Genomic DNA, 71,917 nt, shown 5'->3' on the forward strand with positions numbered 1-71,917 from the left:
ATAAATTTGCAAACATTTCTAAAAACCTGTTTTTGGTTTGTCATTATGGGGTATTGTGTGTAGATTGATGAGGAAAAAAAACATTTTATCTGGCCAAACACATTTTTTCCCCAAACGTTTACTAACGGTTTTGTAGCAGGCTGATTGGCCGGCTGTTTGAGCCAGTAAAGGGTGTTTTACTATTCTTGGGTAGTGGAATGACATTAACTTCCCTCTAGTCCTGAGGGAACACACTTTCCTGTAGACTTAGATTGAAGAGAAGGCAAATAGCAGTGGAAATATAGTCTGCTATCATCCTCAGTAATTTTCCATTCAAGTTGCAAATATTATTTTCATCTTCAACATAGGAATCACTAACAAAACTGTTGTATGTATCTCTTATACTGTACATGATATTAGGCCCATCCTTTGGAACTTTGGTTTTCCATGGTTACTATATTATGATCACTACATCTAATGGATTTGGATACTGCTTTAGAGCACATTTCTACAGCATTAGTAAAGATGTGATCAATACATGTGGATGATTCCATTCCTGTGCTGTTTCTCAACACATCAGTCAGGAAGTTAAAGCTTGGTCGCAAATGGGTATTCCAAATGGACAATGACTCCAAGCATACTTCCAAAGTTGTGGAAAAATGCCTTAAGGACAACAAAGTCCAGGTATTGGAATGGCCATCACAAAGCCCTGACCTCAATCCTATAGAACATTTGTGGGCAGAACTGAAAAAGTGTGTGTGAGCAAGGATTCTTACAACCTAATGACTGCCTTGCCTGGTTCACCAACTACTTTGCAGACAGAGTTCAGTGCGTCAAATCGGAGGGCATGTTGTCCGGTCCTCTGGCAGTCTCTATGGGGATGCCACAGGGTTCAATTCTCGGGCCGACTCTTTTCTCTGTATATATCAATGATGTTGCTCTTGCTGCGGGCGATTCCCTGATCCACCTCTACGCAGACAACACCATTCTGTATACTTCCAGCCCTTCCTTGGACACTGTGCTATCTAACCTCCAAACGAACTTCAACGCCATACAACAGTCCTTCCATGGCCTCCTAATGCTCTTAAACGCTAGTAAAACCAAATGCATGCTTTTCAACCGTTCGCTGCCTGCACCCGCACGCCCAACTAGCATCACCACCCTGGATGGTTCTGACCTAGAATATGTGGACATCTATAAGTACCTAGGTGTCTGGCTAGACTGTAAACTCTCCTTCCAGACTCATATCAAACATCTCCAATCTAAAATAAAATCTAGAGTCGGCTTTCTATTCCGCAACAAAGCCTCCTTCACTCACGCTGCCAAACTTACCCTAGTAAAACTGACTATCCTACCGATCCTCGACTTTGGCGATGTCATCTACAAATAACTTCCAATACTCTACTCAGCAAACTGGATGCAGTTTATCACAGTGCCATCCGTTTTGTTACTAAAGCACCTTATACCACCCACCACTGCTACCTGTATGCTCTAGTCGGCTGGCCCTCGCTACATATTCGTCGCCAGACCCACTGGCTCCAGCTCATCTACAAGTCCATGCTAGGTAAAGCTCCACCTTATCTCAGTTCACTGGTCACGATGGCAACACCCACCCGTAGCACGCGCTCCAGCAGGTGTATCTCACTGAACATCCCTAAAGCCAACACCTCATTTGGCCGCTTTTTGTTCCAGTTCTCTGCTGCCTGTGACTGGAACGAATTGCAAAAGTCACTGAAGTTGGAGACTTTTATCTCTCTCACCAACTTCAAACATCTGCTATCTGAGCAGCTAACCGATCGCTGCAGCTGTACACAGTCTATCGGTAAATAGCCCACCCAATTTACCTACCTCATCCCCATACTGTTTATATTTATTTACTTTTCTGCTCTTTTGCACACCAATATCTCTACCTGTACATGACCATCTGATCATTTATCACTCCAGTGTTAATCTACAAAATTGTAATTATTCGCCTACCTCCTCATGCCTTTTGCACACAATGTATATAGACTCTCTTTTTTCTACTGTGTTATTGACTTGTTAATTGTTTACTCCATGTGTAACTCTGTGTTGTCTGTTCACACTGCCATGCTTTATCTTGGCCAGGTCGCAGTTGTAAATGAGAAATTGTTCTCAACTAGCCTACATGGTTAAATAAAGGTGAAATTAAAAAATAAAAAATTAAAATTTAACTCAGTTACATCAGCTGTCAGGAAGAATGGTCCAAAGTTCACCCAACTTATTGTGGGAAGCTTGTGGAAGGCTACTCGAAACGTTTGACCCAAGTTAAACAATTTAAAGTCAATGCTACCAAATACAAATTAAGTGTATGTAAACTTCTGACCCACTGGGAATGTGATGAAAGAATCATTCTCTCCACTATTATTCTGACGGTTCACATTCTTAAAATAAACTGGTGATCCTAACTGAATTTTTACTAGAATGAAATGGCAGGAATTATGAAAAACTGAGTTTAAATATATTTGGCTAAGGTGTATGTAAACTTCTGACTTAAACTGTACGTTTGTAACAGGGGAGTGCCTCCCACTTTGACGAGGGGAATGACCGCGGCCGCTTTCCAATCTTTAGGAATCTCAGACGATAAGAAAGAGAGGTTGAACAGGCTAGTAATAGGGGTTGCAACAATTGGGGTGGATAATTTTCACAAGAGAGGGTCCAGATTGTCTAGCCCGGCTGATATGTAGGGATCCAGATTTTGCAGCTCTTTCAGAACATCAACTGTCTGGATTTGGGTGAAGGAGAAGCGGTGGGGGCTTGGGCCAGTTGCTGCAGGGGGTGCAAAGCTGTTGGCCGGGGTTGGGCTAGCCAGGTGGAAAGCATGGCCAGCCGTAGAGAAATGCTTACTGAAATTTTCAATTATCATGGATTTATCAGCGTTGACAGTGTTTCCTCGTCTCAGTGCAGTGGACAGCTAGGAGGAGGTACTCTTATTCTCCTTAGACTTTAGAGTGTCCCAAAACGTTTTGGAATTAGTGCTGCAGGATGCAAATATCTGTTTGAAAAAGCTAGCCTTTGCTTTCCTAACTGACTGTGTGTATTGGTTCCTGGCTTCTCTGAAAAGTTGCATATCGCTGGGACTATTTGAAGCTAGTGCAGTAAGTTAGTGCAGTACAATTGGCCCAGTGTCATCTGGATTAGGTGAGGGTTTGGCCGGTGGGGATGTCCATGTCCCATCGCACTAAAGCGATCCTGTGGCGTGCCAGTCGCACGCACGCTGACACGGTCGCCAGTTGTACAGTGTTTCCTCTGACACATTGGTGTGGCTGGCTACCGGGTTAAGCGAGCAGTGTGTCAAGAAGCAGTGCGGCTTGGCAGGGTCGTGTTTCGGAGGACACATGGCTCTCGAACCTAGCCTCTCCCGAGTCCGTACGGGATTTGCAGCATGGGACAAGACTGTAACTAGCATTTGGATATCACGAAAATTGTGGAGAAAAAAAAGGGGTAGAAAGTCAAATATATATACAGTGGGGCAAAAAATTATTTAGTCAGCCACCAATTGTGCAAGTTCTCCCACTTAAAAAGATGAGTGAGGCCTGTAATTTTCATCATAAGTACACTTCAACTATGACAGACAAAATGAGAAAAAAAAATCCAGAAAATCACATTGAAGGATTTTTAATTAATTTATTTGCAAATTATGGTGGAAAATAAGTATTTGGTCACCTACAAACAAGACCTGTAACTTCTTCTTTAAGAGGCTCCTCTGTCCTCCACTCATTACCTGTATTAATGACACCTGTTTGAACTTGTTATCAGTATAAAAGACACCTGTCCACAACCTCAAACAGTCACACTCCAAACTCCACTATGGCCAAGACCAAAGAGCTGTCAAAGGACACCAGAAACAAAATTGTAGACCTGCACCAGGCTGGGAAGACTGAATCTGCAATAGCAGACTGGTTTGAAGAAATCAACTGTGGTAGCAATTATTAGGAAATGGAAGACATACAAGACCAATGATAATCTCCCTTGATCTGGGGCTCCACGAAAGATCTCACCCCGTGGGGTCAAAATGATCACAAGAACGGTGAGCAAAAATCCCAGAACCACATGGGGGGACCTAGTGAATGACCTGCAGAGAGCTGGGACCAAAGTAACAAAGCCTACCATCAGTAACACACTACGCCGCCAGGGACTCAAATCCTGCAGTGCCAGACGTGTCCCCCTGCTTAAGCCAGTACATGTCCAGGCCCGTCTGAAGTTTGCTAGAGAGCATTTGGATGATCCAGAAGAAGATTGGGAGAATGTCATATGGTCAGATGAAACCAAAATAGAACGTTTTGGTAAAACTCAACTCAACGTGTTTGGAGGACAAAGAATGCTGAGTTGCATCCAAAGAACACCATACCTACTGTGAAGCATGGGGGTGGAAACATCATGCTTTGGGGCTGTTTTTCTGCAAAGGGACCAGGACGACTGATCTGTGTAAAGGAAAGAATGAATGGGGCCATGTATCGTGAGATTTTGAGTGAAAACCTCCTTCCATCAGCAAGGGCATTGAAGATGAAACGTGGCTGGGTCTTTCAGCATGACAATGATCCCAAACACACCGCCCGGGCAACGAAGGAGTGGCTTCGTAGGAAGCATTTCAATGTCCTTGAGTGGCCTAGCCAGTCTCCAGATCTCAACCCCATAGAAAATCTTTGGAGGGAGTTGAAAGTCCGTGTTGCTCAGCAACAGCCCCAAAACATCACTGCTCTAGAGGAGATCTGCATGGAGGAATGGGTCAAAATACCAGCAACAGTGTGTGAAAACCTTGTGAAGACTTACAGAAAACGTTTGACCTCTGTCATTGCCAACAAAGGGTATATAACAAAGTATTGAGATAAACTTTTGTTATTGACCAAATACTTATTTTCCACCATAATTTGCAAATAAATTCGTTAAAAATCCTACAATGTGATTTTCTGGATTTTTTTTCTCATTTTGTCTGTCATAGTTGAAGTGTACCTATGATGAAAATTACAGGCCTCTCTCTCATCTTTTTAAGTGGGCGAACTTGCACAATTAGTGGCTGACTAAATACTTTTTTGCCCCACTGTGTATATACACCAAAAACCTTTTTATTATTTTATTGCTTTACTGGGAGGCTTATCAGAGGTAGACATGACAGTGATATTTATATTTGAGTTGATAGTGAAGGATGAACTGCACAGCAGGCTTCATACTAGGACAAACCATCTCAGTGCTAACAGTATATCTCAGGTTCATAGGTGCATGATTACTGCTGACAGCAGCTGTCAGATTGAAGGAGGCATTTAGAGAAACCTAAATGAGGTTTCTTACATTATGACTGGCAACACCCCTGGGTACATGTACATTTGCAGCAGCACTGCGACAGCTCAGCGACACAAGGGTAGGGATTATCTGAACAGCGCTTGGGTCACTGATTAGTCATCTTTTCACCGCGGCTTTGAAATGCGTGGACAGGGTCCAGGCACCAAGATGATTTGGATGGACTCCGTCATTCCTGTCGAGCATCGTCTATTTCCAAAAGGTGTCAAAGTCATCTATAAACGCCAATGGTTGGTTTAGAAGCCCTGGGATGAGTATGAAATGGCAGCCTGTCCTGGTTAGCGCACCATACAAGGAATAGAGCGAATTTGGTACACAGTCTTGCAGTACAAGCTACCTGTATGATGAGCTTGTAGTCGCTCGGCAGGTCAGCTTTGAGCTGGGGGGGAAACACCAACATGTCCACCCAGTGGGGGTTCTGACAGAAGGACTGCCCCTCCAACTGCCAGACAGTATTCACCTGAGAGAATCCCCCTTCGCTTCAGAATGCCCCACACCTCATCAAGGCTTGGTGGAAGAGAGGAGAGGGAGAAGGAGAAAGAGGGAAAGAGGGATGACAGGGTGTGAGAGTCATTATAGCATGTAAAATCCCCAAACAGCCTTTTAAAAGGCTTCTACCACTGTTGTCACTTCTGCAAGTAAGTAATACGTTATGTCCTATGTGTGTCAAAAAAACTCTCAAAGGCAAACACACACATACACACACACACCAACACACACACACACACACACACACACACACACACACACACACACACACACACACACACGTGACCTCCAGAGTCACAGGCCTTCCTGAGGGTTGTTGCAGATTGGATCTGTCCACTACAATGGGATTTACACCCCACTGAATCAGGCTGTCTGGAGCACAGCAGGACAGCACACACGCACACTCTCACACACACACACCAACTGTAGATTAATGGGATGTTGGCAGGGCACCTGGATCATAAACCATTGGTCAACACCCTCAACCTCAGAGCTGTGTGCATGTGAGTGTGGACGTGTGTGTGTGTGTGTGTGTGTGTGTGTGTGTGTGTGTGTGTGTGTGTGTGTGTGTGTGTGTGTGTGTGTGTGTGTGTGTGTGTGTGTGTGTGTGTGTGTGTGTGTGTGTGTGTGTGTGTGTGTGTGTGTGTGTGTGTGTGTGCGTGTGTGTGCCATCTGTGTGTGTAGTGTGCTGACATGCTCTTGATTGTGTTGACCCGAGCGTAGAGGGGCAGGCTGTTGGCTCTCTCCTGTTTCTTCCTCACAGCCTCAGGGAGGATACCGTTGATGGTCAGGAGGTCATGTTAGATCCTACAGTGAGCCAGGGAAGCTGCCAGCTTGGTCTTAAACCGACAACATGGAATCTTATTCAAACAGTCTCTCATACCCCTCAGCCGCCTAACACAACAACAACACATAGACTCTGTTTACACATACAGTACACCCCCCCCCTTTTCCCTCTTACCTGGTAGGCAGTTCTCCGCCTCCCTGACTTCCTGTACAAGCTCCTCCCCCTAGTGTTCCAGAGGGAGGAACTTCCTGTCTTGGAAGTCAGAAAATCACCACCACCAGACTCGTCTGGTCATCAGGCTAGAGAGAGAACACAGCGTAGAGTTAGAACACAAAGATCAAACTGGTCATCAGGCTAGAGAGAGAACACAGTGTGGAGTTAGAACACATAGATCAGACTTGTCTGGTCATCAGGCTAGAGAGAGAACACAGCGTAGAGTTAGAACACATAGATCAGACTTGTCTGGTCATCAGGCTAGAGAGAGAACACAGTGTGGAGTTAGAACACATAGATCAGACTCATCTGGTCATCAGGCTAGAGAGAGAACACAGTGTGGAGTTAGAACACATAGATCAGACTTGTCTGGTCATCAGGCTAGAGAGAGAACACAGCGTAGAGTTAGAACACATAGATCAGACTTGTCTGGTCATCAGGCTAGAGAGAGAACACAGTGTGGAGTTAGAACACATAGATCAGACTTGTCTGGTCATCAGGCTAGAGAGAGAACACAGCGTAGAGTTAGAACGCAAAGATCAAATCAAATCAAATGTATTTATATAGCCCTTCGAGCATCAGCTGATATCTCAAAGTGCTGTACAGAAACCCAGCCTAAAACCCCAAACAGCAAGCAATGCAGGTGTAGAAGCACGGTGGCTAGGAAAAACTCCCTAGAAAGGCCAAAACCTAGGAAGAAACCTAGAGAGGAACCAGGCTATGAGGGGTGGCTTGTCCTCTTCTGGCTGTGCCGGGTGGAGATTATAACAGAACATGGCCAAGATGTTCAAATGTTCATAAATGACCAGCATGGTCAAGTAATTATAATCACAGGCAGAACAGTTGAAACTGGAGTGGCAGCACGGCCAGGTGGACTGGGGACAGCAAGGTGTCATCATGTCAGGTAGTCCTGAGGCATGGTCCTAGGGCTCAGGTCCTCCGAGAGAGAGAGAGAAAGAAAGAAAGAGACAAAGAAAGAATTAGAGAGAGCATACTTAAATTCACACAGGACACCGGATAGGACAGGAGAAGTACTCCAGATAGTACTCCAACAAACTGACCCTAGCACCCCGACACATAAACTGCTGCAGCATAAATATCAGACTGGTCATCAGGCTTTAGAGTGAACACAGTGTCGAGTTAGAACACATAGATCAGACTCGTCTGGGGCCCAGCCAACTTCCTGCATTTTAACACATTTGGCCATGGTACAGAGAGAAACATTTTTATAACGCTATTCTACACATTTTGTCATGAGGTTAAAAGAAAATGTTGCCGTTTTAAAACAAATGTCCTTGTTTTGTAAACGTTTTGCCATTTAGCAGAGAATGAAATGTGCTGTTTTACAGCTAATTTCCTGCTATTATTCTACACATTTTGCTATCATATGGTATCTAGGGGTCCCAGATAATCCGATCAGGGATCCGACTCATCTGGTCATTAGGTAGGAGAGAGAACACAGCGTAGAGTTAGAACAGATAGATCAGACTCATGTGGTCATCAGGATGGAGAGAGAATACAGCATAGAACACATAGATCAGTCACACTTCAATAGCCTAAAGAAAAGGAAAACACAGCAGAGTTGGGATGGATAGAGAAGTTTTGCTTCAACAATCAACAGTCTACCAGAAGGAGAACAGTATAGAGTGAGAATGGATAGAAATGTCACACTCTGACAGTCAACTGCCTTACACTTTAATAGCGAACCAACTGTCTATCAGCCAGAGAGAGAAAACAGCAGATACAGCAAAGATAAAGCAGTTATTCTTAAACAGTTACCTGCCTATACCAGAGGGAACATAGAGAGAGATTGAATTGACACGGTTCAACAACCAACATTCTTTATCATTCAACCTCAGAGATAGCCTAGACACAGTCAGGATAATTCACTGCTGCCATAGATAGGAACCACTACCTTAAAGTAACTGTCCAGTGAAAATTTCACTTTTAAAAAGTTAATATTCTGTTGACTCATACCCAAATAATATTGTTGACTTGTCGAATACTCTTATTTGTGGCAAAAGCATAAATCCTCTGATGACATTCTTGCAATTTCATCAGAGGATGATGTCATCCTCCTGAGGAGGATGAGCTGGTCAATCAGTGATCTACTCACATTCATATTTTTAACAACTGGTATACACCCACACCATTCTGTTGTTGGGGTACGCCCACACCATTCTGTTGTTGGGGTACACCCACACCATTCTGTTGTTGGGGTACGCCCACACCATTCTGTTGTTGGGGTACGCCCACACCATTCTGTTGTTGGGGTACGCCCACACCATTCTGTTGTTGGGGTACGCCCACACCATTCTGTTGTTGGGGTCCGCCCACACCATTCTGTTGTTGGGGTCCGCCCACACCATTCTGTTGTTGGGGTCCGCCCACACCATTCTGTTGTTGGGGTCCGCCCACACCATTCTGTTGTTGGGGTACGCCCACACCATTCTGTTGTTGGGGTACGCCCACACCATTCCGCCCACACCATTCTGTTGTTGGGGTACGCCCACACCATTCTGTTGTTGGGGTCCGCGCACACCTTTCTGTTGTTGGGGTCCGCCCACACCATTGTGTTGGTGGGGTCCGCCCACACCATTCTGTTGTTGGGGTCCGCCCACACCATTCTGTTGTTGGGGTACGCCCACACCATTCTGTTGGTGGGGTACGCCCACACCATTCTGTTGGTGGGGTACGCCCACACCATTCTGTTGGTGGGGTACGCCCACACCATTCTGTTGGTGGGGTACGCCCACACCATTCTGTTGGTGGGGTACGCCCACACCATTCTGTTGGTGGGGTACGCCCACACCATTCTGTTGGTGGGGTACGCCCACACCATTCTGTTGGTGGGGTGCGCCCACACCATTCTGTTGGTGGGGTACGCCCACACCATTCTGTTGGTGGGGTACGCCCACACCATTCTGTTGGTGGGGTACGCCCACACCATTCTGTTGGTGGGGTACGCCCACACCATTCTGTTGGTGGGGTACGCCCACACCATTCTGTTGGTGGGGTACGCCCACACCATTCTGTTGGTGGGGTACGCCCACACCATTCTGTTGGTGGGGTACGCCCACACCATTCTGTTGGTGGGGTACGCCCACACCATTCTGTTGGTGGGGTACGCCCACACCATTCTGTTGGTGGGGTACGCCCACACCATTCTGTTGGTGGGGTACGCCCACACCATTCTGTTGGTGGGGTGCGCCCACACCATTCTGTTGGTGGGGTACGCCCACACCATTCTGTTGGCGGGGTACGCCCACACCATTCTGTTGGCGGGGTACGCCCACACCATTCTGTTGGTGGGGTACGCCCACACCATTCCATCACAGGAAAGTTGTTTTTTAAAAGCTACAATATGTTACTTTTTCGGCGACCCGACCAAATTCACAGAAACTTTTTAATTCAAAATATGTCATTCTAATTGAAAGCATGTCTAAGAAGCTGTAAATATGTTCTATGTGCACTATCTCTATGCTTCCCGGTCTTAGGTTTAGTTTTTGCGTCTTTTACAGTCGGTTCTATACATCAGCTTCAAACAGCAGAAAATACATTACATTACATTTACATTTAAGTCATTTAGCATGTCTTATCCAGAAGCTTAAAATGTTCTAAATGGCCAAAACAAAGCATCAGCAGTCCAGAGTTTATATACACGTCGTTGGTCACAGATGCAGTAAATACGATATCTTTGGTTATGTAAAAGTCATTTCACAGTGGTTTAGATGGTACAATGTTTCTTTACACTACACTTGCTTGTTCTGTCACATAAACTGAAATTAGGCAAGCTATAAAAACTATAAGAATTTTAGCAACCAGGAATTGGCGGAGCGATTTATGCATAATGCATTTTTAATTAACATTTTGGGAAGGAAAACAATTTCACTCATATTGTAAGTAATTATAGGTCATGTTTCATAGAAATCTGGAAACACTGTACAGTTTATTTAAGACACCCTCCCTGTGCCTCATCACAGTAACCCCTTAGGGCTCAGACACACCAATAGCATTTGCTGGCCGAGAGTACTTAGCACCTCTGAACAGAGTGCTGGACGTAATTTGTGAACTGAGTGCACAATGATTTGACATTTAGAATTGTGTGAAAATGTTGGCAGTCAGATATCTACAGTTGAAGTCAGAAGTTTCCATACACCTTAGCCAAATACATTTAAACTCAGTTTTTCACAACTCCTGACATTTAATCCTAGTAAAAATTCCTGGTCTTAGGTCAGTTAGGATCACCAGTTTATTTTAAGAATGTGAAATGTCAGGATAATAGTAGAGAGAACGATTATTTCAACTTGTATTTCTTTCATCACATTCCCAGTGGGTCAGAAGTTTACATACACTCAATTAGTATTTGAAGGCAATGCCTTAAATTGATTAACTTGGGTCCAACATTTCGAGTAGCCTTCCACAAGCTTCCCACAATAAGTTGGATGAATATGGTCCAATTCCTCCTGACAGAGCTGGTGCAACTGAGTCAGATTGTAGGCCTCCTTGCTCGCACACAGTTTTTCAGTTCTGCCCACAAATTTTCTATAGGTTTGATGTCAGGGCTTTGTGATGGCCACTCCAATACTTTGACTTTGTTGTCCTTAAGCCATTTTTCCACAACTTTGGAAGTATGCTTGGAGTCATTGTCCATTTGGAAGACCCATTTGCGACCAAGCTTTAACTTCCTGACTGATGTCTTGAATTGTTACTTAAATATATCCACATAATTTTCCTTCCTCATGATGCCATCTATTTTGTGAAGTGCACCAGACCCTCCTGCAGCAAAGCACCCCCACAACATGATGCTACCATCCCCATGCTTCACGGTTGGGATGGTGTTCTTCGGCTTGCAATCCTCCCCCTTTTCCTCCAAACATAACGATGGTCATTGTGGCCAAACAGTTCTATTTTTGTTTCATCAGACCAGAGGACATTTCTCTGAAAAGTACGATCTTTGTCCCCATGTGCAATTGCAAACCGTAGTCTGGCTTTTTTTATGGCGGTTTTGGAGCAGTGGCTTCTTACTTTTGTACCTGTTTCCTCCAGCATTTTCACAAGGTACTTTGCTGTTGTTCTGGGATTGATTTGCACTTTTTGCACCAAAGTACACTCATCTCTAGGAGACAGAATGTGTCTCCTTCCTGAGCGGTATGACGACTGCACTATTGTTTGTACAGATGAACGTGGTACCTTCAGGCATTTGGAAATTGCTCCCAATGATGAACCAGACTTGGAGGTCTACAATTTTTTTCTGAGGTCTTGGCTGATTTCTTTTGATTTTCCCATTATGTCAATCAAAGAGGCACTGAGTTTGAAGGTAGGCCTTGAAATCCATCAACCTCCAATTGACTCAAATTGTGTTAATTAGCCTATCAAAAGCTTCTAAAGCCATGACATCATTTTCTGGAATTTTCCAAGCTGTTCAAAGGCACAGTCAACATAGTGTATGTAAACTTCTGACCCACTGGAATTGTGATACAGTGAATTATAAGTGAAATAATCTGTCTGTAAAAAATTGTTGGAAAAATTACTTGCGTCATGCACAAAGTAGATGTCTAACCGACTTGCCAAAACTATAGTTTGTTAACAAGACATTTGTGGAGTGGTTGAAAAACGAGTTAATGACTCCAACCTAAGTGTATGTAAACTTCTGACTTCAACTGTACATCGGGTGGTCCCAAAACACAGTACTGAACAATCAGCAGTCAAACGTGTGTGATTCTTTAGAGATATCATATCACTTTCAACTATACCAGCATCACGATTCACGTTAGGAAACAAAACACGAAAAACAGCTCTAATGTTGGAAACAAACATCATTATGTTGCCATTCAGAGTCACATGTATTTGTTTTCCAAGCTACAGCACACACTACTTTACATGCAGCGGTTTTTAAAGGACCAAAGCATTTGGTTGTGTTGTGTTCTCATTTTTGCCATGGAAAAAAACTGCTGATACTGGTATCATAACAGCCCTACTTTAATCTGTAAAAACATCAAGGGATCAGTGAAGGGAGTTTGATGGATTTATTGATTAGGCTAAGTGATCCACAGAGCCGTGTAGCCCCTGTGGGTGTTTTGGGCAGGTACACTGCAGTCCCCACTCATCCAATCAGAGGTATGATGGAGCAGCTTTAGTATATCCTGCCATTACCTGGCATATACCTCTTAATTAAACACAAAAAGAAGACACATTCCCTCTCGCTTTACCTCCCTCTAACACGTTCACACTATCTATCCCTTACTCTTTCTCTCGCTCCCGCCAGCTTCTTATCAGCCTCTCTTCCTCTCCCGCACTTTCACGCTCTATCACTTTATTCTTCTCTCTCCCTTACTTTCTCTCCCTCTCTCTCCATCAGGGCGCGAGGGACACAGATCGCATTAGTGGCAGATGGTGTTGCATGGCAGAAACAGATTGCCATGGCATCGCTGCAAGGCTAATGGTGCGAGACGCTACGCTAGGCTAATGCTAACGCAAGGCTGAAGAATTAGCGGCAGCTCGTTAGGGGCTTTTAATCCGATTTTGGAAAGTTGATATCAGAGACAGGTACTGGGTCCATCCACTCCATCTCTCTCTCCCTCTTCCCATCCAACACCCCTTCAGCCTCTCTCGCCCTCTACCAAGGTTGAACCCGAGGGGGCGAGAGGAGAAATTCCCCTGGTTTTCCTGGGTTGCCTGGCAACAGCATACAGTGGTGGGCCAGTGGCTGGCTGGGATAGTAAACAGTTCTGTTGTTTTGTGGTGTGTCCCCCTACAGCTGTGCTGTGACCCCAAGCCCCCCTAACACTAACCACTTAACACTGGGTAGCAAGATACTGGCTGTGATGGTCAAAGTCATGCTGAAATAATGAGGTCTACAAATACAGAGGTCGCTGCTATGCATGATCTATCATCAGGATAATTGTAGATACTGTGCCGTTTTAGGCTAAGTGTGTCAATTCATCTCCTATGCTTTGTCTCTCTGGTGTCTGCATGGTCACTTCACTCTATTTCCAGCCTCAGTGAGATCTAAGCCTTGCACATTTCTCTCTCCACTGCAATCAAATGCACTCCAGGCTTTAGTTCCCCTACCAGGTTTATCTCCCCTCTTTATCATTTTCCCTCTGCACCTCTTTCCTTCTCTCTCCTTCTCTTTCTATCAAGGTTGAACTTTATAGATGCCATGGGTGTAATATGACACGAGAGTGAGCTTTAAAAAGAGCCTCATTGTGTCTGCGCTTTATTGTCTCCTGGTGGGATGCAGAATAATCACCTGCCACCTCACCATGGAAAAACCCATTCATTCCAGGCAAGGCCATATTTCACACAGGTACTACTGTAGGCCTGTGTGTGTGTGTGTGTGTGTGTGTGTGTGTGTGTGTGTGTGTGTGTGTGTGTGTGTGTGTGTGTGTGTGTGTGTGTGTGTGTGTGTGTGTGTGTGTGTGTGTGTGTGTGTGTGTGTGTGTGTGTGTGTGTGTGTGTATTAAATTGAGTCTACCCTCACATTACAATCTCCAACATCTTTATTTTAAATTCACACAATCACCATCTCTCTATTCCACAGAAAAACATCTCTCATCCAGTCCTGATAAGCTGGTTACTTAAACCTCTATTTGAGGTTCCTTATAGTTCAACAATCACAAGGGAAATAGTTGCTGCTCTTTGTTTAGCCGGGTTCTCCAAATTTAACCGGGGCAAATGTACACTCAAATCCCTGTCCAAATGCCCCTCTGATTTAAATGAGTAGCGAGGCGTTGTTTTACAGTACCCCCAGGTTCATGAAGGTTGTGGGAGCCTTCTCTTTACAGCTACAATTTACAGTGCTACGTTCTCTTTTACAGTGCTACTTTCTCTTTTACAGTGCTACTTTCATTGGGCTCACAGCCCAGGCAGCCCCTCCCAGAATCAGACAGAGGAGGGATACGCATCGACCAGAATACACTCAGACTTAAGGCAGAGCGCTAAGAGGCGAGCACGCAGGCACAGCCCAGGGCAGCCCAGAGCAACACGTACAGCATCCTGATCTCATCACTAATTAATGGATTGTTTTTGTTTGAGAACAGAAATAAAGAAACAAACAACTGACTAGCCAAGTTTTCTATGTTCTCTCAGATGTGAGGCTCCAAAGGAAGTGATAGGCGTTAATGAGGGGAGTAACTGCAACACAAAGTGCTTTGTGATGTGATGAAAGGTGTTATATCAATATAGTAATCATATCACAGTTACAGATTAGTGGTATGAAAGGCTACCAGTGCAGGACATTGGGAGTTCTGGAGCATAGCGGTAGAGTCAGGAAGTTAGTTAGAGAAAGCCAAGCAGATTGAAACCAATCCAGAACTTTCTTCTTGCTGGGCGAACATTTGTTTTCACTCACCATTGGTTGAGAGAGGTAAAAGCAGCTGTCAATCATGATGTCCTCCAGGAGCTCTTGGTCTGTGGGGGAGAAGCAAAGAGAATGTTTCAATAACGTAACCAGGGCCTAAAATTAACTCAGAGAGAGAGAGTGAGAGGAAGAATGTGACAATTAATATTTCCATCATGTTGAGATAATGGTTCAGGATAGGGCCAATGTCATCTCTATCATCTCTACCTATAATTATCTCTACAGACTAGACCAGACTAGACCAGACCAGATCATTTGAAACAGGCCTGAGAGTGGCGCTTAGAATTATACACCTAACCCACTGGAATAAATGACTAGGGCTGAGACCCCTTATCTACTGATGAGCTCTTGTCTGGAAAGGAGAGAGAGAGAGAGAGAGAGAGAGACAGAGACAGAGACAGAGATAAAGAGAGACAGACCCAGAGAGAGAGAGACAGAAAGAGACAGAGCGAAAGATAGAGGGGGAGAGAGAGAGAGACAGAGACAGAGACAAAGAGAGACAGACCCAGAGAGAGAGAGACAGAAAGAGACAGAGCGAAAGATAGAGGGGGGAGAGAGAGAGAGAGAGCGAGAGGGAGGGAGAGACAGACCCAGAGAGAGAGAGAGAGAGAAAGAAAGAGAGACAGAGAGAAAGAGACAGAGCGAAAGATAGAGGGGGGGGGAGAGAGAGAGAGAGAGAGAGAGAGAGAAAGAGACAGAGAGAGACAGACCCAGAGAGAGAGAGACAGAAAGAGAGAGAGAGACAGAAAGAGACAGAGACAGAGAGACAGACCCAGAGAGAGAGAGACAGAAAGAGACAGAGAGAGACAGACCCAGAGAGAGAGAGACAGAAAGAGAGAGAGAGACAGAAAGAGACAGAGCGTAAGATAGAGGGGGGAGAGAGAGAGAGACAGACAGACAGAGGGGGGGGGAGAGAGACAGAGAGAGACAGAAAGAGACAGAGAGAGACAGACCCAGAGAGAGAGAGAGACAGACCCAGAGAGAGAGAGACAGAAAGAGACAGAGCGAAAGATAGAGGGAGAGAGAGAAAGAGACAGAGAGAGACAGAGAGACAGACAGAGAGAGAGACAGAGATAGAGAGAGGGAGAGAGAGACAGAGAGAGGCAGACAGAGACAGAGAGAGAGGAGAGAGAGAGAGAGAGACGTGTTTCCCATGCCAATAAAGCCCTTGAATTGAATTGAAAGACAGACAGACACAGAGAGAGACAGAGAGAGAGAGAGAGAGAGAGAGAGAGAGAGACAGACAGAGCGAAAGAGAGAGGGACGGAGAGAGAGAAAGAGACAGAGAGACAGACAGAGTGAAAGAGAGAGGGAGAGAGAGGAAGAGAAAGAGACAGAGAGAGAGAGAGACAGACAGACAGACAGACAGACAGACAGACAGACAGACAGACAGACAGACAGACAGACAGAGAAAGAAAGAGAGAGACCGCCTGTTATAGAACAATAGCAGGGCAGTCAGAACCTGTCTAATGAGAACCGAGAGGCAGAGCAAAGAACTCAAAACGATAATTCAATTAGATGGGGATTTTTTTTATTCATGCAATTAAACGTTAATTTCGTTTTTAATGGAGTTAATCAGAGATTTCATTTATCTAGTTAATTTACTATGTCTGAAATTAAAACCTGATGTGACATTGATGACACTTATTAATCACACATTGCCAGTAATGTAATCAGTGAATAATACCAAGATACAGCACATCCCCTGTGCATTGCTCTCATTGGGGGTACACAAACCAGCTCACCACTGCAGCCCCTCATGATGAGTTTAGATGTTTTGTGTCTGACTCACACAGTCACACACACAGCCATACACACACAGCCTCACACGCCCACATACGTAAATGGCCTCACATAGCCTGGTTCCCTGTCTCCCCCAGAACCACGAGCGTTAGCTTTCAACTCCAGGAAAGGGAGAGAGAGCAGCACTTTACCTGTCTCTAATAGAGCCCGACCTATATATTTTTATGAATCCAGTATCGATTCTGATATCTATACTTCAAATGTGGATTTCTTACATTGTGACAATAATGACACATCATTAGAATGGCTATGTGTACAGATAAGCATGAATATTGAATATCGGTTATCGGAGGAGTTACCGTCCGATACCAATATCGCTGTAAAAGGCCAATATTGGCCCATAATTTCGGTGAATCGATATGTCGGTCAGGCTGTAGTTCCTAAACCCCTTTTGTGTTTGCCATGTGTATTCACTACACACTGGAAAGGAAAGCAAAGGAGCTTTATCCAATATGGATGTTCCAGGTTATCTTGTTAGAACAGCCTTTTCCTTATTTTTTAAATCCTCTTCATCTCTTTGAAGAGAAAATGAAATGAGGCAGACGGGAAGGGTTTTGAGTATATGGAAGTGTGTGTGTGTGTGTGTGTGTGTGTGTGTGTGTGTGTGTGTGTGTGTGTGTGTGTGTGTGTGTGTGTGTGTGTGTGTGTGTGTGTGTGTGTGTGTGTGTGTGTGTGTGTGTGTGTGTGTGTGTGTACACAGCGGCAGTGCTGCCCTGATTTAATTAACCTCTAATCTTAAAATCACACACCTGTCCTCTCTAACTGCCACTGGGGGGTGTTACCATGACAGAAACTGCCACTTGGAATTCATGGCAACAACATGCATAGCTGTTTACCTATCATAACATCACAAATCACACCAACCGTCTGCTGCACATGGGCCAAACAGATAGAGGCTGGATAGGATGCATTACACACACACACACACACACACACACACACACACACACACCAAACCCAGTGTGTGTATGTGATTGGAACATTAAAATCAGCCCTTGCATAATTTACAGCAACTTCAGGTCAATGAGTGTTTTGACCATAGCAGCAGCAGGTCTTAAAGATAAGCCTAACAACATGGTCGCTGGCCCCAGAGTTGGGGCGGAAAGACCCATAGGGGAGGAGATGGTGTGGTGATGTGGTATGTGGAGGCCATTTTCCTCATTGCGCTCTAAACCAGCCTAGGGAAAACACAGAGTCAATTCACATATAAATCTCTCGTACCAGGAGCTATTACAGGGAAGGGGAACTGGGGATACCTTGTCAGTTGCACAACTGAATGCATTCAACCGGAATGTGTCTGCCGCATTTAACCCAACCCCTCAGAATCAGACCAGGGGCGGTGCTGAGCTGAGGTACCCAAAACAACCTTTACATTTTTTTATTATTATTATTTTTAATGTTGACCTGTAGCCAACGTTCCTTCTAAACTGCGCGTGTGCGCAATAGCCCCGAGACTGCCTCGCCACTCCCCTGGGGTATCCAGTGATGCCAATTTAGCAATTTTGTTGCTAGATTTAGCAACTTTTCAGACTACCCTGGCAACCTTTTTTTCAATCAGCACCTAACAACAAATGTAGCTACTTTTTAACATTTATTTGGAACTTTTAGCAACTTTTGAAAAGTGACTCAAATGCTCAAATGCAAACATTTTCCCTCTAAATGACACAAAAACAATTCACACACTCAGTCACACACTCAGTCACAACACATGTGCCTGGCTGCAAAAGTGCTTTGTGAGTGACGTCAGCAGCAGGCGCTCAGCTCGTGCCCAGGCCAGCAGCAATTCCAGCAAATTGCAAATCATTGTTGGCTGAGTGCAGCAGCAGTAGTACGGGTTCGACCAATGAATATAGTTGGTCACGAATGTTTGATCTTGAACAGAACTTACAACATCAATCAACATGTCTGTACCTGAACAAATGTCAAATCATATTTTTTGCCGAGATGGACAGTCAATTTGAGTGACGTTATTGTGTATTCAATGTAATGACGCAGTTGTACGTAATCACGCAATGACATCACAACGTCATTTAGCAACTTTTAGCAACAAATCAACCTGCCAATTTACCCTGAAAATTTGTTGGCAACACTGGGCGTAATCAGCAAATAGAGAAGCACGAAATTGAACTTCACTCAACTTTCTAGAGTTTTCCTTGTCAGTTAACACTATCAACGTTGCCGTTTACTGTGGAAATCGAGATCGAATCAACGTAATATTAGCCACTTCAATGCAACATACCGAAACAAAACGAACTGTGCAAAACTAACTACGCAAGATATATTTTTGTAGGCAGAACGCATCGGAGTCTGATTATAATGCATTGACTCTGTACTCTACACAGACCGGTGAGGCAGAACTAATCAGAGCTGCAGTGGGCCTATATGCAAATAGACCATTGCTATGGATCTGTTTCATTGCTTACAGCATGTGCGGTCGTGAGTAGATGCGCTTGTTTTGAGATCAAAGCGAGAGCTGCATGTGCACATTTTTTAAAATATCCTTCGCTAGTTAGTGAGTTATTATTCCAGTTATAGATCATTTGTAGTCAGCAATAGGGGAGTGGTTGCTTCCTACAAGAGCACAAAACGTGTACATTACTAGACATCTTTGAAAAGCAAGTCAGGTGAAGAGCTTTTTTTGTCTTAAAGGGGCAGTGTTGTATTTTGAGATGGGCTTGCCAATAGGCAGAAGAATTTGTCTGATTCTCTGTAATAATGGTATGGGAATAATACATGTATTTCATTTTGTAAAGTGCTTTCTTGCATCAAACACCACATTTTCAGTCACCTTGTCTGAAGGACAAGTGGATAAGCAGGTTATTGTCAAGCCCTGCATGGTTTTTATTTACATCTCATGGAATGTAGCCTACATTGAATACCACACATTGGCTGCTGCTGTGAGCTGAATGATAGAACAGCTATTTCCATGTTGAAATGTAAGGGGAAGCATTTTCTCCATTCTGTTTGATGGTAGGCCTACATTATGATCACATAACCACAGTAGCCTACTTGACCACTGTTAAAACAGTAACTTAAAGCAGGTACAGCCTCAGTAAAAGGGTAAGCCCTTCGGTACAGATCTAGGAATCAGCATACTCTCCGCAAATCCCAGCCTTAATCATAAAGTGTAAAAAGTGTCTAGTGGTAACTTCATGACGGCCTCGGATCTCATCACCAGAGGGAGGCGCCAGTCTCTAACCAATTCTTTTCAGGTATTATTGTGTTGTGTGGCTGTTGTACAGGTAACACACAAAGGCCAGTGAGTGAGAAGCACTAGAAGGCCTGAATGCAACCCCACTTGGTCTTATTCAGCTCTTTGTCTCATAGTGTTCCACATCTGTACACCCCATTCACTTTCATCTAAAAGAAGCTCTGCCAACAAACTCCTGAGTCTATTCAGGCGAGCAGAGCAGAACCCTTGGACAGGATAGCTTTCAACTACAGTGTTTGATATTTACTGAAGCCTCCCAGGGTAAAGAGCCATGCTCTTAGTCAAGGGCAGAACGGACTTCCCTCCAGAGAGAGGGATAAAGAAAGAGGGAGGTAAAGATATATAAGAATGAGGGAATGAGACAGAAATACATCCCTGTGATCTTGCTATTCCACCCTGTAAATAATTGACATTTGGTTTCACACTTAGGGGTTCACATTGGGGAAATGTATTACATTACAGTAACACACAGTATCACTATCCTAAACTAAACCATCTCCATCCAATGAACATAAACCCTACTGTCTCCTCGGTGCTTCAGTTCTTTGTGTGATTGAATGGGGTGACGTAATTAGAAATCACTGTCCAACACACCAGTCCACATTACTGTAATATCGACTGCATTACGGGAACACTACACGTTGTCCTCTGTGTGTCATTATGGGGTTTAGGACTACTTTTGGTCTGAATGGATAATAGTTATAATCACATTATCAATACCAGGGCTCATTGGCAGTTTTCTCTGCTCGTTTTCACTGCTTAAGGTTTTTTTCAGGTTCACAATTGACCTCAGCTCGATTTTGGATCATTTGCCTGCTGTACGTGTGTGTATATGTGTGTGTGTGTCTTGTAGGCTTTATTGATCTCTGTGCCTGAAGTCATCCCGTTCATCGGAGTACGGGGGAGATTAGGGCTGGTTTCTCAGCTGTGTCATTTCATTGGTTAGCAATTTCTCAACACAACAAATGTGACTGAATCTGATGTGCCAGATATAGGTTATGCACGTGTTCACAAAGAAAGCAGTCTTGGCTATATAGGTCTGCATGACTGCAGATTAGACTATTTCAATGTAGCAATCCACTTAAGGACATTCTATCGACCAGCCAGAAAATGTCCTTCATTTTGCAAATGAATTCAGCCTCACACCCTATAGTTACATTCCATTATTAGCAGTGAGCCACAGTCCAAATGTAAATTACTACAATTAAGTAGGAGAACAACGTGACACATGCAGGTATCTGCTGCTTATTCTACTATGTTACCTAACGTCAGTCTCTGCTAGTCAATCTCCCCTTCATTTTCTCTACATTTTTATCTCCAGGACATTATCCCACTAACTGGTGTTCTCTAAATTTACTCATTCCAGGGATAAATGGGTAGGTAAGATGTGGAGAATCATAATGAGGTGGAACTGATAAGAGAAGTTATAATCTGTCACTGCAATGAGCGCTAAACTAAAATGGGATTGCAATGGGAGAAAAAAAAATCTATATCTTTTTTACTCTGGAAATAAAGGTCTCCTGGCCAGAGTAATTAATAAAGATATGTGCTCTACTAAATATAAAGTTAAGATAGGATCTCTGAGTCCTTCTATCCAACACTATACACAACCTATGTTGTTGTATGAACTTTGAACTTCTGCTCTTACAAACACGTTTACAGTTACAGGAGGGGAGCGATGGAGCTTGAGGAGATGCAACACTGAGTGAGTCTCATAGACCTAAATGTGGGAAATGTATGTCAGGACCACAGCAAGCTAGGAAAACCTAGGTGCAGTGGACAGATAGCATAGAAGGGAGAAAAACCCCTTCCTGACTACGAAGATACCACATGCCCCTCGCATACTGGGAGAGCGAGAGAAATCCCTTCCTGACTACAAGATACCACATGCCCCTCGCACACTGGGAGAGCGAGAGAAATCCCTTCCTGACTACAAGATACCACATGCCCCTCTCGCACAGGGAGAGCGAGAGAAATCCCTTCCTGACTACAAGATACCACATGCCCCTCGCACAGGGAGAGCGAGAGAAATCCCTTCCTGACTACAAGATACCACATGCCCCTCGCACAGGGAGAGCGAGAGAAATCCCTTCCTGACTACAAGATACCACATGCCCCTCTCGCACAGGGAGAGCGAGAGAAATCCCTTCCTGACTACGAAGATACCACATGCCCCTCTCGCACTGGGAGAGCGAGAGAAATCCCTTCCTGACTACAAGATACCACATGCCCCTCGCACAGGGAGAGCGAGAGAAATCCCTTCCTGACTACGAAGATACCACATGCCCCTCTCGCACAGGGAGAGCGAGAGAAATCCTTTCCTGACTACGAAGATACCACATGCCCCTCTCGCACAGGGAGAGCGAGAGAAATCGAATCCATCTCTTGGCCTGCACTGACAGTCCTCTAACCTCCCCTCCCTTACTGCCATAGTGATTACGCGCCCCGTGAGTTTGGCTGCCGTGGACCTGCCCCCGATCCCTGGTTTCACAGATAACAGATTATTGGACCAATTGATTTGTAGCACACACTGCATTCCCCATGGCCATTTAATGGGTTTTTCTCTTGCACTTTTCCTTCCATCAATCTATCAGGATTAAATTCCACCTGTCAATTATTGTCCATTAGGCTATTCATTCTCATTTTCAAATAGCTGTTTGCTTAGAATCAAATAGGTTTAAATTGCAATTTAGAGGACCTGGAATGAATGAAAATGGATGGGGGTTTCTGAATTGCCTTTGTTTGTTTCCTTCTGCAAAAGTAGCTCAAGTTAACCTCCTCCCAGCAGTTCACCGTGGGACATCACTATGTGAGGACATAATATGAGCAAGCTTGTGGCTCAGTCGGTAGAGCAGGGTGCTTGCAACACCAGGGTTGTGGGTTTGATTCCCACGGGGGACCAGTATGACAAATAAATATGAATTGTATGCACTCAGCTGTAAATCGCTCTGGATAAAAGCGTCTTCTAAATTACTTAAATGTCTGTATTAGCCGAAGGAAGAACTATGGAAAACCTTTCGAAGTATTGTCCTACCTATAGCCCTCTCAACTGTTAAAGGCCAGCTCATACATGCTCTGTTGGGATGCCTCAGGTAGGGGAAACCCTGAAGATGACTGATGGGATCAGGGAAGCTCAGGTAGGGGAAACCCCAAAGATGACTGATGGGATCAGGGAAGCTCAGGTAGGGGAAACCCTGAAGATGACTGATGGGATCAGGTAGGGGAAACCCTGAAGATGACTGATGGGATCAGGGAAGCTCAGGTGGCCCTTGTCAGGTGTGGGGGTTTCTGGAGGCAACTCAGGAGTCTCCTCCTGCTCAGGTTGTTGAGGCTAGATAGTTGGGAGTGAGCTGTGTTTCACCATCACTTTGAGAACACCCCTGTCCCACCACTCAGGTCCTGAAAGGACAAAAACACGAGGGTCAACAAATGCTGTAGTTGTGAGTTTAGGGTTCAATGTATTATGTGACTGAAATACTAGCTTGATGCAAAGTGTGGTAAGGCTCAGATGAGCCTTACCACACATGTAGCCTTCTCAAAAAGCACCCCATACAATTCTCTTCACACTAAAAACACGTTTGCTACATTGTCATAATAAAATAGCATAGACTAGAAACGTTATTCAATTGAAAAGATTGCATTTAGCTACTGGATAAATATGAGTGTATCAAAATAACCAATTTAAATGCAGTTGAAATGGAACACCTGACATTCAGCCCATTCTTTTTTATTAACTCGGCAAGTAAGTTAATAACAAATTCTTATTTACACCCCGGGCAAACCCAGACAATGCTGGGCCAATTGTACGCCACCCTATGGGACTCCCAATCACACCCGGATGTGATACAGCGTGGACTCGAACCAGGGACTAGTGACACCTCTTGCACTTAGATGCAGCACCTTAGACTGCTGTGCCACTCGGGAGCTATTACAATCATAACAAAACAAAAGAGGCAAAAGTTACAGTTGGTGCTGTAAATTGTTACAATTGAATTAACATTACAAAATAACAACTGATCTCACATTATAAACTGGGTGGTTCGAGCCCTGAATACTGATTGGCTGACAGCCATGGTAAATCAGACCGTATACCATGGGTATGACAAAAATGTATTTTTACTGCTCTAATTACATTGGTAACCAATAAGGCACTTCAGGGGTTTGTGGTATACTGCCAATATACCACAGCTAAGGGCTGTGTCCAGGCACTCCGCATTGCATCGTGCATATGAACAGTCCTTAGCCGTGGTATATTGGCCGTATACCACAACCGCTCGGGCCTGATTGCTTAAATATACAGGTCACGGTATTTACCTTCAGAGGGGCGGGAGACATCTCCAGAAGTTCTCTCTCAGATATCCAGTAAGTAACCAGCACAAAGCATTGTCTTTCATGATGTACAAGCGGATGTTTAGGCTAAGTTACTTGACCAAAAAGTGATAACGACCATAAGCACCGGCTCAATCTGGCTTCCTTCTTTTCGCGATGTGCAGACTCCATTTTGTTTTGTAACTTAATCAAAACAGCGGTAAAGAAACATGGTCATTTTACCCCCAAAAGCTAACAGAATAAATCGACTTATTAAGTTGCTAGCTAACAAGTTAGCAGGAATCTTCCTCAAACAGCAATAACATCAAAGATTTGTATAACTAAATTTCATTGTTCTGTGATATTATTGTGGAACACCTTGGAGCACCAAGCTCCCATCAGCATGGTAACTACAGTGCATTCGGAAAGTATTCAGACCCCTTGACTTTTTCCACATTTTGTTACATTACAGCTTTATTCTAAATGTATTAAATAAAAAAAAATCTTGTCAATCTACACACAATATCCCATAATGACATAGCAAAAACAGGTTCTTAGACATTTTTGCAAATTTATAAAAATAAAATTAAAAAATGAAATATCACCTTTACATAAGTATTCAGACCCTTTACTCAGTACTTTGTTGAATCACCTTTAGCAGTGATTACGGCCTTGAGTCTTCTTGGGTATGATGCTACAAGCTTGGTACACCTGTATTTGGGGAGTTTCTCCCATTCTTCTCTGCAGATCCTCTCAACCTCTGTCAGGTTGGATGGGGAGCGTTGCCGCACAGCTATTTTCAGATCTCTCCAGAGATGTTCGATCAGGTTCAAGTCCGGGCTCTGGCTGGGCCTCTCAAGGACATTCAGAGACTTGTCCCGAAGCCACTCCTGCGTTGTCTTGGCTTTGTGCTTAGGGTCGTTGTCCTGTTGGAAGGTGAACCTTAGCCCCAGTCTGAGTTCCTGAGCTCTCTGGGACAGGTTTTCATCAAGGATCTCTCTGTACTTTGCTCCATTCATCTTTCCCTCAATCCTGACTAGTCTCCCAGTCCCTGCCGCTGAAAAACTCAGTTGAGTTTTGATCAGTTGAGTCATATGTTAAAAGAATGTGTCATTTAACCTATTAAACACAAAAACAATGTTTCAAGTGAGAATTAGGCAGGTCCAGTAAGTAGCTAAACTGCTACATGTCAAAAAGTAATTAACTACTGAAAACACTACCTAGATTTAGTTCAACTACCACCAAGCTACTGCAGAATGTAGTTATTTTACTAGTTGAACTGCAGAATGTAGTTATTTTACTAGTTAAACTGCAGAATGTAGTTATTTTACTAGTTAAACTGCAGAATGTAATTATTTTACTAGTTGAACTACAGAATGTAATTATTTTACTAGTTGAACTACATGTACCCTCTAAAAAGTAAAGGTTACTGGAGTATCCTTTAGGGTTCTTCAAATTGAAACTGTGGGGAACCTCTATAAGTTATTTTAATTACCCTTTAAACCACTTTTTAATGGACCCTCAAAGAACCTTTTGAAGAACCGTTTGGGGTACATTTTTTAACTATACCCCTCCCCTATTATTATTATAAATAATAATATGCGTGACAATAAAAAAATATTTTAGTTGTCAGTGTTTATTATGATTTTAGTGCAAAGCTGAATTTAAGAGAAATCTAATATGAATATGAGACTCCCAGGAGAGCCCCAAGTCTAATGGGTATATCCTCTGGCGTGTTGATGAACCTCTTAAGGATCAGACCCTTTTTTAAATTTTCTCCTAAAATGACATACCCAAATCTAACTGCCTGTAGCTCAGGCCCTGAAGCAAGGATATGCATATTCTTGGTACCATTTGAATGGAAACACTTTGAAGTTTGTGGAAATGTGAAAGGAATGTAGTAAATATAACACAAAGAAAAATAACACAAAGAAAACAAAATGTTTTTTTTTTGGTATTTATTTTGTACCGTCTTTTGAAATGCAAGAGAAAGGCCATAATGTATTATTCCAGTCCAGGTGCAATTTAGATTGTGGCCACTAGATGGCAGCAGTGCATGTGCAACGTTTTGGACTGATCCAATGAACCATTGTATTTCTGTTCAAAATGTTGTATCTAGACTTGCCAAATGTGCCTAATTTGTTTATTAATAACTTTTCATGTTCAAAACTGGGCACTCTCCTCAAACAATAGCATGGTATTCTTTCTCTGTAATAGCTACTGTAAATTGGACAGTGCAGTTAGATTAACAAGAATTTACGCTTTCTGCCAATATCAGATATGTCAATGTCCTGGGTAATGTTCTTGTTACTTACAACCTCATGCTAATCGCATTAGCCTACGTTAGCTCAAACGTCCCGAGGGGACCCACCGATCCTGAAGAAGTTTTATTATGTTTATGTTCTCCGTATCCATAGACAGGGTTATTTTGCAGTGCATGGTGTAGGGAGGGTGAAGTCTGTGAATCAAAAAGTCATTATACAGATGATTAACAAAATATGCACACGACAGTATTCAAACATTGTTTTTTGTGGTGAATGTGAATGAAAAAACTGTTTTGATATTGGTTTTCATACACATACCTTGTCCATAATGTAGAGGTCTATGGGATATTCATAGACGAGGTAAGGGAAGAGGATGGTAAATGTGAGCTGTAAAACATACCAATACCAATTGACATACCTGTATATGCCTCCTTGTCTGTATACCTGCAGATAGACACAAAAGTGAGTGGTTCAGTCATCTGCACCAATACAGCCAGCCTTCAACATATTCTAATAGCCAACATATTCTTACCTCTGTTGATTGATATGCATTGCATTGTATCCATTTTCTCTTTTAGAAAGATTTGCACAAATATGAAAATATAGATGATAGATGATAGATGATAGATGGTATCATCATAAAACAATATACAGTTGAAGTCGGAAGTTTACATACACTTAGGTTGAAGTCTTAAAACTCGTTTTTCAACCACTCCACACATTTCTTGTTAGCAAACTATAGTTTTGGCAAGTCGGTTAGGACATCTACTTTGTGCATGACACAAGTCATTTTTTCAACAATCGTTTACAGACAGATTATTTAACTTATAATTCACTGTATCACAATTCGTGGGTTAGAAGTTTACATACACTAAGTTGATTATGCCGAAGAACACCATCCCAACCATGAAGCACGGAGGGGCAGCATCATGTTGTGGGGGTGCTTTGATGCAGGAGGGACTGGTGCACTTCACAAAACAGATGGCATCATGAGGCAGGAAAATTGTGTGGATATATTGAACCAACATCTCAAAACATCAGTTAAAGCTTGGTTCTTCCAAATGGACAATGACCCCAAGCATACTTCCAAAGTTGTGGCAAATGGCTTAAGGACAACAAAGTCAAGGTATTAGAGGGCTATCACAAAGCCCTGATCTCAATCCTATATAAAATGTGTGGACAGAACTGAAAAAGCATGTGCGAGCAAGGAGGCCTACAAACCTGACTCAGTTGCACCAGCTCTGTCAGGAGGAATGGGACAACATTTTTGTGGAAGGCTACCAGAAATGTTTGACCCAAGTTAAACAATTGAAAGGCAATGCTACCAAATACTAATTGAGTGTATGTAAACTTCTGTCCCACTGGGAATGTGATGAAAGAAATGAAACCTGAAATAAATAATTATCTGCTATTATTCTGACATTTTTGAAGAATAAAATGTATCTAGCTTCAAGATATAGTTCAACTATCTTGTGGATGTTATGGACTATCGGTCCTTGCAGGTCAAGCACTATCTTTGAATTTGATGGGGGTAACGTTTCCTAAGCCCATCCCTCAGCTGTATACCAGAACAAGTGGAAGGGACTCCCTTTTGTTGTTTTCTGAATTGTAGGCTAGCTTTAAAGATGGTCTATGCAGAAATCGCTCCAGAATTTCCTGGTTGCTAAAATTCTAATAGTTTGCATAATTTCAGTTTATGTGGCAAAATAAGCAGGTATAGTGTTGAGAATCATTGCACCATCAAAACCGCTGTGAAATACATTTTCCATAAACAAACAATATTGTATTTTCAGCTGGTGTACAAAACCTAAAGTAAAAGATACCAAAACTAATGTTAAGAATGTGAAGCATAGAAATAGCGCACAGAAGAGATCTACTGCTTCTTAGACTTGCTTACAATCACAATTTGTAAATTTGGTCGGATTGCCCAAAAAGTTACATATTTCAGCTTTAAGGTTTAGAGCTAATCGTTACTTAGGGTGAAGTCTCATAATGAGTTTTTATATGGCTATATCCCTATAGTTGGAAAATGTGTGATAGCAGTGCAGCAATGGTAGCATTCTGTGTTAGCACGCTTTCTTTCATCCTTCCATGCCATTACTTTTCCCATAGGGATTTTACCTTGTGGCAAACAATGTCAGTATACAACAAGTTACTGCTCACGTATCCCCTTTAATCATATATCATTGGAAAGCTAAGATTCACAGCTGTACGTCATATACATTTTCGGAATGTTCAGGTCAACAGAACTTTGACCTCAAGGGTATATATCAGAATTACCTGTAGAAATGGCTTTAAAAAGGAAACTCTGATACATTTTAAACTTTGTTTGCCAAGTGGTTCTGAAAGGTCATGAAATTAGCTTTTAAATGATATGTGATATAATCAACTTAGAAAGCATCAGTTACAACTACTGTTTAGAAATCGCCCATATTGTGCCATTGACATTAGAATGTTGGACGCTTACCCACTGGACACACACTGGTTGAATAACATTGTTTCCACGTCATTTCAATGAAATTACGTTGAACAGATGTTGAATTGACGTCTGTGCCCAGTGGGTAGCAATAGAACTCCATAAAGTGGTGGAGCTATGTTTTTGGATTGTACCTTTTGGAACCAAATTTCACACACACAGCTAGAACAGGAAAGATTTGTATATACAGGGCCATCATAGGATTCACACATTAACCTCACAGAAGCCTTTTTCCAATATGGCCGCCAAACAACTCAATGGGGTCTTATTGGATCAATTTCATATGACCATACCGGTATGAAATATAATTGTAGTATGCCCAATAATATCTTGTAAATGTTCATAGTGATGAGAATACATAACCAAATGAGCCATATATATAAAGATGATAAATTATTCACAGAATTAAGAATGACCCCAAATAGCTGTCTAATTCATTGATTTCTGAAGATGTTATGATCAGTAATTGCAATATGGCATCTTTAAACATGTAAATGTTAATAGTCATGGATGTGAGCCGATTAAAATTATATACTTAAGCAATAAGGCACCTCAGGGGTGACATATGGCCAATATACCACGGCTAATGGCATGTCAGCCAATCAGCATTCAGGGCTCGAACCACTCAGTTTGTAAAATGTTATATTAGCTGTTTTCATAAAACAGAGGACTAGAAACTTGCTGCAAACATTACAGCGATCAAACATTTTGAAATTGCACCTTCTATATTCTACTATTCTCACTCTCATAAGTAAGTTGGGACCCTGACTTAAAATGTAATGTATGTATTTTTTTATGGTCTAGGGGCCTCTTAGCAGCCATTGGGCCTTAAGCGGCCACTAATGTCGCTTGCCCAGCCCTGAACTTGCCCCTCAACCTCATAATCTTACATATGGTTGCTTTCAATCATAACAGGAGTAACTTGCTTAAACATAACTTTTTCATCACCCAGCACATCATATCACATAGGACACAGAGTACTCACAGGTCTCAGTAACTCAATTCAACCCCACTCTCTGTACCAGAACATCAGATCACATAGGACACAGAGTACTCACAGGTCTCAGTAACTCAATTCAACCCCAACCCACATCAGATCACCTAGGACTGTACCAGAACATCAGATCACATAGGACACAGAGTACTCACAGGTCTCAGTAACTCAATTCAACCCCACTCTCTGTACCAGAACATCAGATCACATAGGACACAGAGTACTCACAGGTCTCAGTAACTCAATTCAACCCCACTCTCTGTACCAGAACATCAGATCACATAGGACACAGAGTACTCACAGGTCTCAGTAACTCAATTCAACCCCACTCTCTGTACCAGAACATCATGGCACAGAAGTAAAAGTAGTAGAATTTGCTTTGCTGGGTATCCACTCCCTATCAGCTAACGTCATAGACACGACAGTTACCAGAAACCAGACATTACAACAATAAACCTGTTTTATGACAGAAAGACAAACAATCTTCACATTATAATGAAGTGTATAGAACATGGAGACTGAAGAAACATGACTATTGTACTTTGTTTTAGCATTATGATGTGACTGCTTGTATTAGAACTGTTACTTCGCCCGGATCCTCGAGTCTCCTCTTCTACCTTCACAAAGTCAACTTGCATTTGAAAATCACTGTACCACTGTCTTCACTGTATAAAGTCAACTTGGAGCTATTTCTGTGTCCATATCATAATAATCCTCCCCTCCTGCAGACAGGTGATGATAGACTCCCCCAGCCGCCCTCCCGTGAAATAAAAAGACCCTGACAATTTTCCACAGCAGTCTCACCCCAGCCTCTCTCTTGTCTGTGCAAAGTACATGTTTCCCAACTACGCTCTGGCTCCTGGGGTGATTATAGCGTGCTTCGGGCTCCTGCAGGCGGCTCACCGTGCACTAATAAGACCAGAGACAGGCTTCCCCAGTGCGCAAATGTGAGAGATTTCACTCCCAGACACATCATACCTCAGCATGACATTCACTTCCCTGAAGAGGATGATGCCTGCTCAGGCTGAACTCCTTCCTGAGGAGGAATAGATTGGCATTAACATGTCAGAGGAGTTTCACCAGTTAAGAGCGTCTGCTAAATGACTTAAATGTAAATGTTATGTATCAGTAAAGACAATGTACTATTTGTTACCTAAACGCCTCATCTCTTTAATACTGGTTGGGTATGAAACAAGTAACCATGGCAGCGTTTACACAGACAGCCCAATTCTGATCTTTTTTTTCACTAATTGGTCTTTTGACCAATCAGATCAGCTCTGAAAAACAGTTGGTGTGAAAAGATCTGATGTGACTGGTCAAAAGACCAATTAGTGGAAAAAAAGATCAGAATTGTGCTGCTACATCCGAAGATCCTCCCCACTGTATTGACTCAATACATTATAGAAAGTCAGATAAAGGGACATATGACCAATCAAGATTTGTTTTTTTTTGTGTGTAAACTACATGTAAAGTGATTGTTGTAAAGACATCTGATTTGTCCCCTAATTGAGTGAGTGTCCCCTAATTGTCATGGGTCTGTGGCATCCATCTGTGCCCGGTTCAGGTGGAGAGAGATGAGAGATGTCTGCCCTCTGCTGGATATACAGGGTAGTAGTGACATTAGGCTCCATAGGGACAAATGGGGATCAACTGTTTTTTAACTGAGGTATACAGGGGGCTCACTGGTCATACACTTTGTCCTTTGAGTGGTTGACTACTTCCATGAGGTGAGTAGTGTCAGGCGTACACGACTCTACTACAATCACGACCTGCCACGCACACCTGAACGTTACCAAGTTCATGGTATGGGTGACTGGAGGGGGTAAACTCATTGTGTTGCATAATTTATGGTCCATATTATCTTAGATCTACACAGCGCCTGTTTGGAAACAAAGCAGTCATTAACTAAATGATTTTGAAGAGAAAAATGATTCCAGGCCTGTGGATCCAGAGCGAGGCCTTTGTCACGGAACCCCCTGGAGTCTGATTTCAGACTGGTGAATAAGATGTGATGGTTCCTCTGGTTCCATTTAGTGGAGAGATGAGGATAGGAAGGGTGAATGGAGTTCAGAGACAACAGTGATTGGTGTGTGTACTGTTCATTTGCACACATTTTACACTTGCAGTTACATTTGAAGCAATTGAATAAATTTGATGTTTTTAATTTAAAATGCATTTGTCTGTCTGTAAGGAGATGACAAGAAAGAGTGAAATGATTTGACTTCAGTAATGTCATATAACAGTCCAATAGTCTTTCTTCCATTGTTGTCATGGCGCCTTGCCGATAATCAGAATGATCATGAGGAAGACCGTGATGAAGAAGATCCACATAAAATAACCTATCCATCACCCTGGCAACCTTCTGCAAGAGGCCCTCTGCTACCGGAAGCAGATGGCGATGTACTCCACGTTCCGCACCAGCTTGGAGTCCACCCCGGGTAAGCTGATGCCATGACTACAGAACACACGGGTCAAAGTTTACTGAGGCCACCACAGCAGCGACCACGGTTGCCTTTTCAACCTCTGGACAGCATGGAAGCGCCTCCTTACAGCAATCCCCCAGGGAGAGGTTCCCGTTGGACTCAAAACATTCATACTTGGAGCTGGGTCTTCTAATCTCTGGTGATGTGGTGTTGGGGGTCAAGGCTTGGGGTGACGTTGAGGTCCATGAGTTTGGGATCCGGAGTGTTTGTGGCGGTACTGGTTCTCTCGCCCGCTGTGGCCTCCCAGTTTCCCATTGGCCTGGTGGTGGGGCTGAAGATGGGGTGGTGGAAGTCGTCCTGTCCATAGTGTGAGGAGGAAGAGGAGGGGGAAGAGGTGGCAGGGACACAGTTCTCTCTCACCTCGTAGACCAAGATCATCTTGGGCATGTAGTTGATGATGAGGACCCAATGGGGGACGGGTTTGGCGTCGGCACAACAGAAATGGATGTTCATGATGAAGACGGTGAGAGCTGTGGAGGCTGTGATCATTGTCATGGTAGCGACGTACTACTTTCCTGTGTGACAGACAGAAGAGAGGAAAACAACTTACTTCATGTAAATACATGGATTCTGTGTGTGTGTGTGTGTGTGTGTGTGTGTGTCTGCACTCACCAATAAGGGGTACATAATCAGACGACGGCATTCTCTGTGTGTGTGTCTGCACTCACCAATAAGGGGTACATAATCAGACGACGGCATTCTCTCGGCCACCATGAGCTGGAACACGGTCAAGGCCAGCAGCACGGTGACCCCCAGGGACACCTTCTCCCCAGAGTCAGCTGGCAGGAAGAAGCCCAGCGGGGCCAGGAAGGAGATGAGGAAGCGGGGCAGAAGGTTAAAGATGCAGAAGGAGGAGCGGCGTTGTAGCAGGACGGTGTAGGTGATATCAGGGTAGGGATCGGAGCAACAGTCGTACATGATGACGATCTTGGTGGCCGGCATGCCGTGGCATTCCCACTTCACGTTCTCTACGAAGTCCGGCAGGTCCTCACTGTCCATGCCCATGGCTATGTCAACCTGGGAAGAGACATCGGAATAGAGGGTGAAATACAATAGGAGTGTAACAGTGGTGTTTCAGAGCATGTATAATGCACACACACACACACAATGACTTTGTCTGCATTGCTAATGGCAGAATGACATCACCACATACAGGACTGTGTGTCTGCCTGTCTGTGGTAGGGCAGTCTGAAGCAGTAGGACAGGGTGGGTCTGCCTGTCTGTGGTAGGGCATTCTGAAGCAGTAGGACAGGGTGTGTCTGCCAGTCTGTGGTAGGGCAGTCTGAAGCAGTAGGACAGGGTGTGTCTGCCAGTCTGTGGTAGGGCAGTCTGAAGCAGTAGGACAGGGTGTGTCTGCCAGTCTGTGGTAGGGCAGTCTGAAGCAGTAGGACAGGGTGGGTCTGCCTGTCTGTGGTAGGGCATTCTGAAGCAGTAGGACAGGGTGTGTCTGCCAGTCTGTGGTAGGGCAGTCTGAAGCAGTAGGACAGGGTGTGTCTGCCAGTCTGTGGTAGGGCAGTCTGAAGCAGTAGGACAGGGTGTGTCTGCCAGTCTGTGGTAGGGCAGTCTGAAGCAGTAGGACAGGGCAGGGTGTGTCTGCCAGTCTGTGGTAGGGCAGTCTGAAGCAGTAGGACAGGGTGTGTCTGCCAGTCTGTGGTAGGGCAGTCTGAAGCAGTAGGACAAGGTGTGTCTGCCTGTCTGTGGTAGGGCAGTATGAAGCAGTATGACAGGGTGTGTCTGCCAGTCTGTGGTAGGGCAGTCTGAAGCAGTAGGACAAGGTTTGTCTGCCAGTCTGTGGTAGGGCAGTCTGAAGCAGTAGGACAGGGTGTGTCTGCCAGTCTGTGGTAGGGCATTCTGAAGCAGTAGGACAGGGTGTGTCTGCCAGTCTGTGGTAGGGCAGTCTGAAGCAGTAGGACAGGGTGTGTCTGCCTGTCTGTGGTAGGGCATTCTGAAGCAGTAGGACAGGGTGTGTCTGCCAGTCTGTGGTAGGGCATTCTGAAGCAGTAGGACAGGGTGTGTCTGCCAGTCTGTGGTAGGGCAGTCTGAAGCAGTAGGACAGGGTGTGTCTGCCTGTCTGTGGTAGGGCATTCTGAAGCAGTAGGACAGGGTGTGTCTGCCAGTCTGTGGTAGGGCAGTCTGAAGCAGTAGGACAAGGTATCGTGCCACATCTGACGGATTCACAGCTATCAATACCTGGTTCCTCTCATCCTGCACACACACACATAGATGCAGGTGCCCACATACCGCAGACACATGCACACAGCAGTCACACACACACACACAAGACATGTGGACACACACACAGATAAGGGCAATATACTAGCGAACAGTCTTATTCTTCTTGTCATTGTATCTCTCTCTCTCTCTCTCATTAACCCACTAAAGTCTCAGATTAGCTTTCATACAGTGAAATTCAGACCCAGCTATCTGTCAATATCAGGTGGATGAGGAGTTTAGATGGGGGGGGGGGGGGGGGGTTGTCACTGCCAGAACCTGACACATTGCTTGACCAAAGCATGGAACCAAGGAGTAATGGGACACTCAAAAAACACACACACACACACACACTCACCATTAGTCTGTCTGCATTTCAAAGTAATATCATCCCAGAGACACGGAGTGAGTTGGCAGTAGGAAAGCTCTCTTTAGAGAGCACTGGACAAGGTACACTTAGTAACACACACACACACAAATGGGAGGTTGACACTCCACTGAACTGAAAGAGTATATGGCTGCTAACTGTAGGCCTGTACAGTACATCTGACGTCTCTTATACACGTCAACAGAGGAACCAATTGGATAACTAATACAGCATGTTCAAGGTACAGTACTTGTGCCTTGCATACATAGGTAAAAGAACAGGCGAGTCAGAGTTGACGGACTATATGTGTCTTAGCAATGAGCAGAACAGCGCTGGCTGGTTCCTCTGATCTAAAGTACATGATCTCTCTCTACGATATCTCTCAGAAGAGTTATCCTCTGTATACGTACACACAGTATTTGATCAGGGGATATACATTTTGTCAAAGCCTCATTGTGAGAGAAGCCGGTCATAGATTACCAGTGGTCCTCTACTCGTCGCTGAGACCTAGTCAATAATCTCTGAGACATGCCTTTGATCTGGGAGAGAGTGATCTGCAGGGTGACGTTCAGGGCTTTGTTTGTGTCCTCAACTGGCCACAGGGCTTTCGAGTAGTTCTCCATCAGGTCAGTGAGCAGCTGCTGTGCGTACTGGCCCTGAGCCGAGAGGGCCACTACAATAGGAGAATAGAAGTCAGTCTTATCTGTGAAAGAATACAGAAGGTAGGCCAATTTGTTGTATGTACGTATGTATGTACGTACAGTCGTGGCCAAAAGTTGAGAATGACACAAATATTCATTTTCACAAAGTTTGCTGCCTTTTGTCAAATATTACTATGGAATACTGAAGTATAATTACAAGCATTTCATAAGTGTTAAAGGCTTTATTGACACTTACATGAAGTTGATGCAAAGAGTCAATACTTGCAGTGTTGACCCTTTTTCAAGACCTCTGCAATCCGCCCTGGCATGCTGTCAATTAACTTCTGGGCCACGTCCTGACTGATTGCAGCCCAATCTTGCATAATCAATGCTTGAAGTTTGTCAGAATTTGTGGGTTTTTGTTTGTCCACCTGCCTCTTGAGGATTGACCACAAGTTCTCAACGGGATTAAGGTCTGGGGAGTTTCCTGGCCATGGACCCAAAAGATCAATGTTTTGTTCCCTGATCCACTTAACTATCGCTTTTGCCTTATGGCAAGGTGCTCCATCATGCTGGAAAAGGCATTGTTCGTCACCAAACTGTTCCTGGATGGTTGGGAGAAGTTGCTCTCGGAGAATGTGTTGGTACCATTCTTTATTCATGGCTGTGATGTTAGGCAAAATTGTGAGTGAGCCCACTCCCTTGGCTGAGAAGCAACCCCACACATTAATGGTCTCAGGATGCTTTACTGTTGGCATGACATAGGACTGATGGTATGGCTCACCTTGTCTTCTCCAGAAAGGGAAAGGGGATTCATCAAAGAAAATGACTTTACCCCAGTCCTCAGCAATCCTATCCCTGTACCTTTCGCAGAATATCAGTCTGTCCCTGATGTTTTTCCTGGAGAGAAGTGGCTTCTTTGCTGCCCTTCTTGACACCAGGCCATCCTCCAAAAGTCTTCACCTCACTGTGCGTGCAGATGCACTCACAACTGCCTGCTGCCATTCCTGAGCAAGCTCTGTACTGGTGGTGCCCCGATCCCGCAGCTGAATCAAATTTAGGAGACGGTCCTGGCGCTTGCTGGACATTCTTGGGCGCCCTGAAGCCTTCTTCACAACAATTGAACTGCTCTATTTGAAGTTCTTGATGATCCGATAAATGGTTGATTTAGGTGCAATCTTACTGGCAGCAATATCCTTGCCTGTGAAGCCTTTTTGTGCAAAGCAATGATGACGGCACGTGTAACCATGGATGACAGAGGAAGAACAATGATTCCAAGTACCACCCTCCTTTTGAAGCTTCCAGTCTATTATTCGACCTCAATCAGCTTGACAGAGTGATCTCCAGCCTTGTCCTCGTCAACACTCACACCTGTGTTAATGAAAGAATTACTGACATGATGTCAACTGATCCTTTTGTGGCAGGGCTGAAATGCAGTGGAAATGTTTCGGGGGGGATTCAGTTCATTTGCATGGCAAAGAGGGACTTTGCAATTAATTGCAATTCATCTGATCACTCTTCATACCATTCTGGAGTATATGCAAATTGACGTCATACAAACTGAGGCAGCAGACTTTGTAAAAATTTATATTTGTGTCATTCTCAAAACTTTTAAATTTGACTGTAGGCTACTTCCTCTGCCAAGGGGTCTAATAATTTATGGCAGGGATGGTATGGTATTAGCCCCATGGAATGCTGGTTCAAGCCTCCCTCCATTGTTACCCACTCAATGGAACGAATAGCCCACATTGGGGAAGGGTCCTGTCTCGAGAGTTGTCTGGGGTGTGGAAAGATGTGACGCCTTGGTCGCAAGTGCAAGTCGCATCCCGCGTAATCCAATGCGTAAAATGAGCTCACTGGGACGTTTTAAATATAAAAGCAACTATGTCAATCTAGGTCAGAAATAAGACTGTTAATATAATTTAAAATAAGGCAGACATACGTTTCCATTTCCATGGGCTTAACTCCATTGTAGGATTTCCCAAACACGTGCTAAGTACAGCTAATGTCAATGACTTACCATCGAGCAAAAACATCGCAAAGCACACAATTGGAAACATCTTCCGCGTTTAGGATGAATGTCCAGAAGGAACCAGGAGGAAGTTGGCTCAACATACACCCGCTCCTTTGTTTAAATCCATCCAGGTTTGCATGACGTCCATTCAACCCCAATTGAGCTCAATTGCTTATAACAGCCCTCCTCGCGCTTTAGGGCAGCAGAGATACGGAATAGGACCCCGGCTATCACGTAGAAGTCAGAGACGGCGGAAACCTAATCAAATCAAACCAGATGTCCCCGGACCATAGGCACAACACACAGGATGTATGCAGCTGTAAATCAAACTATTGGCAGGTGTGCTCGCGAGGCAGACACTGGCTGAAGCAGAAGGTTCAATGTAATAGGCTTAGACCTACCAATTTGTTGATCAATGGGCTCAGGTTTGGATAGGGCATAGGAATGGTTTGTGTGATTTTATCATCATGGATACCAGGGTAATCAAATGGTTAGGCCTACAATTTCCAATCAAATACAAAGACTGGATGTGGGTTTTGGTTGCCTTGGAGGGCCCTTAGGAGACCTGGGTAATGGGACATTGAGGGAATAGATGGTGCAGGATTATATCTGGGTGGTATAACCAGTAGACGATTTCCTATGAGGGTATTCAAGTCCAAAATATAGGGTTGGCTTCTTCACAAAACCTAAAGCTGGGACCTAAGCTGTTGCCACCCTGACACTTACTCAGATCACATCTCACTTTACTAAGTATCACCTACACTAAATCCCAGAGCTTTTCTCAGCTCTGGCAGAAGACTTTGGTGGCGTGTCAGGGGAGAGATATTCATCAAGGTAACAAAGAGAGATACAAAACAAGCTATTGTGACTTGGGAAACCTGACGTTGGCTTTGTCTGTATCTCGATAGCAGGTGTCGCTGTGCAGCAGGGGAGTCTGCATGGGTCGCAATAGGGAAACTAAGGCCGAACTCCAGCCCCCAGACACAGTAGGCCTGTTTACACACAGACTGATACAAGCTTGTGTGTAAGGGCATTCTTCCCAGTGCAGGCATGCTGCAATATGGGTATCGGAGAGCACTGCCAGGTTCACTCCTATGTTAAAAGATGGACTTGTTGGCAAGGCTGGCTCAGACACAACACGCTACCTACCCTGCCATCTGGTTGTGTTCAGCCTAATAACTCTCGCCTGACTACACAAACAATATGCTCTGTGGCTTTTCTCAAACAAGAACTGATAGCCCATTGTACAATGTGTTAATCTAGTTCATGCTCCGATCCACTAGCATGTGGGGTTTTAATCATGTCTAGACAGAATCAACCCATTTAGTAAGTCCTTTCATGCTACTGATAGTGCAGTGCATACAAATTATTTAAATAAACATGCATATGTATGCAGCCTGCTTACACACACAATTCTATATTGTATTGCATATGTTTGTTCTACTTTCCTCTAGTATATAATTCCCACTGGACTTTGTTTCTTCCAGCATTATAAATTTAGCTTCTCACCCTAGATTTTTGTACACATACAGGGAGGGAAGACTACTAATCGCACACACAAATGCAAACACACAATACTCAAAGTAATTTGGCAATATAATGAATTTCTAAATAGCAAATAAAAACATCACCACACATTTTGGATTAATTTACACAGACTTTAATAGCTTTATTTACAGATGAATTCTTTTGACAGGTTTTTTTTTTTTACCTCTGTTGGCGTTGTTCAGTGGATGCGATATCTTTCAAAACACTTTTCTTTTATTTTTTAACTCCCAGTCTTAAATTTGCTTGAGTAGCGTTATCGGTAAACAGTGCGCTGAGCGTTTCTGTTTTTTGTTTTCTTTCTCTTTTTAAAAACGGGAATCTAATCATCTTCCTGTAGGAGGCCAGAACCAGATAAAAAAAGGGAGAAGAAAGAGTGATGATGATAGTCATGACAGGGTTGAGGGGTGGGGCTCCCTGCTGATGGGATGGAGAGTTTAGGATGGTAAGACTAAGCCAGTTGACACATCATGTGGATACTGCAAGTGCTAGGAAACATCAGTGATGTGGTAAGTGCCAAAATGGTGGAGATTTCTCTGTTCAAACAATCTTACAACACTTCCTTACTTTCTTCAAGGTCATAACTGATGTAAAAGGATTGTATACGTCATAGGACACCGGTGGAGAATGTTGAGACAAAGCCAGCGACTGAAGGAGTTGGGGTGGTAATGGACATGAATAGCATGAGTAGAGAGGGAGAGGAATGGCACATGGCCTAAGGGAAGGAGTCATTTGAATGAAGTATGTGAAATGATGGCAGGGAACAGTGGCAACATGAAGATGGAGGAGAGTGGTACAGAGATGTTGACAATGGGAGAAACGCCAGGAGGTTGAAAGGGGGTAACCAACAGGTAGATAAGAGGGGTGAGGGATCAGAGGGACAGCAGGGAAAAGGGCTACAGATGGAGGGAGACTGAAGGAGAGGGGTCAGATGGGGGCATTGAGACTCAGTTACTGAGCAGTAGCTCTGTTGCTGTCTCCACATCCCAGGATTTCGACGACAACGCCACTATTACTGCATTCTGTGGAGACGGGACAAACAGGAGTGTAAGAAGTTTAGAACACTGTCAGAACTGTGCTACAGTATTCAAAACACAAAACTGAGATCCATTGGTGAACCATATTAAAATGGGATCAAAGAACATCACCTATCAACAGTGGTCTCGTAATACCATAATAAAGCATAAATGACTTATGAAGGTATGAGACAGTAATAAGGGGTTGGTCACTCACTTTGTCAAAGCCCATGGCACAGAGTTTGTCTATTTTGCGTGTGTACTCTGGGCTGGAGGAGGGGGCGCCAGCATACACATGAGACCAGAGTCTGGCCGTCTGTTTGAACATCTCTGGGTTCTGCTTATACTGGGGGGGGGGGGCAAAAAGAGAAAGAAATAAAGAACACATCACAATACCGAGCAGGCAGCAGCATAAGAAACCTCACTAGGTGACAATTTAGTAAATCACATTTACTCAACGAACAAATGGCAAAATCTACAAACAAATTAGAGGCATACTTATTATGCATACTCTCCCTCTCTCACACACAGACACCCAGTCTTCCTCTCACCTGATTGGCCACCACAGCGTCCTGTGGGTCATCTGGCTCTGCAGCTGCCAGTAAGGCCTGTAGTGACAACAGCACTGTCCTCAGCGTCATAGCTGCCGCCCTGTCAGACACACAGAGGAGATGTTATTAGAGTACTAAGAACTGGGATCATCCCTAACTAAGACATAACAATTGATTTTTGTTATTTTTTTTTTAAAGAGTATTGGAACAGAGTGACTAACCACTGGTCTTTGAGGATGTCCAGACATATAGCACCTGTGACTGAGCTGATGTTGGGATGCCAGATCTTTGTGATAAATCGCACCTGGGAAGCACATAAACAAGCAAGTGAATTAGCAAAGGACTTCACCCTGACACAGGTCAATGTTGACAAAATTCACAACTGAACTATAAACATTAGAATGTAATTTTGTATACATACCTTTGGTGGATTGAAGGGATATGTTTCTGGAATTTTAATTTCTAGTTGATATCTGCCACCTGAAAAATACAGAAAGCAAATAGTTATGACAGCAAGAACGTCAACATATGCACAAGTACTGACTAAAATATGGGATCAAGCGACTGCTCAAACCTTCTGTAACCTTTTGCATGACACAAGCCTAGCTCCCTTGATGGAAAAATGCTTTGAATCCTATTGTGGCACAGTAGACAGACTAGAGTTTGACCCAGGTAAGCTAAGTATGTCTGCCTCAGCCCTCAACTAAACACAGGTAGGTGTGTCCCGGGTAAACCAGTTAGGTGTGTCCACAGTCCCAAGTCAGTAAACCCTGGCCTCTCACCTTCATACGGCGTGTCAGGTGGTCCTGCAATCTCCCCCTTCAGCTCTGTGAAGTTCTCATCCACTAGGTCCACCTTTATCTGGTTTCTACTCGTCTGTCAGAGAAGGAGAGAAGCAGAGGTCATCAGTTGGTTCTGTCACAGAGCATGTGCTGGGGTGTAAGGAAAGGAGGGGTAGCCATAAGAGGGGACCTCATCTCTACCCAACTTCCTCTCAACAGACATACTCACAGAACGTACGGTGACAGCTAATACGTTCACATGACCTGTCTCCTTCCACTTGAATATGATATCATTTGATAAGAAGCAACAGTGTGAGAACTTTGTCAGGTCCAAGTTGTGCTACAGATTCTTACGGGATATGCAAAACTAGTTGGCTAACGTTAACTCCACTCACAATTAAAATACTACCATGACATGACACTTATGTTGCTCAATACCTTTAACTTTCAATGCATGGCATGAAGCATGTCATAATCACCTGCAACAGGACAAGAAGGTAGAAAATGTCACGCTAGCTTTCGAACCCAAATCTGCCAATGCGGCAGAAGTTGACACCCTGGTAGTAAAAACACAGCGTTAACTGTGGGTGGCAAATATCATACTTCTTAGTTGACTAGTTACCTACCACCCATCGTCTGACGTTAAAAAGGTTAATTAAGCCTCATATTAAACCAGCGTGACTTTTTTCAATGCTTAGCTAGCTACCTTCGCTGGAAACGCTAATGTTACCATCAAGGCAGGGAATTTCCTGTAGGCTAGTTAAGTTAGCAGCATAACGTTCACCAACGTTGCGAACAATCCAGTCACGCGTTCCTTCCTTGGCCTCCGTTTGCAAACAGGGTGGTTAGCGCCTTGTCCTTCACCTTTGTTAACATCTGGCTAAGTAACCTCAGTAGCTAGCTAGCATATAATAAAACACTCACTTTCAACAACAGGCAATCGTGTTAGACACTAACTCAGTTAGCTTGCTAGCTAGCTAGATATTTAGCGTATCGTTCACGGTCGATTGAAAAAAATAAGCCCACCTCCTCGCTTTTGAGAACCTCTTTAAATTCCCGTTTTATCCTTTGAACCGCGATGTTGGCCATGATTTCGCCGTGTTTCTGTCGGAAGGGAACACGATCCTCTCGCTCAGTCAGGCCTCGCTTGGCTTCAGCCCTACTAGTAGCTAGCTAACCCAGCTAATTCGCAGTCCCCCTCGCACTTTCGTTCTTTCTGCCTGTCACTTTTGGATCCAAGCAACAATAACAGTTGCAAGGGTACAGCTAGTTACCACTAAATGCTAAGTTCTGCGCAAACGTGACTGAGCCACGATGTCATAAAATATATCGCTAGCTAGTTACTAAAGAGCCGAGGGACATGTGTATTTTCTGGAAGAATTGTCACAATGTACGCAGTTGACAGTTTGTGATGCTGGAAACATTTTAATACCAACTGCAAGCAAGCTGAAAAGCGGATCATGTGATTTCGACAGCATTGCTTTGCTGTACGCTACTTGTCATTAGTTCCCTCCTTGTCATTACATTCCAGAGACGCTTGTCTGCAATAACTAGTACACCTATTTATTGTATGAGTGGACAATGAAAAACAGGCCGAGAATTGCTTATATATGCTTGATTATATTGTTCAAAGTATAATTTAATATATAAATAATTACACTGTACATTTAACATTAGATTTATTGTTACCTATCTGGACCTCAATGATGCAACAATGGGGCAACATTCAGTATCTGCTCATAGAAAAATATGTATCTGGGACAACTCAATTCAGCAGTATATACGTATATATGGTTTACTGCTTCATTACGCCCTTGCTGGATCTAGAATGCTGATGAGGAAGCGATAAGCATAGGATGAGAACAACGTCCAAAATAATTCTATCAATCTATCAGAACAAACAAAGCCTTTCCTCATTTGTATTAGTGGTCTTTGACTGTCACAAACTAGAAAAACTGCTTCGTGTGGAGATGCCATATCGCTACAAATAACAGCTCAAGATGACTTAACTATCTACGTATGTCAGTTCATTTACATACTAAAATCAGAATCAGACTCTGTGGTAGACTATGGTATTAATTCATCCTGTACTCTGTCTCTGACTATTTTCTACCTTTCTCAGCCTGTGTATCATGGTCAGCTCTTTCTCTCTGTATTCTCGCCAAGGGCCTTGAACTAGCGTTGGGACATAAGACCCCCACTCGGGGGCAGCATTGTCTCAAAGAATCAGTGCGCGCATAGAACAGCAACATTTCTGGCACAATCAAAGCTTCTACAACAGGTAACATCAATTTGAAAAAGGGAAAGCTGCAACATACAGTTGTATTTTATTGAATTTCATATATAGCAAATTATTATGGTGTAATTTACAGAATAACATATTATGTATTTACAATGACATTAGACATCTTTACCCCCTCAATAAAATCGCGCAATAAATGTGTCGCACTAAACAAGTGCTTGAGTTGGCCATCCATAGATAACATGGCTCTGGAGCCAAGAGAGAAAAATACTTCTGCCATCAGTCCAGACGCCCTGTGAACTCCCTATGATTACAAGTATACAAGACATGAGATCAGGACACCGAGTGATACACACTAACAAGTCATACAGGGCAGTCTATTGTTGGCTTACACGACACACGATCAGTCTAGGCCCCTTACTTTTTTCAATCTTTACTAATGACATGCCACTGGCTTTGAGTAAAGCCAGAGTGTCTATGTATGCGGATGACTCAACACTATACATGTCAGCTACTACAGCGACCAAAATGACTGCTTAACAAAGAAGTGCAGTTAGTTTCAGAGTGGGTGGCAAGGAATAAGTTAGTATAATATATCTAAAACTAAAATCATTGTATTTGGTACAAATCAGGTGACCAAACTGCATGGAGTAACCCTGGATTGTAAACTGTCATGGTCAAAATATATTGATACAACAGTGGCTAAGATGGGGAGAATAAAAAAGTCCATAATAATAATAAAGCGCTGCTCTACCTTAACAGCACTATCAACAAGGCAGGTCCTAGTTTCTACCTTCTTAACAGCACTATCAACAAGGCAGGTCCTAGTTTCTACCTTCTTAACAGCACTATCAACAAGGCAGGTCCTAGTTTCTACCTTCTTAACAGCACTATCAACAAGGCAGGTCCTAGTTTCTACCTTCTTAACAGCACTATCAACAAGGCAGGTCCTAGTTTCTACCTTCTTAACAGCACTATCAACAAGGCAGGTCCTAGTTTCTACCTTCTTAACAACACTATCAACAAGGCAGGTCCTAGTTTCTACCTTCTTAACAGCACTATCAACAAGGCAGGTCCTAGTTTCTACCTTCTTAACAGCACTATCAACAAGGCAGGTCCTAGTTTCTACCTTCTTAACAGCACTATCAACAAGGCAGGTCCTAGTTTCTACCTTCTTAACAGCACTATCAACAAGGCAGGTCCTAGTTTCTACCTTCTTAACAGCACTATCAACAAGGCAGGTCCTAGTTTCTACCTTCTTAACAGCACTATCAACAAGGCAGGTCCTAGTTTCTACCTTCTTAACAACACTATCAACATGGCAAGTCCTAGTTTCTACCTTCTTAACAGCACTATCAACAAGGCAGTGTCAGGACCCGGTTTCGAACCTGGGTCTCCGGAGTGAGAAACAGTCACTTAACCAACTGAGCCATGAATAGACAGCAGAACCCAGAAGATGAGGCAGACACAGCAGTACTTAAGACGGTGTATTTAATAAAGAAAAATCCTAAAAAACAAAAATGGCAAATCCAAAAGGTGGTAGGGAAAAAACACAAAAAGACCTCAAAAGAAACTCACCAAAAATAAACAAAAAAACACAGAATACCACAAGAACTTCACCCGGAAACGACAAGAGCACACAGAACACTAGGGCAGGTGCCAACATACAAACACAGAGCACAGAACTGAGGGAAACAAAGGGTTTAAATACAATCAGGGAAAACGAGACACAGGTGCAAACAATAATGGGGATCAAGGGAAAAACACAGGGACAAAAAGCACAATGGGGACATCTACTGACAAAAACCCGGAACAACCCTGGCCAAATCCTGACAGGCAGGTCCTACAGGCCCTAGTTTCTACCTTCTTAACAACACTATCAACAAGGCAGGTCCTACAGGCCCTAGTTTCTACCTTCTGAACAACACTATCAACAAGGCAGGTCCTACATGCCCTAGTTTCTACCTTCCTAACAGCAATATCAACAAGGCAGGTCCTACAGGTCCTAGTTTCTACCTTCTTAACAACACTATCAACATGGCAGGTCCTAGTTTCTACCTTCTTAACAGCACTATCAACAAGGCAGGTCCTACAGGCCCTAGTTTCTACCTTCTTAACAGCATTATCAACAAGGCAGGTCCTACAGGCCCTAGTTTCTACCTTCTTAACAACACTATCAACAAGGCAGGTCCTACAGGCCCTAGTTTCTACCTTCTTAACAGCACTATCAACAAGGCAGGTCCTACAGGCCCTAGTTTCTACCTTCTTAACAACACTATCAACAAGGCAGGTCCTACGGGCCCTAGTTTCTACCTTCTTAACAACACTATCAACAAGGCAGGTCCTACAGGCCCTAGTTTCTACCTTCTTAACAACACTATCAACAACAATTGTTCAGTCGTGTGGTCATGTGCCACAAAAAGGGACTTAGGAAACAGACACATGCATACACAAACATGATAACATACGCACTACACACAAATGGATTTAGTACTGTAAATATGTGGTAGTGGTGGAGTAGAGGCCTGAGGGCACACAGTGTGTTGTGAAATCTGTGAATGTATTGTAATGTTTTTAAAATGGTATAAACTGCCTTAATTTAGCTGGACCCCAGGAAGAGTAGCTGCTGCCTTGGCAGCATGAGGATTCATAATAAATACAAATGTTTCTGATAGTTTCTGATGTTTCTGATAGTAGGCTACAAACTGTCAATTGTATTCATTGGAGATGCATTGTTTTTCAATATGTGGGATCTCTAGGGCTCAGACAGAGACTATTAGTCACTTGGTATTGGTAAAGATGACCCCTTGGCCCTCGCTGATCCCGCTGTGTTGAGCACAATCCCAGTGGGCTTGTGGATTAGAGTGAAGTTTCCCCCTAGACACTGCTCTACAGTCAGTTTTGGGTTTTTCCTCTCAGTTCAGGAGGGTAAGCGGATCCTAGACCTGTCCCCAAGAACCATTACGACAGGACCAAACGCCTAGCAGCTGACCACTCGGATCCCTTCTGTCACACGCTGCAGGGCCACTCTCTCCCACAGCTGACACTTCATCCCCAATGGGACAGGACACACCGGCACCCCCTACTCCTAGTCCTCTTCCTCCTGACGATGATGATGATGACTGCCACTAGCACAGCTAGCGTGACGGGGAGACATGCAGTGAAGAACAGCAGGGGTTTGTTCTCTGAGATGCGAGAGCAGATGGAACACACTGTCCGGCGGTTGCTGACCCTACAGGAAGATGTGACGTTGTTGCCAGGGAAACCACTGCAGTCAATGATCCCTCGGTAGGCTGCGATGGAGGTTTTGGCTTGGGACTGGAAAGAGGTGAAGAGGCCGAACTGACGGACGTGTTGATCCTGCAGTTTCCAGATGTAGAAGCCCTTTAGGTTGACTCCATCTAACTGACGAGCTGGAGTGGAGAGAAGACAGGGAGAAGTGGGAGGTCAGAGTCACTATTTCTACATACAGAAAAGCCACTTTAAGCAATACCAATAACAACAAGCTGGAGCATGTGTGGGGGCCATAAACCAACTGATGCTTTATTGTGGCTACAGTATTGCACAGAATGGTTGTCTCAGTACAACGGGACAGTTCTCACTGGGATTCACTTTAGGATCTCAAAGGTACCTCATACAGTAAAGTCTGTGAGTTTACTGTATTTTCATTGAAAATGAGAATGTGTTCTTAGCTGACTTGCCTGGTTAAATAAAGGTTAAAAAAAACACAGGAATCTCTGAGCGGTGGTTGCATGTGACTCCAGGAAGGGGTTGGTGTGTTCTACCCAGTCTGCGTGCAGGGCCAGGGACACGTCCTCTCTGTTGGCTGAGATGCTCCCTCTCATAGAGCCTCCAAGCCTTAGTGTGGGCCAGCAGGAGGCTATGGGCTGCCAGATGCTGCTCCTCTCCACTCCATCAGTCTGTTGGGCTCATTGATAGGGATCCAATAACTCACCCAGGGCCCAGCCCTGTAGCAGAGGGCTGCGTAGCTCTGGAAGGCCTCCACCGTGCTCCGGTTCAGCCAGCCTCTGGAGCCATGCACCGGGCCAGGCAAGCCCAGCAGAGGGGCTCTGTTCGTGAGGTAGTAGAGGATGACCATGGCCTCCAGGCCCTGCTTGCGGAGCTCAGTCAGGAGACAGCGATAGAATCTGTTAAAAAGAGTTTGAAGTTATTTAAAATGCAATGTGTATCCATACAGGCGTGCATTCTAGTGTATGTTTGCATGTGTATTAAACATTGAATACGCACTATACAGTGTGCGTCTACCTCAGGGCCTCTGTGTGCACATTAGACAGATCTCCATGGGGCAGGATGAGGGACCAGTTTAGAGCGAAGCGGGAGTGAGATGCCCCTGTGGACTCAAAGAGGCCCAGGTGACCTCGGATGGCCAGGTAGTCATCCTGGTGTGGAGCCTGACCCCTTGGACAGGATGCAGCGCCCTGTCCCCTGTCAGGTTCCAGCTGTACAGATGGGGGTCCAAGAATTGAGGGGAGAAGGGGTGGAAATGGACCTTTAATTAAGGAGAACAAGAATATAAATGTTTGTGTACATTTCTTACAAGGTGTGTAATGACCTAGCTTGCGTATTGTTCTGTTCGAGATCGAGTGCAAAAAAAGCAGAGCAGTTTTACTAAATAAAATCACAACCTCCTTTTCCTTCCTCCTCCCTCTCTCGTCTCTGCATCATGTCCTCTTCTCATCCCCTCACCTGTACGGTTGAGTCGGCCACGCCCCAGTGGAAGTCACATGGGAAACACCCTTTTACCTCTCTGGTGGTCTCATCACCAGTGAAACCGTTGTCCTTTACGACCTGCCTGTAGAACTGAGCAGTGGTCTTTGGGACCCTGGTTCAGTTGGCCTGACTGAAAACCATCCACCAGAGAGCAGGCTGTGTAGCCAAACACTCTGACACTGTCAAACACCATCGCTGGACACCAACAAACACCGAGAGAATTAAATGAGGAGACACAGTTACCACAGAGGTAGAAATAGCACAACAGTGCAGAGGTTAAATATATTAAAGGGGTCAGACTGTCAAATATACTCTCTTGTTGACCTCTGTTTTCCCTAACCCTGCCCCCTCCTCTATCCACTCCTCCCTCCTCACCTTGCAGCACCTTGTTGATGAACCTCGTCATCAGGTAGATAGCGACTGTATCCTCCATCTCCACAGCTGCATCTGAGAAGCACCCCCCCTCCGCCACCAGCACTGGAAGGCCCCCGTACTCCAGCCGCAACCAGCCCAGTACCCGCCTCAGGTTTGGGAACACCCGGCTCTGGCCCAGACACAGATTGTTAGGCCCAAAGGACAGGGAAAGGAAGTCAGCTGTTCCCCTCACCCAGAGCTTCTCCTCAGGGTTGAACTCAGGCAGGAACCATCTATGAGTGGATCTCATAGAGGCTTGGCAGTCACCCTCCACGAACACGGGATTGGCGAACCAGCCAAGCACCGCCTCCATGGACTGCTGGCAGAGGGAACCCAGGACGAAGGACACCTGACCCTTCTGAGTCGGGTGGAAGTGGGTGTTATATGTGTGCCACGCTTTGGCATGCACCTGTAAATGTGTCAATCAAATGGAGGTCAGTTAAACATGCACTGCATTATGGCAGAGACATTGCACATACTACAGATATTGGACCTGTACAGGGTCTAAGTATGTGCTGGGACATAAGTGATTAACAATGAAGCCTGATATTGTCCTAACCTACTGCTGTGCTGTGGTGCCGGTCTGCCCACCCACGAAACTGCTGATGTCACAACCCTTAACCCCCAGTGTCTCCTTAAGTGTCCTGTTTACTGTTCACAGTACTGCTGCTGTAATAAACCTCTCATAGCAAACTGTAAACACACAAGTTAACAAGAAGTCAATGACTGCTAATAGCTGCTGAAGGAGTACAGTGAATATATCACAACTTGAAACCTTTTGGATGAGTTTAATTTATGATTGAAGAAAGCACAGCATGTACCATGGCTGTTAAAGCTTTGTCTTCACCCATTTTCTTTGCAATGTCTTGAACCCAATGAAAAATGCAAACATTCATTGACCACTGATAAAACCTACAGAAGTTCAAAGACTAAAGTCAAGTTCAAAGTCTGACGAAACGGGGTCTCAGTTTCAATCTATCCAACGGGTTCTAATTCACAACATAACCCCCTGTCCCCCCTCCCAATTAGTCACAGATAGTCGTTGCCCTTTTACACCGAACTGGGAACAACTTTCACTTCCGAAATCCTAACCATTCCCATTGGAAGAAAATAAAATACTGACCTAATATTTGCGTCTAGGGGCAACTTGAGACTTCTTCTGACCCTATAACGCTGATGCGCGTGACGAGGAAAGGCAAGTGTGCGTGATGGATGGTAGGAGTGCGTGATGCAGGGTGATCTGGCGCCCTCAAGCTCCAGGGGAGGGAAGAGCAGGAGCAGACGTGACAGAATGTAAATGAGGTTAAAGTAAAAGTTGTCAAAAATATAAATAGTAAAGTACAGATACCACAAAGAAATACTTAAGTAGTACTTTAAAGTATTTTTTACTTTACTTTACTGTACTTTACAACACTGACCTTGACCCTGACTGACACCCTGAAGATGTTGTGGCATACGATGAAGGGTGGAGTCCTCTGTCTCTCCAGGCGTGTGAACTCCCATCCCGTACCCCTGGACAGCCACCAAGGTATGGGTTGTGCATGGTGATCCAGTACCTCCATATGTACCCCAGTGCCTCAACATCATCCTACCAGTGGGTGTAACTGTCACTGCCTGTGTCTGTGACACCTCAGTGGGGGGCCTGAGTGGGTGAAGTGGTCCCAAATTGAAGGGCCTGTCCCGGTCCGAGGCCCCATCGGGTATGGAAGGCAGAGGTCTCAGTGCCCCAGAGGATCCCTGGAGGGAAAGTCCCATTGAGAAAGGACCAGCTCTGGTTGTAAGGCTCTGGGGTGGAGGGCTGCTGGCACTGCCTCCTGCCCTCACCCAGGGAACAGAAAGCCCCGTCCCAGACGATCGCTTCCAGGAGGAGGGAGAGATGATATGTTACCATATTGCAGCCAGAGTAAGAAGAATGATCCTCTCCAGAGATTTCAAAAATCCTTTAAGAAAAGCTGGTCTCATTCTGAGAGACTGTTCCTGTGTGAGTATGAGGGGTCTGGATGTGAAGAATGTGATGGAAGAATAGAAGATGAATAGAAGATGAAGGGATTGAAGCGAACGAGTATAGGAGACTGAGACGTCAACATGTGGAGCCTAGGAGAGGAGCGGTACACTATTCATCTGCCCGACGAACCTGGTTGGACTTACCTCTCTCTCTCTACCTCCCTCTCTCTCCCTCCTTTACTCTGTCATCCTCCCTCTCTCTCTCTCTACCTCCCTCTCTCTCTCCTTTACTCGGTCCTCCTCCCTCTCTCTCTCCTTTACTCTCTCCTCCTCCCTCTCTCGCTTTCCTTTACTCGGTCCTCCTCCCTCTCTCTCTCCTTTACTCTGTCCTCTTCCCTCTCTCTCTCCTTTACTCTGTCCTCATCTCTCTCTCTCTCCTTTACTATGTCCTCCTCCCCCCTCTCTCATTTACTCTCTCCTCCTCCCTCTCTCGCTTTCCTTTACTCGGTCCTCCTCCCTCTCTCTCTCCTTTACTCTGTCCTCTTCCCTCTCTCTCTCCTTTACTCTGTCCTCCTCTCTCTCTCTCTCTGTCTCTTTTACTCTGTCCTCCTCCCTCTCTCTCTCCTTTACTCTGTCCTCCCCTCTCTCTCATTTACTCTGTCCTCATCTCTCTCTCTCTCTCTCTGTCCTTTACTCTGTCCTCCTCCCTCTCTCTCTCCTTTACTCTGTCCTCCTCTCTCTCTCTCTCTCCTTTACTATGTCCTCCTCCCCCTCTCTCATTTACTCTGTCCTCCTCCCTCTCTCTCCTTTACTCTGTCCTCTCTCTCCTCTACCTTACTCTGTCCTCATCTCTCTCTCTCTCCTTTACTCTGTCCTCCCTCTCTCTCTCTCTCCTTTACTCTGTCCTCCTCTCCCTTTCTCTCCTTTACTCTGTCCTCCTCCCTCTCTCTCTCCTTTTCTCTGTCCTCCTCCCTCTCTCTCTCCTTTACTCTGTCCTCAGCTCTCTCTCTCTCCTTTACTCTGACCTCCTCTATCTCTCTCTCCTTTACTCTGTCCTCCTCTCCCTCTCTCTCCTTTACTCTGTCCTCCCTCACTCTCTCCTTTTCTCTGTCCTCCTCTCTCTCTCTCCTTTACTCTGTCCTCCTCTCTCTCTCTCTCTCTCTCTCTCTCTCTACTTTACTCTCTCATCTCTCTCTCTCCTTTACTCTGTCCTCCTGTCTCTCTCTCTCCTTTACTCTGTCCTCCTCTCCCTCTCTCTCCTTTACTCTGTCCTCCTCTCTCTCTCCTTTACTCTGTCCTCCTCTCTCTCTCTCTCGCTCTACTTTACTCTGTCCTCCTCTCTCTCTCTCTCTCTCTCTCTCTCTCTCTCTCTCTCTCTCTCTCTCTCTCTCTCTCTACTTTACTCTGTCCTCATCTGTCTCTCTCTCTCTATCCTTTAGTCTGTCCTCCTGTCTCTCTCTCTCCTTTACTCTGTCCTCCTCTCCCTCTCTCTCCTTTACTCTGTCCTCCTCCCTCTCTCTCTCCTTGTCTCTGTCCTCCTCCCGCTCTCTCTCCTTTACTCTGTCCTCCTCTCTCTCTCTCACTCTCTCTCTCCTTTACTCTGTCCTCCTCCCTCTCTCTCTACTTCACTCTGTCCTCCTCTCTCTCTCTCCTTTACTCTGTCCACCTCCCTCTCTCTGACACATAATGTACATTGGGCATGCACAACCACACTCCCCAACACTGACTCATAAGGCCAGGAACACACATGCAGGCACACACACATTTTGTCAATGATTAGCTTGAACTCTGATCCTCACCTCGACTACATTTACTCTCCCTCCCTCTCTATCTCACTCTCTCTTTCGATCTCTCCCTTTCAATCTCATCTCTATCTCACAATCACTTTTTCTTGCTAAATCTTCCAGTCTCCCTCTCTCTCTACACTAACACGTTATTGGAACCATTACTACCGAATGGATATAAGGAACAGATTGGCATGTTCTTGCAGCTATTCAAACCCTAATGACCCGTCTGAGAAATAGCTAAAATAAGGTTGAGTTAAAGCCAGTCACCACACCCTAAATAGGGAATTTTTTCCCTCTTAATTATATCACAACTTTTACCAGTTGAATGTAGATATAAATATAATAATTATTTGTATTAACATTTTTCTAAAGTATTGGATTAAAATATTTAAATGAGGTGATATGTCATTAAATATGTGCATACAGTGCCTTGCGAAAGTATTTGGCCCCCTTGAACTTTGCGACCTTTTGCCACATTTCAGGCTTCAAACATAAAGATATAAAACTGTATTTTTTTGTGAAGAATCAACAACAAGTGGGACACAATCATGAAGTGGAACGACATTTATTGGATATTTCAAACTTTTTTAACAAATCAAAAACTGAAAAATTGGCTGTGCAAAATTATTCAGCCCCCTTAAGTTAATACTTTGTAGCGCCACCTTTTGCTGCGATTACAGCTGTAAGTTGCTTGGGGTATGTCTCTATCAGTTTTGCACATCGAGAGACTGAATTCTTTTCCCATTCCACCTTGCAAAACAGCTCGAGATCAGTGAGGTTGGATGGAGAGCATTTGTGAACAGCAGTTTTCAGTTCTTTCCACAGATTCTCAATTGGATTCAGGTCTGGACTTTGACTTGGCCATTATAACACCTGGATATGTTTATTTTTGAACCATTCCATTGTAGATTTTGCTTTATGTTTTGGATCATTGTCTTGTTGGAAGACAAATCTCCGTCCCAGTCTCAGGTCTTTTGCAGACTCCATCAGGTTTTCTTCCAGAATGGTCCAGTATTTGGCTCCATCCATCTTCCCATCAATTTTAACCATCTTCCCTGTCCCTGCTGAAGAAAAGCAGGCCCAAACCATGATGCTGCCACCACCATGTTTGACAGTGGGGATGGTGTGTTCAGGGTGATGAGCTGTGTTGCTTTTACGCCAAACATAACATTTTGCATTGTTGCCAAAAAGTTCAATTTTGGTTTCATCTGACCAGAGCACCTTCTTCCACATGTTTGGTGTGTCTCCCAGGTGGCTTGTGGCAAACTTTAAACAACACTTTTTATGGATATCTTTAAGAAATGGCTTTCTTCTTGCCACTCTTCCATAAAGGCCAGATTTGTGCAATATACGACTGATTGTTGTCCTATGGACAGAGTCTTCCACCTCAGCTGTAGATCTCTGCAGTTCATCCAGAGTGATCATGGGCCTCTTGGCTGCATCTCTGATCAGTCTTCTCCTTGTATGAGCTGAAAGTTTAGAGGGACGGCCAGGTCTTGGTAGATTTTCAGTGGTCTGATACTCCTTCCATTTCAATATTATCGCTTGCACAGTGCTCCTTGGGATGTTTAAAGCTTGGGAAATCTTTTTGTATCCAAATCCAGCTTTAAACATCTTCACAACAGTATCTCGGACCTGCCTGGTGTGTTCCTTGTTCTTCATGATGCTCTCTGCGCTTTTAACGGACCTCTGAGACTATCACAGTGCAGGTGCATTTATACGGAGACTTGATTACACACAGGTGGATTGTATTTATCATCATTAGTCATTTAGGTCAACATTGGATCATTCAGAGATCCTCACTGAACTTCTGGAGAGAGTTTGCTGCACTGAAAGTAAAGGGGCTGAATAATTTTGCACACCCAATTTTTCAGTTTTTGATTTGTTAAAAAAGTTTGAAATATCCAATAAATGTCGTTCCACTTAATGATTGTGTCCCACTTGTTGTTGATTCTTCACAAAAAAATATAGTTTTATATCTTTATGTTTGAAGCCTGAAATGTGGCAAAAGGTTGCAAAGTTCAAGGGGGCCGAATTCTTTCGCAAGGCACTGTATGTCCATATCTGGCATATCCATTTTTTGGGGCACTGGATTAAGTCAGTCTAAATATTTTTCTTTAATTTTGTTAAGACATTCCAGGACTGGATTTACTCCGAGCAGATTGTGGATAAATACTTTTTAAAACTTTCCATCTGTAAAATACTAAAGACATTTTTGGCACATATCCAGAATAAAACATTTACAACATATCAACAATTCACTCTGGGGAAGTCTGGAGAATATATCTAAGGAAAACCACACAACATTTGGTGAATATAGATGCTTCTGAAGTTGAGGAAAATGATTTGGCATGTGGGAAGATTGATTTTCGGGAAATGGCAGTGAAAGACAAGTTCGCGGAATTTAGACAACCAAACACCAAACACCTGTTTAGACCCAATCACCATGTCTTCAAAGTTACATGTCATCCAGTTTGTAACATTCTCTATGAAATTGGCTTTTAAATTATGTGTAATTCAATGTAATGAGTTTTGAAATTATGGATTTATGTCCATTTTAAAGTGGCTAAAATTCATGACATTTTATGACAGTTGTGTGATATACTAAAGAAAATATACATTTTCATCAAGACTTTTGCATTTTTATGTTTGCTTTTTGAAAATACTAGTATTAATGGACCAAAATACCAACAAATCTGAAAATTGATAGGTAGATGCAAAAATGTAATTTCAGCCTGTGGTGCCTAGCAGAAAGGGTTTTGCTGTGGGGCACATCCACAAGACAAAACTCATGCTCCAATTGGATGACCAAATAAAATACAGTTTAACCATGGCGCACAAAAAAATCAGAGACAAAATGCATAGTTCCCTCTGATTTTATGGCCAAATCAGTCCTTACTGTTATCCTAGATTTGATTGAAGACAATGACAGGTGAAAACCGACATGATGTTCCACCTGACAAATGGTGTGTCTGTGTGAGTGTTTGCCTATCTTTGATCTGATTTGAGGCAGAGCCGGATGAATCGGGGGCCTTGCGGGGCGGGGACCAAGAGTCAGCAAATAAAAAACAAACACAGATAAAGGAAACATAGTATAGATTTTTATTTTTCAATCATTTGGCCAATAGATCAATATTTTACAAAAAACATAAGTGTGAATTAAATTTCATCACAAGCAAATACAGGTAACTGCCAAAATAAAATAAAAGACAGGGTGTTTGGCCACCACAAGCTGCCAGAACAGCTTCGATGCGTCTTGGCATAGATTCTACAAGATGACCTAAACCATGTCAGGAAAATGCATGCCACACCATAACATATCATTTGTATCCCTCATTTACTCAAGTGTTTCCTTTATTTTGGCAGTTACCGGTTGCCTATAGTTGGGAAGGCCACAACTTGGCCAGCATCCGAGCCAAGTATTCAGCTTGTTGTGTCGTGCCCATAGACATATAATCCATAGAAGGGCTTTCAAACAATTTACCCTGGCAATTTGATTTACACTAGCAATGTCTGCCAGTCATGATTTGAATGGGAACTGCCATCTATGGATTATATTTCTATAGGTTGTTTGCATCTGTCCGTTTGCCTTTTTCAAATTTCAAAATACAATCGCTGGAAAAACGTACCGTTTGGAAAGCAAATGCATACTGCTGAAAAGAGAAGACTAATCTGTCTGCTGAAAAGAGAAGACTAATCTGTCTGCTGAAAAGAGAAGACTAATCTGTCTGCTGAAAAGAGAAGACTAATCTGTCTGCTGAAAAGAGAAGACTAATCTGTCTGCTGAAAAGAGAAGACTAATCTGTCTGCTGAAAAGAGAAGACTAAATCTGTCTGCTGAAAAGAGAAGACTAATCTGTCTGCTGAAAAGAGAAGACTAATCTGTCTGCTGAAAAGAGAAGACTAATCTGTCTGCTGAAAAGAGAAGACTAATCTGTCTGCTGAAAAGAGAAGACTAATCTGTCTGCTGAAAAGAGAAGACTAATCTGTCTGCTGAAAAGAGAAGACTAATCTGTCTGCTGAAAAGAGAAGACTAATCTGTCTACTGAAAAGATAAGGCTAATCTGTGTGCTGAAAGAGAAGACTAATCTGTGTGCTGGAAAGAAAATACTAATCTGTGTGCTGAAAAGAGAAGACTAATCTCTCTGCTGGAAGGAGAAGACTAATCTGTCTGCTGAAAGGGGAAGACTAATCTGTCTGCTGAAAGGAGAAGACTAATCTGTCTACTGAAAGGGGAAGACTAATCTGTCTGCTGAAAGGGGAAGACTAATCTGTCTGCTGAAAAGAGAAGACTAATCTGTCTGCTGGAAAGAGAAGACTAATCTGTCTGCTGGAAAGAGAAGACTAATCTGTCTGCTGGAAAGAGAAGACTAATCTGTGTGCTGGAAAGAGAAGACTAATCTGTGTGCTGGAAAGAAAAGACTAATATTTCTGCTGAAAAGAGAAGACTATTCTGTCTGCAGGAAGGAGAAGACTAATCTGTCTGCTGAAAAGAGAAGATCTGAAAGGGTAAGACTAAGCTGTGTGCTGAAAAGAGAAGACTAATCTGTCTGCTGAAAAGAGAAGACTAATCTGCTGAACCAATAGAAGAAAACAAATCTCAACAACTCCCATTTTCTTTGTGAACAGCATACTGTTTTTCAAAGTAGCTCATCTTGAGATATGTAAATTGTTTTTCCCATGTTGATGAGCTCAAATAAAAGATCCCAGAAATGTTCCATATGCACAAAAAGCTTATTTTTTCTCAAATGTTGTGCACAAATTTGTTTACATCCCTGTTAGTGAGCATTTTTCCTATACTAAAATAATCCATCCACCTGACAGGTGTGGCATATCAAGAAGCTGATTAAACAGTATTATCATTACACAGGTGCACCTTGCGCTGGGGACAATAAAGGCCACTCTAAAATGTGCAGTTCTGTCGCACAACACAATGCCACAGATGTCGCAAGTTTTGAGGGAGTGTGCAATTGACATGCTGACTTCAGGAATGTCCACCAGAGCTGTTACCAGAGAATGTAATGTTAATTTCATTACCATAAGCCACTTCCAATTTAATTTTAGAAAATGTGTCAATATGTCCAACCGGCCTCGTAACCACGCCAGCTCAGGACCTCCACATCCAGCTTCTTCACCTGCAGGATCGTCTGAGACCAGCCACCCAGACAGCTGATGAAACTGAGGAATATTTCTGTCTGTAATAAAGCCCTTTTGTGAGGAAAAACACATTCTGATTGGCTGAGCCTGGCTCCCCAGTGGGTGGGCATTTGCCCTCCCAGGCATCGTTAAAATTGCTGCATGTTGCGTTTATATTTTTGTTCAGTATGTATATTGCCTCCTGATATTGTACAATCTGTTTGTTGCTTTATTGGCCTGGGCAATTGTTTGTTAAAATTCAAAACCAGATTAATCTCAGAGTGGCCACTCGATTCGGTCATTCGTGTGGTATTAAAAAATATTAAGCTGTCTTTTACTGTGTAAATGACTAGAATTGCATGAACTGCGTTCTTAAAAATACATTGTTTTTGGGACCCTGCTAACAAATGTTCCCCGTTTGTGGAAATCCTAAAAACGCCTCTGCTCAACTGTAGTCACATGACAGACGTTATTATGGCTGTATTATAAAGGGCCTTTAACTTCAACAGTACATTTACCACACATCCAATTGCAGCTGGGTTCACGGATTTGTTTACAGAAAATGACAGTGTGCCGTGATATTAAAATCCAAAGCCATGGGGCATGTGATTTCTTAATCTGGACCTGATTTTAAGAAATAAACACCTTATCATGACATTTGCCACAGGCATTATGAGGTTAAGTCAATTTAGTTGGAAAATGGATGTCCTCCACCTCGAGCCGACCTGACATCAGCAGTGATTCACTACGAATGTAGACCTGCCCCACTGTCTGTGAGTTAGAGATGTCGACCATGAGTATGACGTGTCTCCTCTCTAACGCCCAGGAAGCAACGATTCAAACTCCCATTAGACAGCTCTGCAAGCGTTATAATGTCAAAATATGTTTGTTAGTCACCAAATATGGAGATTCGCTGAGCAACTATGTTCATTTAGTCCTGTTACTACTGGTAAGACTATGTACTTCCAAAAAAGGTCTAAATAAAAATGTACAAGCAACCGAAAAAAGTGTCTCTTCGGCGCCTCCAATGTATTGAGCTGCTGTAGACTTACGAGCTGTGTTTGGCAGATATGAGTGACTTACATTGGAGGTGCCAAATAGGATTTTTTGCTTGTAAATGTAGACCTTTTATGGAAGTACATAAAGGGGAGGGGGGGGCGTTCCTGTTGATGCATGAATGCCCAAATCCAGGAACTCCCTGAAGTGCGGGCTGCAGTTGCACACTATTGCCTGGACGGGTCTAAAATGATTTGCTAAGGTTATCAAACAGGAGATCAGTGATGATATATGGTGAGTAGGGGAACTGAGGCCGAAGCAATCAGTTACCATTGACGACTTTACAACTGCTGAATGTGGGATGAAAATATATACAGTGGCAAGAAAATGGTATGTGAACCCTTTGGAATTACCTAGACCTAGATTTGATCTGATCTTCATCTAGGTCACAACAATATGCAAACACAGTGTGCTTAAATGAATAACACACAAACAATTATACGTTTTCATGTCTTTATTGAACACACCGTGTAGACATTCACAGGGCAGGGTGGGAAAAGTGTGTGAACCCTTGGATTTAATGACTGGTTGACCCTCCTTTGGCAGCAATAACCTCAACCAAATGTTTTCTGTAGTTGCAGATCAGACCTGCACAACGGTCAGGAGGAATTTTGGACCATTCCTCTTTACAAAACTGATTCAGTTCAGCAATATTCTTTGGATGTCTGGTGTGAACCGCTCTCTTGAGGTCATGCCACAGCATCTCAATCGGGTTGAGGTCAGGACTGACTGGGCCACTCCAGAAGGCGTATTTTATTCTGTTGAAGCCATTCTGTTGTTGATTTACTTCTGTGTTTTGGGTCGTTGTCCTGTTGCATCACCCAACTTCTGTTGATTTTCAATTGGCGCACAAATAGCCTAACATTCTCCTCCAACATGTTTTGATAAACTTGGTAATTCATTTTTCTGTCAATGATAGCAAGCTGTCCAGGCCCTGAGGCAGCAAAGCAGCCCCAAACCATGATGCTCCCTTCACCATACTTTACAGTTGGTTTGAGGTTTTGATGTTGGTGTGCTGTGCCTTTTTTTCTCTACACATAGTGCTGTGTGTTCCTTCCAAACAACTCAACTTTAGTTTTATCTGTCCACAGAATATTTTGGACAGTAGCACTGTGGAACATCCAGATGCTCTTTTGCGAACTTCAGATGTGCAGCAATGGGGTTTTTTTGGACAGCAGTGGCTTCTTCCGTAGTGTTCTCCCATGAACACCATTCTTATTTAGTGTTTTAGGTATCATAGACTCGTCAACAGAGATGTTAGCATGTTCCAGACATTTCTGTAAGTCCTTAGCTGACACTCTAGGATTCTTCTTAACCTCATTGAGCATTCTGCGCTGTGCTCTTGCAGTCATCTTCGCAGGACGGCCACTCCTAGGGAGAGTAGCAACAGTGCTGAACTTTCTCCATTTATAGACAATTTGTCTTACCGTGGACGGATCAAGGCTTTTAGGGATGTAACCCTTTCCAGCTTTATACAAGTCAACTATTCTTAATCGTGGGTCTTCTGAGATCTCTCTTGTTCTAGGCATATGGTTCACAATGCTTCTTCTGAATGTTTTGAGTGTTTTTATAGGGCGGGGCAGCTCTAACCAACATCTCCAACCTTGTGTCAATGATTGTACTCCAGGTAAGCTGACTCATGACTCCAATTAGCTTTTGGAGAAGTCATGAGCCTAGGGGTTCACATACTTTTCCCAACCTACACTGTGAATGTTTAAATATTGCATTCAATATAGACAAGAACAATACAATAATGTGTGTGTTACTAGTTTAAACAGACTGTGTTTGTCTGTTGTTGTCACTTAGATGAAGATCAGATCTAATTTTATGACCAATTAATGCATAAATCCAGATAATTCCAAAGGGTTCACATACCTTTTCTTGCCACTGTATATGACGGACTCCCACAGAGGCCCATATGTATGAATGCACACTCTCAGAGGTGCATATTCATGCCCATGGCTCAAAGGCGGTGTACCAGTGAACGCTGCCATATGAGAACAGCACACTATAGATGGGTTGGTTGTTTAGCAACGGGGCAAAACAGATGTGGGTTGGTTGTTTAGCAACGGGGCAAAACAAACTACGGGGCAAAACAGATGTGGTTGGACTAGATTGTTAACATGTAAACTATATTTTGTCTCCAATGTTTATTGAAAACAGAAATACATTTGCACATAAGCACTTGTCTCTCAAATACATCGTTACAGTTGTTGGTTTTCTATATTGCGAATTTCTGCACTATAAGCATTGACATGAAATCAGTCCAAACAAGACATTGTGTCAAGACCAAGATGAAACTAGGCATTTACGATTACCCACATAGACATTTCCTGTCATCGTTGGGAGCTATCTGGCCATCCAGAAACAAACTTCTCCCTTCTACCCCATTGAGCATATGCATCGTTTTCGTGAGCTGTCAGCTAACGTCTATAAAGTCAGAGTGAAGTGGGAGTTTTTAAAAGTGCACTTAACTTGGCATGAGACCATACATTCCTTTTCGACACGTAATAGGTTGGTTTTATAAGATGGTCCCTTAGACTAAACTGTAGGGCTCGTTGGTCTAGGGGTATGATTCTCGCTTTGGGTGCGAGAGGTCCCGGGTTCAAATCCCGGACGAGCCCGATTTTTAAAACGTTTGTGTTTTTGTCGTTATATCCTCCATGTTCATAAAAGGTGTTCTCTTAATTTATATTTTTAATCAATAAGTTAAATCTATTTAATATCTTTATAATGAAGCCATACATTGAGTAATATATTATCATAGCCTCCAGCCTCAAAATCTCAACTTCATTGCCTGTCAAATTCTCTCTCTGCCCATCACTGTGAATTAAATGGAAGAAATTAGAAATGTGCGTAAAGGAGGGTCATGTTTCCTGCACATTTGAATGGCATGGTTTCAAGTGTCTGTTTCCCTCTGCTCAACATTTACTGTAAGCCAGAGAGGAAGTGTTAAACATGAGACTGATAAGGTAATAAATAGTATGAGTGTGAAAGCAACACAATAGCAAAGGCAGAGAAAAGTGAGATAAAGCTGAAAGGAATGAGAGAGACAGACTGACTGAATATCATTTCAACAACAAAAAACACCTCTTGAAAAGACAGTGAATAGGACAGTTCAGTCTTTCCTTTTTTTTCCTCTGTGTGTGTGTGTGTGTGTGTGTGAATACATGTACCGCAAGTACTGTATAATAGACCATTAAAGCTGGAGTCTATTCAAGAGTCTATAAAAAAAAAGGAAGCTTTTTTTTGTGAATAAGGACGCTGCATGACATTCATATTTAAAACAAAGCCTTTACATTTTATTGTGATTCACAAACACACTGTGTACTGAACCTCTTTTACAAAACCAATACGTTTTACATTTTCTCTCCCTCTTCTGCTTGATCCTTTCCAGAGATGAGGAATGTGGCCGTCACCCTCTGGGCAGTGGCTGTGTTAGTGGAAGTCCATCGCAGCACCCTCTCTTCCTCAGAAATATACACCCTCATTGTCAACCTCTCTTCCAAAAACCTCTCCTTCCCCAGAAACTTACCGCCATCCACCTAAGCCCCGGACCTCTCCCAGAACAACATAAACAAACTCCCCCATGAGAATTTCCAAGTGACCACTCACCGGTCTTGGAATGTCTTGGAGGAGATAGATCCGGAGAAATTCCATCCAACTCCACTCCTGGAGAGTCTGGACTTCTCCCACAACCGTCTCCAGAATCTCACTGAACAACGGTACCTGCTGTTCATACAGAACCTGAGAGGTCTAGATCTGCCCTCTAACCTGTTCCACACCATTAACCTGAGGGCAGAGTTCTGCAGCCTGGGAAAGCTAGAGTCTGGGGCTCGGAGAAAACATCAACATCCCTGACGTACACCTGCAAACTTTGGCCCTTCGTCTGGAGAACTTCACAGCCTATGAGAGTGGCAGCCTGGGTGACATCCAGGCAGAGAAGGTCCGCATGTCCAACGAGGTTGAGTTGATGGGTATGAACCCGAAGGGCGACCACAGTTACCTGGTGAAACTTTTGAAGGGGAGAGGGGCTGACAACACCTTACATCTTCATCTAGCCAATATGGTCATCACTTGGGAGCACTTGACCAACACCGTAAACGCTGTGTTCCAATGCCCCATCGCCCACCTGAGCACTTCAGACATGGCTATCCACATCCGTCTTTTAGTGACACCCCACGAAGAGACACATTCGAGAGGGGGTGGTTACCTTTTTCTTCTCCCTGGAAGCCCTCTGTCATTTGTTCATCAACGTGCCTGTGGAGCCCCTGCCGATGACTGAGACGTCCATCATACACATGACCTGCCCCAAGTTGCCCAGCGGGATACTGCAGATAGACTTCTCAGACTGCACCCTGACTGATACGGTGTCCTCCAGAGTAGAACTGCAAATCGCTGTGGAGTGTACAACCCTGAATAAAAAGTGGACATCCTGGTTCTAAGAGGGAACAACCTCAAGAACCTTCAAATCCTGAGCAAGTGTTCAGCATGAGCTCTCTGCGTGACCTGGACCTCAGCCTCAACCCGTTGGTTTACAGCGGCCAAGAATGCCACTGGCTGTCCACCTGAACATGTCCTCCAATGGGCTGAGCGAATTGGTATTCAGCTGCTTACCGAACAGCACCCCCACCCTGGACCTCCAGAACAACCAGATCTCCAATGTACCAGAGGCCCTGCTGGCCCTAGACTCTCTCCTCGCTCTGTACCTAAGTACCAATCGGCTGAGGAATCTCCCTGTGTGCTCTGGATTCCCACACCTTAAGTATCTCCTGCTCACGGAGAACTCCCTCCATGCCCCGTCTTTGACCGGTCTGGGGGCCTGCCCTGTTATACAGGTTCTAAACACCAGCAGAAACCCCTTCACCTGTTCCCTGAGAGGATTCAGGGATCTGGGTACTTTTGGGACTGGGCTGGGCAGCGGACACACAGGAATCCAACTTCTCCACTGGCCACGAGCCTACCACTGCAGCTACCCCGAAGTCTGAGAAACTCCACACACCAGAGGGCTTCCAGATGCAGGAGATATCCTGCAACGTTGGCCTGCTGGCAACGGCCATCTGGTGCCCAGTGGTCACGGTTATCATTGTTATGGCGACTGTGCCACCACCTGGACGTTCCGTGGTACCGGAGTATGATCTGGCAGTGGACCCAAGCCAAGCACCATTCCAGGACCCAGCAGGTCCGGCCCCAGGACCTGGAGGGGGTGTTGTTCCACTCCTTCATGTCCTACAGCCAGCATAATAAAGACTGGGTCAAGGGCAGTGGTGTAAAATACTTACGTAAAAATATATTTTTTTGAGGTATACGTTTATATTTTTGACAACTTTTACTTTTACTCCATACATTTTCCTTGACACCCGAAAGTACTCGTTACATTTTGAATGCATAACATGCCAAGAAAATTGTCAAATTCATGCACTTATGAAGAGAACACCTGGTCATCCCTACTGCCTGACAGACTCACTAAATACAAATGCATCTTTTGTAAATAATGTCTGAGTGACTTCAAAACTAGAAAATGGCACTGTCTGCTTTTCCCCTTTACTCCTACCTACATGTACATATTACCTCAATTACCTTGACTAACCTGTACCCCCGTATATACTGTAGCCTTATTATTTTATTGTTACTTTTTTAAACTTTAGTTCATTCAGTCAATATTTTCTTAACTCTGCATTGTTGGTTAAGGGCTTGTAAGTAAGCATTTCATGGTAAGGTCTGTTGTATTCGGCGCATGTGACAAATAAATCTGTTTTGATTAATAAAGGGAATTTTAAATGATTTATGCTTTTACTTTTGATACTTAAGTATATTTAAAACCAAATACTTTTAGACTTTTACTCAAGTAGAATTGTACTGGCTGACTATCACTTCTACTTGAGTAACTTTCTATTGAGGTATCTATACTTTAACTCAAGTATGACATTGGGTACTTTTTCCACAACTGGTCAAGGGCCCGCTCTTGCTAACCTGGAGAACTCCGGCAAGGGGGCTCCACATCTGTCGCCATGAGAGGGACTTCGTCCCAGGGAAGACGATCGTGGAGAACATCATCCAATGTGTGGAGAGGAGCCGGCGATGTGTTCATCCTCTCGACACTTCGTCCGGAACGAGTGGTGCTACTAAGAGCTGTACTTTGCGGGCCATCAGCGGTTGTCCTGTGGGTTTGACAGTGATATCCTGGTGCTACTAGAGCCTCTGACTCAGTACATGATCCCTTCCAAGTACTACCAATGAAGGCTGTGATGGGCAGGCACACTTACCTGGAGTGGCCCCAGGACAGAGGCAAGCACAGGCTGTTCTGGGCCAACCTCAGGGCTGCACTGCAGTGGTGGAGAAATCAATAAAGAACTGTTGTTTCCAACCAGTCAGGTTTAATGGAGAATTCATATAAACTAACATCTATTTTACTACAGCTTTATAAAAAAGAAAAACAATAAAACATTATCTAACAATATCAAGCTCACGTTTGTCAACTTTCCAACAATCTAACAATGATTTGGAACCTCTAATTTTTTTCATCAGCTTCACAAAATGATCCAACTAGGCAAAGTAAACTAAATGTATCAAGATAGCCAATGAAAGACACACTAGACAGCAAATACAGACACACTATACACCACCAATACCTGTTTAGTATCCTTAGAAACAGTATGCTCCCCAAGTACAGAACCTTCTCTGAAAGTAGCCATCTAAGTTTAAGGCAAGCACAAAAAGTGTCCAATATTGTACCCTCATGAAAATAGCATCATAAATAAAACCTTGAAAGAGGAAAACAAAGAATTTGCCTCTTTCTAATTACGTGTGTTATTTGGTCATAGAGGCTGTTCAGGGGTCAGAAGTTCATTTGTCAGGTCTGATGGAAGACGACGATGGTCTTCTGGGCACACAAGCTGCAAGGAAGACCAGGCTTTCACTGTGGACATTAGACCCATAAGCCTGGGCTCCTGCTCTCAACAGGTTCAAAAGTCAGATGTCCGAGGTTTAAAGGTGAAGGGGTCAGAGGTTAGGTGTCAGATCAGGGCAGGGACTGGATGATGATGATCTTCTCGTTGACACAGAAGCGGTGGAGGACAGTGTACAGGTTCTCCCCGCAGCGTGACACCTGTCTCTCCATGGCCAGACGGAAGTCCTCCTTCACCCCTTTAGTGATGCCACGCGTCACCGTGTGGTGCCTACAGGGCAGAGGAAGCCAGACAATGGGTGTGAGAAAGAAACCATTTCTAGCATTTTCATAGAAAAACACATGTTCATAATTTTAGAAATCAGACATTTGATAATGTTAATTTTTCTCCAAACCTCTACAGTAACAGTTGAAAACACCAATTTATCAACAATAAAACATAAAATGACACAACATCAAGGAAACAACATGTTTCCCCAAATACAGTATTCATAGTTATATTCATAGTTTTGAGATGGAATGAGAGTATAGGGTATCTACCAACCAGGCAAAATTTAGACGGGGAAGATTCAGCAACATCAAAAACAGTAACACATAGTTAAACGTGAATGTTCACAAATGCAATGACAACTACAGATATGAAAAATACAACCAAAATTGACTTTAAAAACATCAGTAACGACCACATAAACGGATGCAATGGGTCAAACGCCTTCTCAAAAATAAAACACGACAAGGACTCGATGAAAACGACAGACCGAAAACCAAAATGAGGTTTGGGGCAGAGGGATGGAGAGAGTGTTTGGGGTAGGGGTGGTGGGCAGGGGTACCTGTCGGTCGTCTGCACCCCAGGTAGCAGCAGGGTGTTTAACTCCCCACCCAGGGCGGGACTAGGGTTCCTGAGGACAGTAAACACCAACATTCATCAACTCACGCTCCGGGTTAGAAGTTGCCCTTAAGCAAAATCTAGGATCAGCTTACCCTCTAAAAATCTTTACGTTTAACATTAAGAGGAAGCTTGAAACTGATCATAGATCAGTGTCTAGAGGCAACCTCATTCTACTCCTCAACTCGCACTGAGAGTGGTTGCATTCAAACAACCTAAACAACTTTTTTCCCGACCTTAGATAGACAACGCTTTGTATCTCTAACCCTTTCTCAACATAACGCCTGACAGCTGAGCTGCTATTCGCTACATCTATGTGAGCATGACTGCGTACAATACATAAGCATCTGCCAGTGGGAGGGGCTTACTTAATTAGCATTCCCTGATTGGGCAGTAGTTCCAGCTGGACCCGCCCCCCCTCCGTAGTGCGCAGGTATGCAAACTCCTCCAGCATATCAATATCTGAACGAGTTAAAGTCAAACAACAGAGAGAAAAAAAGCGAAAAAGTGTCTGCAATCCCCAGTCGCTCTCATATCTGCTCAACCAACTTGTTAGTCTTGGATTGTTTTAGATATATATAAAAACTATATATATATATTGTTTTAGCTATACTGTCTGATAAGGATACTGGTGACGTAGTTGAAGAAGTTCTCATACTGGAAGCTGCCCTGCTGACAGATCTTATCAATGGCTTTCAGGAACAGAGACTCGCCCTGTGGCCAATCGTGTTGCAGGAGCACCACTACATGACCCAAGGAGAGGTCGTCTCGGCTGTCCGTGAAGGCACGAAGCTGATTGGATGAAAATTAAAAATAGGTTATTTGAGTTTCAGGGGAATTAAAACCTGCAGACCCTTGTCAAAATAGTTATGTGTTTAGCCTTATTTGTAAGGGCAGTGTTGAGGTACCTTGAAACAGGCGAACATCAGCTGAAGACAGAATGGCAGAATCGCTTTACTCGTACAGGGCAGCAGCCTCAGATCATTGCCTAGCAACAAAAACACACCGCATTGTAAACATGGACATAAAACAAAGACATTTGAAGATATCTCACACACAGTGAACCTTACCTTTCCTGGGCTTGTTTCTGGCTTTGCCCGATTCGTCAGTGTTCTTGACTGGATCCTGGTTTTGTGGTACCAGCCCACCAACTACATCAAGTAACTTCTCACAAGCCATCTGATACAGACGGAGACACAGAAAAACAGTGACGCAATCTCTCTCTGGTTGTATGCATGTTTCTGGATGAGCTCTCTGTATGTGCATACCCACCCTGTACTCTCCCAGTGCGTAGTGGCAGGAGGCCTGCTGTATAAGGGTCCTGTGGTGCTCCAGGTTACCCTGTCCTGGGGAGCTCTGTCCAGGCTGAGGCTGCTGAAACCCAGACATCTGGAGTAGGCTGGACAAGGCCTTACGGTAATGACCCTGGGGGAGAGGACACACACACTGGCATTGAACACAAATCCGTGGACATACACAGACAAACATGTACATACAAAACACTGATGAACTCCTAACGAACAATGATCATTATTTATGTTTACCTGGTATATGATCATATCTGTGAAGAATATTCTGAACCACAGCCAGTTGTCTGTCTTCCAGGAGGAACAGATCTTGTTGAATTCTGGAGAATGGGTGTGAAAACATTTCATCAGAACGACAAACATTTGCTTAGACAGGACATGCATTTAGAGAGCACGCAGTTGGGAGCTGGGGGATGTATTTGGAGGGCGTACCGGTCCCCAGGCTGTCGTGGGACTGGAGGAGATCCCAGCTCTCCCTGGCCAAACGGAAGCTCTCCAGAGTCTCTGCCCACCCGGGCATCTCTGTTTTGTTGACCATGATGGTCCGGCCACGCCCCTTTCCCAGGCCCTCGTCATCATCTGAGCTCTGAAGAAACACCCAAATACATGCATGAGCATGTACACACACACACGCAGTCCACAAAGACTTCCCATCTATCCTCTCACCATGGTCTTCTCGCGGCCGTCGGCCAGTTTGCGTTTCTTGTGAGCGTGTTTCCCTGCTCCTCTCTCCAGTTCTACTTCACTGTACACTGAGCTCAGGTCCTCCAACAGTATCCACGACCCAGAGGCCAACGCATTCACACCTGCAACATTAATTAATACACAGACGCAACACACAAACAACCTCACTGTAAACTAAGGAGAGAGCCTCAAACAGAATCTCCACAACACCAAATGCTCAAAGAACAAAATTGACATTTCCACTGTCATGTGAATACAAATACATTAGAACACACAGGGGGAAAGACTGACCGTGAAACAGAGCAGGCTGTACAGCTGAGACGTAGAGGTAGGCACTGCGGAAGAGGACCAGCGAGGCACAGATGACCACCTGACTGCAGCACCGTGACCTGGTCTCTCCCTCTAGACTGGGCAGGTAGCAACACAGCTCCTTAACCCACTGCAGCATCTCCACATAGCCCCTACAAAACACACACATAAACAGTGATGCACACACTTTAACACCCAGCATTATCCTGCAAAACAAACACATGCATAGAGTATGTATAGGCTAACCACTCACACTCATAAGTAAACACACACACACATTCACTTCAGTTCCACACACATACTGGGAGATCATCTGTGCTCTTACCTCTGTCCCTTGTCCCCCTGCCACTCGCAACGAGCCCCCACCACTGCCAGGATATCCAGCAGTCTCTCCCAGGGCTCAGCCACCAACGACGACTTCTCTGACAGCCCCTCAATCACATAGCGCTGGGACCCCCGAGACACACTGGGAGACTTCAGCCCACCACCCTCCTGAGAGCCTGAGAGAAGGGAGAAGATGAGTACAGGGCAACGTCATTGGACCGTGAAACACGTGAAAATGGAAAGTGTAAGCAAACGTGCAGAAAGAAAAGAGGGAGAAATTGAGGACAAAAATCATAAAACTAGCTGATGGCCTGCAAGTAGTAGCAATGTGGAGGTGGCATGCAATGAGAAATAAATTAGATCAAATGCAGATATTATAAATAGTACTCAGCTACCGTTTAGGGCTTTGCCCTGCAGCTGTCCGTCAGCAGACGGGCCCCGCGTGACATAACCGATGTAGAACTCTGCTGCTTTCAGCATGTACTTCAGCAGCAGACTGGCAGGCAGACGCATGTCCACGTTGTTTATGATCAACGGGAGAACGTCACACACTGTGAGGGAGGAAGAAAAGTAGCATAGAATGCATATATAGTTACTTTACATTTGTCATCTTTTGAGGTCCAAATGTTCTAGGTTTCGATCATCTGATTCAGAGAAATCTCTCACCAAACAGCTTCCTGAAACAGTTGACAGGTGTCTCCAGTTTTTCAGCCGTCTCCGCCTCCAATAGAGAATCTCCCAAATTGACCTAGAATGCGAGTGCAAACAAAGCAACAGATAAATGATTCTGTGTTATTGAACACAGTGTTGAAGGTCAGAGGTGAGAGGTTACGTACCCCATGTTGGACCACAGACTCTGGGAAGCGCCTGAGCAGTAACAGAAGCATCTCAGCCTTCTCCAGGGTGTTGAAGCATTGTTCTGTGGCCTTCAGCAGCACCTCACACTGCACTGGTCCGGGCAGGGTTTCAAACAGACCTACAGTGAACATACACAATACGGCGTTAACACTTCTAACATTTCACCCAATCAGGAAAGATCTCATGTAGATCTAACACACACACAGCTCTCACCTCGTAGGAACTGAGCCTGTTTGTCCTGACAGTCGCTCCGCAGGGCAGCTGTGATGACAGTAATCTCCCGCCACACAACAGGCTGATCAGGGAAATTGATGAACCTGAAGGACGCAGCACATATAACAGCAGTTACACCAGCCATCAACAGTACTGTGTGCAGAAGAAGAGAGATAAGAACTCTCACTCACATATCATACAGCAGTCTGCCCGCTGAAGCCGTCTTCTCTGCATTTCTCTCAATGGTGTACATCTCGTGCTGTCAAGACAAGAGACCAATGAGACATTCCATTCCAGCCTTTGTGCTACAAAGCCAATGACCAGACCTCTTGACAGAGACTAGCTTGACTACTACCTGTGTTCCAAATGGCTCGTTAGTAATTTGTCAAATCCGAGTTTAGTCCGCTAGCGTTTCCATGTCATTTACTAGACGAAGCTTACCTGAATATTGAAGTCCGTGGGATAGAGGGTTCGAGCGGTTATCAGCCAAGCCTTGGCTGCACACGGGTCCTCGGACACTAGATCCCGAGCCCGTTTCACTAAAAACTCGCAGTCCTTTTGTGCCGACATATTTGCTTGTATTATTGAATTCCGTGAGGTACAGGGTTAGTGCGGTTATCAGACATAAACAAACCAAAATATGAATTTCCTAATGTTGAAACTGGGTTATTTGTTTATTGCTCCGCACAATGGCAACCTTTTGATGACATCACGACTTGCAGTCGCAGATGTGATGTCATTAGGCTCGAGGGATCGTATTTCCAGGTAAATGCTGCCACCTGGTGCAATGACGGAATATTGCACACATAAAATGAAGGGCGAATCTTGAGTAAAATGCGTTAATGCAAAATAAACATCATAAAAAACACGAGGCTTTATTTAAATAATAATAATAATAATAATGTGACCTTTATTTAACTAGCAAGTGAGTTAAGAACAAATGTGTATTTACAATTACGGCCTACCCCGGCCAAATCCGAACGACGGTGGGCTAATTTTGCGCAGCTTTATGGGACTCCCAATTACAGTCGGATGTGATACAGCCTGGATTCGAACCAGGGACTGTAGTGACGCATCTTGCACTGAGATGCAGTGCCTAGACCGCTGCGCCACTCAATTCTAGTCACGGAGTTAACCCTAATATAATCCATTCGAGGTACAAATGTCATTTTGTCAAATATACATTGTAAACATGTTTCAAGAGAACCAACAGGAATAGCTTGCAACTTTCCACCAAAAACTGTGGTGGAAAATAAATTCAAACGTGTTTTATTTGCGCATGCGCCGTAGGGAATGCCCGCTATC

The 71,917-nt window shown here is 44.0% G+C and overlaps 2 protein-coding genes, 1 non-coding gene and 3 pseudogenes across 4 annotated transcripts; 2 read left to right on the forward strand and 4 right to left on the reverse strand.

Annotated features, from left to right (window-relative positions):
• Positions 1-32,473: 32,473 nt before the first annotated feature.
• LOC135544982 (neuronal acetylcholine receptor subunit alpha-9-II-like) lies at positions 32,474-38,861 on the reverse strand (annotated as a pseudogene).
• A 697-nt stretch (positions 38,862-39,558) lies between these two features.
• On the reverse strand, positions 39,559-43,274 carry LOC135545789 (ubiquitin-conjugating enzyme E2 K-like). Its single transcript, XM_064973673.1, has 7 exons — positions 42,842-43,274; positions 41,816-41,909; positions 41,455-41,513; positions 41,255-41,337; positions 41,034-41,133; positions 40,700-40,828; positions 39,559-40,488 (listed from the first exon to the last, which is right to left on the reverse strand). Exons 1-7 carry the CDS (start codon positions 42,902-42,904, stop codon positions 40,414-40,416), a joined length of 603 nt encoding a protein of 200 aa, XP_064829745.1. The 5' UTR covers positions 42,905-43,274; the 3' UTR covers positions 39,559-40,413.
• A 4,490-nt stretch (positions 43,275-47,764) lies between these two features.
• LOC135544983 (beta-klotho-like) lies at positions 47,765-50,764 on the reverse strand (annotated as a pseudogene).
• Positions 50,765-61,676: 10,912 nt separating this feature from the next.
• On the forward strand, positions 61,677-61,748 carry trnap-ugg (transfer RNA proline (anticodon UGG)). The gene has a single exon. It is a non-coding gene; the product is annotated as a tRNA-Pro (tRNA).
• A 775-nt stretch (positions 61,749-62,523) lies between these two features.
• On the forward strand, positions 62,524-65,474 carry LOC135544984 (toll-like receptor 6; annotated as a pseudogene).
• A 5-nt stretch (positions 65,475-65,479) lies between these two features.
• On the reverse strand, positions 65,480-71,377 carry ints10 (integrator complex subunit 10). Of its 2 annotated transcripts, XM_064973674.1 has the most exons (18): positions 71,054-71,377; positions 70,804-70,871; positions 70,613-70,716; positions 70,378-70,517; positions 70,208-70,289; positions 69,937-70,092; positions 69,543-69,717; positions 69,200-69,369; positions 68,891-69,030; positions 68,657-68,810; positions 68,462-68,544; positions 68,190-68,342; positions 67,988-68,096; positions 67,826-67,905; positions 67,547-67,709; positions 67,286-67,379; positions 66,862-66,930; positions 65,480-66,302 (listed from the first exon to the last, which is right to left on the reverse strand). In XM_064973674.1, the coding sequence occupies exons 1-18, from the start codon at positions 71,180-71,182 to the stop codon at positions 66,146-66,148; spliced, it is 2,226 nt and encodes a 741-aa protein (XP_064829746.1). In that variant the 5' UTR covers positions 71,183-71,377; the 3' UTR covers positions 65,480-66,145. The 2 variants fall into 2 exon arrangements, with proteins under 2 accessions (XP_064829746.1, XP_064829747.1); XM_064973675.1 differs by lacking the exon at positions 66,862-66,930 and having other exon boundaries at positions 71,054-71,373.
• Between the last annotated feature and the right edge of the window lie 540 nt (positions 71,378-71,917).

The sequence above is a fragment of the Oncorhynchus masou genome, chromosome 9 (assembly GCF_036934945.1).
Source record: "Oncorhynchus masou masou isolate Uvic2021 chromosome 9, UVic_Omas_1.1, whole genome shotgun sequence".
Taxonomy (NCBI): Eukaryota; Metazoa; Chordata; class Actinopteri; order Salmoniformes; family Salmonidae; genus Oncorhynchus; species Oncorhynchus masou.

Excerpts from the sequence above, each read along its gene's own strand:
- LOC135545789 (XM_064973673.1), bottom strand. The coding sequence starts at position 42,904 with ATGGCCAACATCGCGGTTCAAAGGATAAAACGGGAATTTAAAGAGGTT. Across the intron at positions 41,134-41,254 it reads GACATCCTCAAAGACCAGTG|GGCGGCAGCTATGACGCTGA; the intron begins GTTAGTCACTCT and ends TGTGTCTGACAG. Across the intron at positions 40,829-41,033 it reads ACGCTGTGGTGGCCAATCAG|TATAAGCAGAACCCAGAGAT; the intron begins GTGAGAGGAAGA and ends CCCCCCCCCCAG.
- ints10 (XM_064973674.1), bottom strand. The coding sequence starts at position 71,182 with ATGTCGGCACAAAAGGACTGCGAGTTTTTAGTGAAACGGGCTCGGGAT. Across the intron at positions 68,811-68,890 it reads ACGGCCGCGAGAAGACCATG|AGCTCAGATGATGACGAGGG; the intron begins GTGAGAGGATAG and ends GTGTTTCTTCAG. Across the intron at positions 66,931-67,285 it reads AATCAGGGAATGCTAATTAA|GAACCCTAGTCCCGCCCTGG; the intron begins GTAAGCCCCTCC and ends TACTGTCCTCAG.